Source organism: Xenopus tropicalis, chromosome 2 (genome assembly GCF_000004195.4).
Source record: "Xenopus tropicalis strain Nigerian chromosome 2, UCB_Xtro_10.0, whole genome shotgun sequence".
Classification (NCBI taxonomy): domain Eukaryota; kingdom Metazoa; phylum Chordata; class Amphibia; order Anura; family Pipidae; genus Xenopus; species Xenopus tropicalis.
The window spans coordinates 90165157-90216943 of record NC_030678.2 but is presented as its reverse complement, the minus strand read 5'-3'; the positions used below and the strand labels follow the sequence as shown (position 1 = coordinate 90216943).

The 51787-nt window shown below is 39.2% G+C and overlaps 2 protein-coding genes across 5 annotated transcripts; one reads left to right on the top strand and one right to left on the bottom strand.

The window, feature by feature from the left end:
- Window positions 1-4422: 4422 nt before the first annotated feature.
- Window positions 4423-25097, bottom strand: yars1 (tyrosyl-tRNA synthetase 1). Its single transcript, NM_001004987.1, is given in 14 exon segments — window positions 4423-4727; window positions 4823-4964; window positions 10227-10420; window positions 10885-10982; window positions 11392-11527; window positions 11615-11700; window positions 11777-11912; window positions 12229-12321; window positions 16775-16855; window positions 16932-17061; window positions 17260-17435; window positions 18045-18191; window positions 22593-22698; window positions 25020-25097. Coding segments are annotated over 13 exon segments (1587 nt in total). The 5' UTR covers window positions 22650-22698; window positions 25020-25097; the 3' UTR covers window positions 4423-4616.
- Window positions 25098-25172: 75 nt separating this feature from the next.
- Window positions 25173-44199, top strand: s100pbp (S100P binding protein). 4 transcript variants are annotated; one of them, XM_012957138.3, is made up of 6 exons: window positions 25173-25289; window positions 28196-29508; window positions 31333-31430; window positions 38419-38510; window positions 43082-43166; window positions 43358-44199. In XM_012957138.3, the coding sequence occupies exons 2-6, from the start codon at window positions 28219-28221 to the stop codon at window positions 43506-43508; spliced, it is 1716 nt and encodes a 571-aa protein (XP_012812592.2). In that variant the 5' UTR covers window positions 25173-25289; window positions 28196-28218; the 3' UTR covers window positions 43509-44199.
- Window positions 44200-51787: the final 7588 nt, after the last annotated feature.

Sequence of the window (51787 nt, the reverse complement as noted above, 5' to 3'; positions counted from 1 at the left end):
TCATGCGAGTTGAGCTCCAGGCAATCTGCTACCCATGGTACCACTCAACAGTTACCCCTCCCACATGTTTATTCAAGTCGCTCAGAAAAGGGTCTGTGTGCGATTTGAAACAGCAGGTGACTTGAAGTAGCATCGTATGTTTTGACGCTGGCGATTTCCATTGGTTTAGCATTGACGTCTTGTCGCCAAATCGTTCTTTTAAAAATCGCCGGCGACAAATCTCCTCTTGTGCCAGAGTACTAAGGGTGAAGACACACATAGCTACTTAGTAGCAGCTACTTGTAATGGCTACTTATCGCCAGAAAATACCCTGCCATAGACAATACTGAGAATTGACTTTACCAAAACACACGTAGAGACAATTATCATTAAATGATCAGCATTGTCTATTTATGTAGCCGTGACAAGTAGCTGCTACTAGTAACTCTGTGTGTCTTCACCCTAACTGGCATCTGAAATTATTTGATTCATAATCGGTCCTGTAGCATCAAATTCCATTAAAACTTTCTGCTAATGTTTTGAGGATTTCTGAAGACCCCTAAACTCAGCTTCTAAACAGCACTGTAGCGCACACTGAGCATGTGCAGTTTCTCGAACACTCTAAAGTTGGACAAACAAGATGGGGAACTGCTGTCCACAAATTTGAAGGCATGGTTCATTATTGTTATTAAGCTGCTGAACCTTTGGGCTGGTACAGAAACAGCATTTCCACTTTTTTTAGGCTTTGATTCTCCTTTATGCCTCGTTCACTGATTCACTAATTCTTTGAGATGATCATTGCAGGACTACAAGCAATGTTCATGATATATAGATTTCTATGGTAGTAAACCACTGAATAAATGGCATGTGTACATTTTGTCCCTTTCCACTGCCTATCGCAAATATAGAAGCAAAGCTGGATATTTTTATTTTGAATTAATGAAAACAGCTCTTTTAACAGTATTCGTTCAGTTATTGGAGCTGGTGACCAAAATGTATTTGTGCTTCTGTTAACCAATATTTATCGTCTGCAAAGTCTAAGGTTGTTTGACCAATGCATTTTTTTAAAATGTATAATAACAGTGAAAGAAAAACTGCACAACTCCTGGTACATTTGGTTTATCAGTGTGAATCTTCCTAGCTATGTATGGTTATCAACAGACCAAAAGTATTTTTATTTTTACCTGCTTCTGAAGAGTTAGTGCTCAAGCGCTTTTGTTGAGTAATAACCTTGGAAGAGAAACTTAAGGTGGCCATACACAGGACTGCCAATTCGAGTCCTTTAGACTGATTCAGCAGCCTATCTACCCGTGTACAGGGCCCCCCTGATCAATATCTGACTGAAAATCTGCCTAGTGTCAGGCAGGTTTGGTTTTCCCATCAGATCAGGGACCGCATCGGTCCATTGATGCAGTTCTCATACTGCAGTTCTTATACTCATCATTGTAAATTGATCATGTAGCCCTCACCAAATAAGTGGATCTTAACATGTATGGCCACCTTTAGTTGCAATTCATTCAATTTACAGGTAAATTACCATACATCTTGGCCTCTGTCATTCCAGGATAACAGATCTGATGTGCCATTTGGCATACAAACCCACCTAGTTCAGTACTATAATGATAATACAAGGCTGTATATAGTATTTATTAAGGTAGCCAGCTCCTTATGGTAAAAAAAATAAATAAGACCAATTGCAAGTGTGTGCATATGTTAAGAGCATGGAAGATGGGGACCATGCAAATATTTAAAGCTCACATAAACATTTATAAAGTCATGTATTTATCTAAATTGGCATATTAGCTTCCCATAATAAAATTATGATTGTGTATGTCTAATTACTATGGCTACAAAAGGGTCCTCTGCAAAATAAATAAATAAATCAGCAATGCACCAAGAGACTTACCACTGTTTACCTATCATAAGGAAAAGACAATAATATAGAAATATGATTATTTTGCTGGGAAATGCATCTGCAAAAACCACAACTTTTATAAAAGAATAAGAGCAATTCATTGTGTAATTACATTTGTCAAGGTAAAGTAACTATGGAACCTGAAACTTCAGAAAACCTGCATATATCTCCAATTGCTGTAAGCACTGTATCAGGTAAATAGATAAATCTAAAAGAAACACAACAGCTCTCATGGTAATAGTTCAAAACTATTACTATATACTAAACCAGTAATAGTTTAGAAATGTCCCTGAGAATCAGTGCCATAGATTTTAGGATCTACAGCAGGCAATCACATAAACACGGCAGCCCTGGGCCAGGGTATAAATTGAAAAGAACACCTTCATTCTGTACAGAGGTATGGAACCTGTTATCCAAAATTCTCAGGACCTAGGGTTTTCCAGATAAGAGATCTTTTCTCCATACCTTAGGTCTAATAAAAATAATTTAAACATTAAATAAAGACAATAAGGATTCATTATTGTTCATTAGAAGAAAACAAATTTCACTTCCAGGGCTTGTGGAAACAAATAGTTTACTGTACTTTGTGATTTCCGTAATACAGCAGCACTGGACAGAGAAACAACAGAAAAAGAGAGAGGGGGTGTGGGTTACTTTAAAAGCATTAATATATTAACAAAATACATACAGGTATGGGATACCGTATCCGGAAACCTGTTATCCAATTAAAACGTTATGGAGTTTATTTAATGCTTAAATTATTTAAAACAAATTACAGAAAGATCCCTTATCCAGAAAACCTTGGGTGCCAAGCCTTAGGGATACCAGAGCCTGTACCTGTGTATGCATGTAAAGGCCTAAGTAACCTATTTGATCTGTTGGTAACTTGCTAACTTTTCAGCAACAGAGTCTAATGCTGTTAAATAAATTGCAAATGTAAATGTTACTTCTACGAATCTATGAAAGGTCATAAAAACCAGAAAAGGTTAAAAAAATGTTATTATATTTAGGCTACAGTCACACATAGCTTTAGTAGGCCAAGAAACACTTGAAGCACTTGCCTCATACAGCGCCTGCACTACCCTCTGTGTAGACACACCAAGTAGATTTCAGCATGGAAACATGAGTATGTATTTTCATACCAAAATCTTCTGTGTGTGTCTGCACGCAAGCCAAGGCAGTGCCTGTAAGTGCAGACGCCAAAGCTGGCTGAGGCGAGCAGTTTGGCACATGGGACAAATTTTCTGCTGTCTTTACAAGCCTGTTTTCTCATTTGCTTGAATGGAATATGCCTATAGACGGGCAGATTTTCAGACAGAAACTTTTATTCTACCCGTAATCCAGATTGAATTTCATTGAAGTAAGTCAGAGGCTGCACAGACATGTTCAGGAACTTCTCCACTGGATGAAAAGCACTGGCAGAGAAAATCACTCTGTAGCATGGCATTAAAATTTACAACTCTTTTTCCAACACTTGCACATAAAATATAAGTTACAGTACTATTTTGAAGAGGTTTTACTGTATGTTATATGACCAACATGCACAAACACACATTCTGAGGCCTAACAAGTGGATCTTCTCCTGATATGTCCACCAAACTTGGGCAGTATTGGGTTAATTTGGACTTTTGGCCTTAGGGCCAAACAAACTAATTAAACCGCGTTTTGGGACAGAGAACCGCATTAACAATCCAATGCTGTCCCCAATCCTACAGAAAATCAAACCTGTCCGATCAAGATCTGGCCAATTCTAGGGCAGATGTCAGTCGTGTAGGCCCATTGGGGATGGCTATACATGGGCAGATAAGCACCCAAATCAGTCTAAAGGATGCAAAATGCCCCCTTAAGAGCTTCTAAAACAAACAAGGTTTTTACCAGTGTGGAATAAGATCTTGATTTTACTGTTATACGGTTTAACTCTAGATATGAGTGTTATATAAATAATGCATTCTAGAAAGGGTACAGAACAAGTAAAAACTGTGTGTAAATGTGTAAAAGGCATTTTGCTTTTCTTGTATTGCTGGCCTAGTATTTTAACCATACATATGGCAGTGGGACAGAATTATATCTGGTGCTGAATAGTGAGTTGGTTTTAAATATTCCTTTTAAGGTAATTTGGTATACAGAACTTTTTTTTTTTTTTAATATTTATACACACACTTACACACTGTTGTATCTGTGCTGAATTTAACCCACTGCTCCTCTCTTACTATTATTGTTTGTGGTTCCGGGCAGTATAATACTGGTGAAAGATGGTTCAGAGTTAACTGTATCTGTCTCTGTATGCAATCTATTTAAAAGATATACACACATAAACACACAGACAGAATGTAGCCCAGGGTGACCAAATCATAGTTCTGCTTGTAGTAGAAGATTTGCATTTATCCTGTGCTTTAAACCGCTGTTTGTACGAGACAAACAATCCTTTTATAAATGCTGTTACCAAAATGGTGCTGCTTTGTCTTTCATTTTTATGTTATTGATCTTCAAATCTACACCCCTTTAAATATGACAGCTGAAAACATAAAGGTACTGAACTTTATTTTATACCAACATTACAGTTTTTCACCTCGACATTGCCCCTAAAAAGCAGGTAATGTGCAACCGAAGATTATATAAATAGTGGATGGATTATCCCCTGCTGCCTGGGTCCAGCTGTGTGATTCTGCTATGGAGGTGAAGACAAACAGGAGCACAATACAATGTTCTGGAGGAGGCATGCTCAACTAATACTACCACCTCGCAGAGTTTTACAGGTAACAGATCCCAGTTTGGTCAGAAAATTCTTCCCTTTCCACTGAGCACATAAATCATCTGAAATCCTGAAGTCAACCTGTGTGAACAAAATGAGGGGAAAGAATCATACCGAGTCAAAGCTTTAATGGAGTAGATATTCTGTTTATGCAAGTTCTTTAACCACTTTGTTACCTGCAACTTCTCAAATACTTTCTTCTTAGGTTTGAGCTCTCCCTCTGGTTCTCCATTCTCATATCCCTCAATATAGATCCGCTCACCTGGAGCAGAACCTGTAGGAGGGTCAAGTGGTTCCACTTGTTTTTGTTCCGCTTCCCTGAAAAGAAGAAATACAAATATAACCTTTTTTTGGGTAAGGTGATGATTGGGATTATCAATGAATAAACTGTATACAATAGTCAGACACCTCCCTTTAAACCTAAACTGCCAGGAGACACACAGGGCTGTCTCTTAGGGCCAGAACTGACTACTCACTTAATGCTTGCTTGGAGCAAGTGGAATAAGTCAAGGTTGTCTACCGCTTATAGTATGTCCAGCAAATGCGTTAGGTTACATGCAGTGGAAACTACTACTGGAAACTTATCATCACCCTGAGAAACTGACATCTCCCCTACCTGGCTGGAACAAGCAGAATGGAACTCTCCACCCATTCCCTACCCATTCACATCCTGAACAGGAAACTGAGGAGATCATAAACCTATGGCTCACTAACTGTACTAGTAGACAAACTGCTACAATAAAGCTAGCTTGTAACAATACACATTGGTCCTGCCATCCCTCTAAAGAACAATTGGCTACAATGTAAAAGGCTTTTATACAACCTGTTTATTGATGCAGCTTTAGACACTTAATTTAGCAGCCAACACAGCAAAAGTTTGCTCCTATCTCAGAACTTTTGGATTACTCAACAACCTCCTGACTAAAGCCCTGATGGCAACAAACGGGTCCTTTCCCAACACAGCTGGTTAAAAAAACAACATAAGAGCCCCCTTTCACTGCAACAACCAATCCTATCCCTAAGCCAAATAAATTAACACCAGAATGTTCTGTTTCCAGATGAAAATCGTGCAGAAGCTAATATCAGCAATCTAAGAGATTCAGCAGAGAACTTTCTAAAGATACTAGGCTTCATGGTAGCTGTTCTAAAGGCCATTTCATTTGTCAGGTTCCACTTGAGAAAACATGAGAATAATTGAATCAAATATCTTAAGATATTGTAATAAGGATCATCAAAACCTGCACGAGTGAATACCAAGGACTGCAGAGACCAAAGTGAGACTGGCCTTTTGGACAGACTGTTGGGGACACTCACTGATAACAGGTAAGATCTGAAGTCCAGGTCTGGACTGAGATTCAAAATAGGCCTTGGTATTATAAATATACAGTATCTCAAATGGCCTACACCAGTCTAATAAATAGTGACTGTCTATGGAATCTTACAGCAGCCATTCTAACAGCTATTCTGGACTGGTCTAAGACCCCCATAGGCGTCACCTGAGACACAACCCAAGGCACATGAGCTGGGGTGCTGGAGTGTTAAATAAAGGTATAATAAACAATACAGAAGTGTTGCATAAACAATACATACACATAAACCATTCCTTGTTATACAGTCATGGCCAAAATTGTTGGCACCCCAGAATTTTTTTTTCCAGAAAGTCAAGTATTTCTCACAGAAAAGTGAGAAAAAAAAGGGAAAAAAAGCGAATTGGACATAATGTCACACAAAACTCCAAAAATGGGCTGAACAAAATTATTGGCACCCTTTCAAAATTGTGGATAAATAAGATTGTTTCAAACATGTGATGCTCCTTTAAACTTACCTGGGGCAAGTATGAGGTGTGGGCAATATAAAAATCACACCTGAAAGCAGATAAAAAGGAGAGAAGTTCACAGTCTTTGCATTGTGTGTGCCCCACTAAGCATGGACAACAGAAAGAGGAGAAGAGAACTGTCTGAGGACTTGAGAACCAAAATTGTGGAAAAATATCAACAATCTCAAGTCCATCTCCAGAGATCTAGATTTGCCTTTGTCCACAGTGTGCAACATTATAAAGAAGTTTGCAACCCATGGCACTGTAGCTAATCTTCCTGGGCGTGGACAGAAGAGAAAAATTGATGAAGGGTTGCAACACAGGATAGTCTGGATGGTGGATAAGCAGCCCCAAACAAGTTCCAAAGAAATTCAAGCTGTCCTGCAGGCTCAGGGAGCATCAGTGTCGGCGCGAACTATCCGTCGACATTTAAATGAAATGAAACGCTATACCAGGAGACCCAGGAGGGCCCCACTGCTGACACAGAGACATAAAAAAGCAAGACTACAGTTTGCCAAAATGTACTTGAGTAAGCCACAATCCTTCTGGGAAAATGTCTTGTGGACAGATGAGACCAAGATAGAGCTTTTTGGTAAAGCACATCATTCTACTGTTTACCGAAAACAGAATGAGGCCTACAAAGAAAAGAACACAGCACCTACAGTGATATATGGTGGAGGTTCAATGATGTTTTGGGGTTGTTTTGCTGCCTCTGGCACTGGGTGCCTTGAATGTGTGCAAGGCATCATGAAATCTAAGGATTACCAAAGGATTTTGGGTCGCACTGTAGAGCCCAGTGTCAGAAAGCTGGGTTAGCGTCCGAGATCTTGGGTCTTCCAGCAGGACAATGACCCCAAACATACGTCAAAAAGCACCCAGAAATGGATGGCAACAAAGCGCTGGAGCGTTCTGAAGTGGCCAGCAATGAGTCCAGATCTAAATCCCATTGAACATCTGCGGAGAGATCTTAAAATTGCTGTTGGGAAAAGGCACCCTTCCAATAAGAGAGACCTGGAGCAGTTTGCAAAGGAAGAGTGGTCCAAAATTCCTGGTGAGAGGTATAAGAAGCTCATTGATGGTTATAGGAAGCGACTGATTTCAGTTATTTTTTCCAAAGGGTGTGCAACCACATATTAAGTTATGGGTGCCAATAATTTTGTCCAGCCCATTTTTTGAGTTTTGTGTGGCATTATGTCCAATTTGTTTTTTTCCCTCCCTTTTTTGTTCTATTCCAATACACACAAAGGGAATAAACATGTGTATAGCAAAACATGTGTTACTGCAATACTTTTCTGTGAGAAATACTTGATTTTCTGGAAAAATGTCTGGGGTGCCAACAATTTTGGCCATGACTGTAGCAAAAGGCATGCAGTACAAGAGATGACTAAGCTTAATCACCCTTATCTCTACCCTACAGTTTTAGCAGTAAGCAGGCTATGATGTGAATTCTGTTCATGCAGAACATTTTTGGGTGGGTTACTTTAAACCTATAGAGTTCTTATAAGTAATTTTGTGCATCTCATGCCATTTGCAAACATTATGTAAAGAAGCAGCCTATAAAAAGCTGTGACTTGTAAGGCCACATTTAATGCCTTCTGAATGCTTCCCAAGACTCTGTACTTTTTACAGCTGTTTCTGCTATCCACCTTATATTTGAGTATTGTTATATAAGATAAGGTTCTAGTAGGTAAAACTACCAACAAGACCACAGGAACCTATCCAAAGGGAGTTAGCTGGGAACAGGAACCCCAGGAGACTATTACCACTAGAGAGGGGTGTAATGAAGATAATAATCTCCAGGGAAGATGGTCTCAAATGGAGGCCAAGTTACCTGTAAACATACTAGAAATAAAAGCAATAACTCTAGTGCTAGAGAGCTGGTTAACATTGATCTGATCCTTTCCTGTGAGGATTCAGTCAGGGCTCCATTAGCCATGTTAAAATACAAATAAATCAATCCTAAAATAATAATAAGTGGCTCAGTTATATACGGTAACTGGGAGGAGGAAAAAACTTTTTCTAAAGCCCTTTTAACGACTCCCCAGTAATAAATGTGAGCCCAGGTGTATAAACCCCAGGCTCTCCACCAAAACTAAATTACAAATAAAGTGATGATAAGGTCACCCCATAAATTATATGGTCCGGGTTTATAAATCCCGGACCCTCCACCTCCAACACGCGACTTCAAAACAGTCCTGGCAAAATTATTCGGAAATACACTCACAAATACAAATGTTGGTCCAGGTGCAGCGCCCTGAACCCATAGCCTGAGGTACTAAACGAACATCAATTTTGTTTTAAGTTTTAAGGAGTATGTGTCATTTTTCCTCCAAAATACAAATAAAAGCAACTGCCACTACACACAGGGAAGCCAAACATTCCATATGAACCATGCTGCATTTAAGAGCCGATTACTCTCCCAACACAGAATAACACTTGACATTTATTTTTCACATATGACATCTTGAAGAACTGACATTTTTTTAATTTCATTTCTCAGCCAAGCATTTCTCCCAGCCAGCCATCCATCCTTTGCAAACAAATGTGACTTTTTCTGGTTAACAATGAGACCATTGCATTCGATGACCATCACTACAAAGCGTGTGTGCATGGCAAGGCACAGTTGGGCTGTACAGCAGACCCCATGACCAGTCTGAGCCCCCCTCTATGGTAGTTATGCCACCGTAATTGCACATATTATAATCAGTTTAAACCAATCTAAGTAGCTTTAATTTCTGGCTTACATCCAATTGGTAATGTTTAACAAAGGAGGAAGTCAAATAAGTCACCAAGCAAATCAGGCAGCGAGTCTAACATTTTCCCACGATTATAAAAAAAAAAAAGCATCCCCAGCAGGGCTGTCCAAATTTTGCATGTAATGATAAAAGCTGATAAATACGGTAGTTTATACAATCCTTGAATATATTACATTAAAGAAATACTGCCAATGCCATATTCTATAAAGTGTTGGTAGAGTAGCAGCAGTACTAAATGTTCATTTGTAGACAATTTGTCTTAATATGGATTAATGAACACCAAGGCCTTTAGAAATCAACTTGTAGCTTTTTCCAGCATTTTGCATCTCTAGAAGTATTATTTTGAGGTTTGTTTGGTAAATAACCTTTACTGGCTTCACACACTTGTATTTTAACCTGCTCTTTTAATGTGTCATAGATCAGATTATATAGCGCTAAAATGGAAGTACAACCATACCAGTACAGGTATAAGACCCCTTATCCAGAATGCTTGGGACCAAGAGTATTCCGGATAAAGGGTCTTTCCATTATTTGTATCTCCATACCTTAAGTCTACTAAAAAAATCAATAAAACATTAATTAAACCCAACAGGATTATTTTGCATCCAATAATGATTATTTATATCTTAGTTGGGATCAGTTACAAGGTACTGTTTTATTATTACAGAGAAAAAGGAAATCAGTTTTAGAATTCTAAATTATTTGATTAAAATGGAGTCTATGGGAGATGAGCTTTCCGTAATCTGGAGCTTTCTGGGTAACGGGTTTACGGATAAGTGATCCCATACCTGTACCATAATTTCTACATTTCCAGGTTATATGTGCCTACTTTTTTATGCAGAACTATAGGTAGAATTTTCCCTAGTCCATCAGATATGTACTTTTATCTAATAATTAGTATTAAACTAATAAAAAGGTCATTGCTGTGCCTTAGAGAACTGAGGGAAGTTTGCCAGCATTGCTTACATTATATTTTAAACAGACCACTTTTTCAAGTGTTTAACTCACGTAGATGCGCAAAGCAGCATGCCCTGGGACTCGATTCCTCGCATCTTCTGTGGTTTTAAGTTGCACAGCAAAACTACTGAGCGGCCCAGCAGTTGGTCAGAGGGAACATATTGCACAAGCCCGCTGACCACACAACGTGGATTTTCCTCACCCACGTCCACTGACTCCACATACAGGCTGTCTGCATCTGGATGCTGTTAGAAAAGAACACAGAAAAAGCTGCAATAAACATACAGAAAGCTGCATATGCAAACACTGTTCAGTTACAAAATACCCCCACCTATTCAGTCACTCCCTTGACAAAGAACTATGGACTCACAGCACAAGTAGTGCTGGCTGTAGATTGTCCAAAACTGATGTTGTAGCACAGCCCAATGTTAGAATCTGTTTGTGTTGGACAGAAGCACTTTGCATCCTCCTATTTGTATCTATAGGTTACCCACCTAGAGCAAGGACCTCCTTTCTCCTGGGTCTCATAACACATTATCTTTATAACTCTACATATTAAAATGTATCTTTTGCAATGTGTGTTTTACTGTACTGTAAGATATACAGCACAGCATATACAAGTAGCACTATATTAAAAAAAAAAAGCTATGCATCAATAAATCTGCTTTTGTAAAGGTGACATATACAACAACAGCAGTTCTGCACTTACCTGCCTCACACTGAGAATCTTCCCAACCCGCAGATCTAAAAGAGAAGGATCGATCTCCTCAGGCCCAGAGTTTTTAGTGGAACCTTTAGGCACTGTCTCTGCAAAGTGAGAAGAAAATAAGTGAAGCTATTGCAAAAAAAACACAAAAGCATGCATTTTTGTGACAATATCCACTTGGCTACACTCATGCCAATGCTGGGCCTGTCAGCGCAGCTACACAAAGCTGCAGATAAGAGCAGATCCATTTCTCTCCACCTGCCAACAAATCGCAGGAAGAGAGATGTAGACAGTGCACTACATGTGACTGTGGCCTTAAAATTACTATTGCAGAAAAATAAAGTGCCAGATCAATGATGATAGTAGACATAAAATGTTATTTACAGAGATTGATTTATTTTTATACTGATTAAATAACCAATTTTTCCTCCAGGTAATTAGAGTAACAAGTGAAGCCCACCCCCAGCTCACTTAGCCTGACATTACAGCCAACATGGGTTCTCTACTTACTTTGTTTGCTGGCACCAGGATATGCATCATTACTCAGTTTCTTCATTTCTGGGCTGTTAAACTTTTCTCTGATTGGATCTAACAGCTTGTTCAAAGCTTTCTCCACTGAGGCCTTCAGATCCCCAGGATGAACAAGCTGCAGCAAGAGAAAAGGGGATATTCTTGGTAAAAACAATATAAAAAATATAATTTTGGTTAGTTTTACTTCCCATTATCTTCTTACCTGTTCAGTAAAGTCTTTCTCTAGTGTTTCAAAATCTGTGTAAGTTTTATTTCCTCCAAATTTCTCATCACGTAGAACCACAAATTCTGCAACACAAAGGGCTTGTCAGCAGCTGGAACTAGCAAGAGGCTCATTGTTTGTTCCCATCACCCCAATACTAACCTGATTTTAGGGGAAAGAGGACATGCCTGACAAAGCTTAAAACCCCATTGTTTTCTATATTCCCAGGCTCACAGAAAGCCTTCTTTAATTTTTTTTTCACATCTGCAGGAGAGTCCAGGAGATCAATTTTGGATTCCTTAAAAAGTGTAAAAAATAAATAAATAAATATATAAGTAGCAAGTAAAGGAAGTATATTATAGAGTCAAAGCTCATCATAGCAAATACAATTTCACAGTACTTATATAAATCAAGGAAACCAGATACCACAGAACACACTATATTATATACATATTAGTTAATTTGGGTTTAAAAAAAAAATAATAAGATCAAAGTCCATAAAGTTCAACCCCTCCAAACGAAACCCAGAGCACATACACACAGAAACTATATGTACCAACCACCCACAACCACTTTACCACCAGCCTTTAGAAAAACAGAAAAAAAGTTCATACCTCCTCAGAGGAGCTCATTTTAGCCCCAGTGAGTCCTGGAACCATAGGATTCATCAGGTGAATACGTTTTGCATAACCGAGAGCTGGAAGGTACTGGTTGTAAATAAAGTTACAATGTTAATTGATATAATTACATTTTAAACAATATTATTACAGTATAAAGAGTTGTAAATATGTCTTCAAGCAAATGTTATTCTTCCCCTAGAAAGTTTAGATTCTGTTTTCTGGTGATAGTGTGACTTGCTAAATAAGTAACAATAGAGCCAGAAGAGAATCACAAGAGTGATGCTTGTGGACTGTGTAAAAAAAAAAAAAAAAAAAAGAAGAGCAGTTACCCTCAATCAATGTCACTTACAGGGTGCTGTATGAAAGTTTGCCAGTGATTGACATGTTTTGGTAACAGGAGGGGAGTTAAAGGAACAATTAGAGGCATATGTACATGAAGGGTTGCATTTAAAATACAGCCTTGACTTAAGGTAGCCAAACATAGGTCAATAAAAGCTGCCAAACAAGTTCTTCCTGGGCAAGTTGGTAGTTTATTTGCCCGTGTATGGTACTAGCCAATGGTCCTGAACACCAGTTATCTGGCTGAAATATTGGCCAGGGATGAAATAAGGAAGTTTAAAAGGCTTTTCCCAGGTTACAAACCTCAGGCCAACCCAAAGATGGGTATGACCGCATGTGGAGCTTGTCACATGGGCAACAGCATCAGTCTCTTATATGACCCATGCCAACCATTTACTCCACTCCAGGCTAGGCTGTAGCTAAAAATGACAGAGTTTAGGTTTAAAGTTTGAATCACCTGTCTTCTATCCTATATTTTAAGGGCTTGTATATTTCTGTGTGTACTGTCAACTAAGGAGAGCTTTTGTATTGTATGTTTGCTTTTTGTATAGAATAATTGTCTGCAGACCCAGTTAGTTTGGATTTATATACATAGAGTAATAAATATGAAACAAAAATGTAAACGCAAAAATACAAAAGTTTAAATTACATTTAAATCCTAAAAGTGCTGTCCTTGTTCCAGTATATCTATCTACCTTATATACTGCCCTCACCAGTACCCCAGAAAACAGCAAGCAGCAATATAAGAAGGAAGGTTTGTTGTTTTGTCACATTTACAATGAATGTGGATGGAAAGCAAGCACAATGGTTTAGGAATAGCAGTGTACTTTCCCTATTTTCCCATTCATTTCATTAGCACCTAGCCCGTGCCTATTGAAGAGAATAAAGCCTGCGTGTGCTGTCTCTATAGTCTAAGTAGAGACAATAAAAAACTGTGTAAACCACCCTTTATAGCTAAACAAAAACAGTTTTTTTTAACTGCTGTGCTTTTTTAACTTTCTATAGAGAGGATCAAAGCAATTCTGTATGTGCAGAATTAAGTTGCTGACTTTGTTGAGAACTGCTTTTTTTTGCTTTTGAGAATCTGTGCATTGCTGCATGCTTAAATGGAAGACAACAGCCTGGTAACACAGGTCCTTTTCTCTTAGTGACAGCACTGAGGCTGCAGCACAAATGCTCTATATCCACCTTTAAATCACACTGAGCAAGACATTGCTATAATTACCCACAAAATTGCCATTTAGATATATGTTTTAATATAATCTGTGGGAGATGCAGCGTGTAATCCATTACAGCCAGCCATCTTCACTATATCATCATCTGCATGCATTATCTTTGATTTGTCAGTCTCCGTTATAGTGTTGTGTTGCTTACATCACACCTGTCGAAATTCCTAGATAATAAGTAAATATGTGACCCTGGTCAGAGGGCAAAGGGTCCTCTTGTTTCATTACTGATTACTAGGGAAAATACGTTTTTCACTATATTACAAAGGACGTCACTGAATCTGTTTCATTATGGGTCATACGTTCTAGGACACAAGTCACAATCAATGTATCATATGCCTATATGGATTTTCATTCCCAAATTTTCCCCTACCATTTTATTTAGGGAGAAAAACATCTGCAAAATATCCATTACGTGGCATCTAACAGACAAGCATCTGAACTACAGATCTGCTAAAACCTGAGCAATCTATAGCTCTTCACAGTCACCATGAGTCACCATTACTAAAGCTAAGCATACACAAAGATCTGGAACCAATAAAATGTTTGGTGACCAGTAAGTTTTACCTGCTTATTGCTTGCAATAGGTGACTAGCCTAGTGGCAAACTTTGCACTTTTACGACACTACCCCTTAAAGGAGAAGGGTGAAATCACTGGGGGGGGGGGGGGTAGCAAAATGTACGCATTTACATACCTGATACCACAGGTCAGTGCTCCTGTTAGCAGAAAACTGCCCCAGGGTTCTTCTCATCTAACACAACAAAGCAATCCTAATCCTGCTCCTTTGTACAGGTGCGCATGTGCAGTAAAGTGAAAAGCCAAACTTTAACAAAAATTCTGGCTTTTTAAAGGAAAAGTAACACTAAAATTTTTTAAGTAAAAAATCTATTCTACCCTGCCCCAATAATTGCCCTATCCTGCACACCATTTATTATTTTGAATGCTTTATTACAAAATACCTGTCATTTGAAATATGGCGATACGCCAATGCAGGGCAGAATCCACTATGCGACAATCGATTGATCGATCCTAGCATTCCTTCTGTATAGGAAGGAGTCGGGCTAGGATCGTCGCATAGTGGATGCTTCCCCTGCATCGCCATATCACCCTATTTCCAATGACCGGAAGCCAAGTTTTAGCAGGTATTTTTTAATAAAGTATTCAAAATAATAAATGGTGTGCAGGATAGGGCAATTATTGGGGCAGGGTAGAATAGATTTTTTACTTAAAAAATTTTAGTGTTACTTTTCCTTTAACTTTACTGTGTATTCTTCTCTCTGTGATGAAGAGGATTGCTCCATGGTGATCGCTAAGACGAACTCCAGGCCAGTGTAGTTTTTTTGCTAACAGAAGCACCGGCCTGGGGTATTAGGTAAGTAAATACAATAACTGGGGGGTCACCTAGCATTTGGCACCCCCGTTATTTCACCTTTTCTTCTCCTTTAAGAACTGAAGCCTCACAGGTTCCCTCATGCTAAGGGTTAGTGACCTCAATAATTAAACAGGTTTTTTTTTAGTTGCAGGCCAGAAACAGGCAGAATAGGAATGCTAATAAATGAAAAGCCATAGATATAAGAGGAGACTAACTAAAAATTATGTAGAACAGGCCCATCTATAACATAAGGTGAATTTGGCCTTACCAGTCCAGGATTTAAATAGATCCCTGTTTGGATACATGCCAATCGGCTCAGGAATTTTGCTATAACCTTCTTTCTGAAGACCTCGTAGAGCTCATTCAATCTAGGCACGGTGATACCGCATACTTCAATACCAAAGAGCAATCAAAACTACAACTAGGTAATTAAATTTACATTTTTGGCAACTTTATTCTTATCATGTTATCATACATTGCCATTGTTAATCAGTCTCTGTTTACCATATTTTATTTCCTGAGGGCCAAATGTATACACACTTTGCTAGAATTTAGTGGCATTGTTTTTTAATTGCTTAACTTGAATTAAATGCTTAGGGTAGCCTTCAATATGTTGCTGGAATTTTTACCCATTCCTGTGGTGCAAGAACTGGCGAGAATCAGTCAGGTTTGTGGGTCTCCTCGCTTTGACACCCTTTTTAGTTCCATCCACAATGCTTCAACATAATGCAAGTCTGGCCTATCACTTTGCAAGTTTTACTTTAACTTGGGTGGCAAGGAAGAGGAGCAATGAATTGCTGGTCAGGTGGAAGACTTCAGCTCTTGTAGTTACCAGGGGCAGCCCCCTGGCAATCTGTTACACCCTGCTGCCTGACAGCAATGGCCCTGATGTTATGTTACAATATAATACACCTAAGTAGCCTCTGCTTGGCAAATTGTACTAAAGATGCAACACATACTAGTGTTGGAATAGCATCATTTCCAACGTATGTAAGCAAGTTGAAGTTATTGACTCAACCCCCTAAAGAAAGCCTCAAATTACCACTATGTCCAAGCTGACCTAGTTCTAAGGTTTCTTAGAATCATTGCATGCACTTCAGGCACACATGCATGCATTTCATCAGAGCAGGCTGGCTGTGAGCATTGGAACTTCCCTGAAGTAGCAGCAAGTTACTAGGGGCATATAAGGGCGCCAATAACTTGTGTAAACAGTTCTGCTTTCGTTCAGTACTTGCTTTTGTAGAATTGCCCTCCTGGTTTGAAGATCTATGGCAGTGCTGTCCAACATATTTTATTTAGTGGGCCAAATATTTCTCATATAGCATGTTCCAGGGTGGATTAAATTAACATGATTACGTTATACAGTTAAGTAAAAGGCACCCTTAAGTAGGCTTGGGGCCATAAATATCCTTTGGAGGGCCTCATATCGTCCACGGGCATACAGATAGGCCTAATTTATAGCAACTCTGTGTAACCTCTCCTTGGGTTCCACAGAAGGAAAGTGCAATATTAATACTTTCACCTTTTATAATATAAGGGAATTGCACTGGCCAGTGATGACATAATATATAACATAATAAAATTGCCACCTAAATAAATTACCTTTTCAGCAAATGTGAAGATTTTCCTTTGGTCAACTCCTCCAAATTGAGCATCTACCTTCAAGTATTCCTCATCCAGAGCCTGGAAAAATTGGTATAGTCAGTAAGGTCTCTGGTCTATTCCCTGCTACCTTACCCCATACACTCCCTACTCATACCTGCAACCCTGGGTACAGAAGCCCACTGAGCAGCGGGTGTTCCACTTGTTTTACTACCTCAGCTCCAGCTTTCTTAGCATCATGCTGAGTAACTACAGAAGACAGTCTGTATACATCCAGAGTGTACTCTCTGCAAAGAAAAAAGCCACCTGTCAAAGTAGTAAAATTGGAATATCGTTCTACAATAGGTGTGACATAATAGTGTAAAGGACTGGTTTCCAGAAGGTCTCTGGAAACAAGAATAAGGAATAGAGTGGTTGACAGAAACCAGCATGTGAATGCAGTCATGTATGAATGGCAAAATGTAATATTAATCCTACTCCCTTACTTGCTGAGTTGAAATTCTGTTCCTCGAATGAATCGCAACCTCTCAAGTGGAACTCCAATGCTCTGTAGCATGGCCTGGATAACCTGCTCATAGTATCTGGTTCGAAGCTCCAGCAGATCCCAAGGTGCTTTCATATTATCTAAATATGCATGCAGGTCTGCAAACAGGATGGTCACCTAGAGAGGAATACACATAGGGGCAGATTTATTACGACACAAATTCGAATCCTGAATGGGAAAAATTCGGATTGGATACGATAATTTCTGAAGATTGCAAATATCACGAATATGCTTCCGAAAAAATCGTATTAGTCGCGATAATATCATATTGGCAATCCGAAAGTCACGAAATTTTCGTATCCGAACGTAAAATAGAGGAAAACCTTTCCGACTTTGATCCTTCTGTGCATGATTTTGGAAGCCTCCCATAGAAATCAATGGCACTCTGCAGCTCCAACCTGGCCCAAGGAAAGTTCAATACAAATAACCTGGAGAGTACACATGTTCTTCAGTGCAACTGGCCCAAGGAAAGTCACGATACCGAAGCTTGAATGAATCCGAAACTTTCGTACTCGTTGCGACAATACAATACAATTTTCGAAAAAAACGGCGAAAATACGCAAGGAACTAAAAAGTCGCAGAAAACACTAACAGCCCAATCAGCTTGGCATACATTTACACAATGGAAGCTGAAGAACAGAAACTAGTCTCATGAAACTGCTTACCCTCACATAGTGTGCACAAACCTCACCATTCAATCCAATCAGTTCTACAGCTAGTTCTCACCTCACAACCAGCTTTCAGGAAGTCTGCGATCTTGGACATAGGAACAAAATAAGCCACATGTGGTTTTCCTGTGGTTGCTGTGCCCCAGTATATCCGCAGAGGTCTCTCTTTCAGGATTTCCTTCATTTTGTCCTCTCCAAGGACCTCCTAAATTAAAAGGGAGGGTCAGGAAACACCAGAGAATATTTATACTTAACATATTACAAATATTGAAACAGTTACTGCCAGGGGTGTTTTATATCATTTCAGAACAAATATACAGGATTTTCAACACTTTCCTGGAAAACACTGAAACGCAAGAGTATTATTTCAAGATTTACTATAGTCTCTGGTCAAAAATGAAAACCTTAATGTCAGATACTATGGTGCATCACCCACTAGTACCCCAAAGTTTACATTCACTGCATGTGACAGTATGAAATATAAATATAACAAAAAAACAAGAAAACATGGCAAATCTTGATATGGGCATGTATGAGTTTAAATAAAGTTAATAACTGATGCCAAAACCCACTTAGCCTTTAGGAGCCCTGAATAAGTTATAAGGATTTTTTAAGCCCCCATTGTTTTACATGCTCCTAAAAAATAAACCACTGATAGCTGCTACAGATAACCAAACAAATGCATTCCATTCCTATATTGTTAATTTGCTTAAAATTAACAATAGCTAAAAACCTCATGACCCTTATTGTGAAGTATCATTTTCACTATTTCAAATGAAAGTTCAGTTCCTGAAGTCTTGAGGTGGCCATACACGGGCCGATTTCAGCTGCCAATTTGGGTCCTTCAGACTGATACAGCAGGTTGTCTGTATGGGCACCCCTGGCTGGCCTACCCGACCGAGCTCTGGCATAAAATTGGCCAGATATCAATCAGGCAGGTTTGATTTTCCCTTTGAATCGGGGACCACAATGGCTAGTTGATGCAATCCTCACTCTGACGGAAGGCCCCTATACCCACTGATTTAATTCGATCATTTGGCCCTAGTACAATTAGCTTGCCCTAAAAGCTTTTCTGCCACCAATGTCAAACAAACAGGCCTACAGTTTTCAGGTGGAGAGCAGAATCCCTTTATAAATAATGGTATAACATTAGCCAATCTCTCTGCATCATGTCTGACATTATGTGCATCAAAGAAAATGGTAATGTGCAATGTTTCCCAAAGAGGAACACACAGAGGGGCAGATTTATTATGTAGTGTAAAAAATGGCAACAAACTTTGGCACAGATCGCCAGGCTTCGCCATGTAAAAGCAGCATAGTTGTTTTTACACATTTTTTCTTCCGCCAGAACCTAAAATCTGGCGTTCAGGTGGCAAACATCTCAATTTATTTTACACAGCTTTTTATATTGTTTTTTCAGCAATTTTTGTTTTACACAGCATAATAAATAGGCCCCAGAGTGTACAAGATATTCAAACAGGCACATAATAAACTTCTGGACTTCCTCCATGACATAGGGAAATTAGTAAATTAAAATAGATTCAATACATCTTCTTTTGGTCTCTGGCTCCCCCTTGTGGATTATATGATCATCCCATAACAAATTATAGCTATGCAGAATTGTTTTGTTGTTTTTTTTTTAATTATGCTACAACAATCCCTAGAAATCCTGGACATTGTTTGCAAAGGCAGATAACTCATTACACCTGGCATTTATGCATGGAACATTTTAACTTCTGCCCAGCCTAGCCCCTTTAATGAGAGATTTTGTGGGTTTATCCCTTTTATTTGCATCTATTCACTCATTAAATTCTATTGTTCTCTACTGACTGCTATAATGATTGTCGTTTCAATTTGAAGCAGTTGCCAACAATCTCCAGTGCCACTAGTTTCTTGCAGAAACTCCAAGCATGTTCAGTGATCAAATGTTAAAATGAACCAAGTGTGTAAAGTTGTTAAAGAAAAGGAGGGAGGTTCCAAAAATGGATACAGAAGGATACTAAGAAATCCAAGAGCTGCATCGCAGACCCCCAAAACAGGTGCACTGTTGACCTGTCTGTGCTCTCAGCCAGATGAGAGAAAAAGTATAGTACACAAGGCTTGCCTCAACCTTGTTGCCATTGTAGAATTTTTTTTACAGAAGCCACTAAAACTGTACACTTCTGTAAATACAGAGCTTGCAGTGGGACTATAATGAAGAAGATATAACTAGGCATTAGGGTGCCAAAATGTTAGGCACCCCCCAATGATTGAAAACACTTACCTGATACCCCAGGTCGGTGCTCCTGTTAGCACAAAATTGCACCAGCTCAGGGTACCTGCAAGCCAGAGATTCTCTTCCTTCTGTTTTTGTGCCTCTTGCGCATGCGCAATAGAGTGAAAATCTGAATTTTAACAGAAAAGCTGGCTTTTTGCACTCTACTGCACGTTCATTGGCCCTGGGAATGTGAAGGAAGAAGGAAGGAAGGAGGAAAAAGATTGCTTGCTGGTATCCAGGGCCAGTGCAGTTTTCTGCTAACAGGAGCACTGGCACAAGGTATCACTATTACAATCACTGGGGGGTACCTAACATTTGACAACCCCCATTGATCGTATATCCCTTCTCTTTTATCTGTAGACAGTTCAATCCTACTACAAGAGCTGCACCTGCACAGTCCTACTAGCTTCTAGTTTTTTATTACAAATGGTGAGGTTGGGGCAGGCTTTGTGTATTTTACATTTTTTCCCTCACACGGCTGGAAAATGTTTTAGGAAAGAACAATACAAATAGAATGTCTAGCCTTGGTTCAACGAGAGCCCAGACACCTCAAAGAGGTGCCTACTGGGCATGCTCACTGCCTCTGCTCCAATTAAAATCAATCAGCAGGCACCTCTTTGAGGCCATCACAGTTGGAGAGAGAAGGAGGGCTCAGAAAGCAAAAGAAGGCGGGGCTTCACACTAGACAAGAAAGTCAATAAAAAAGATGCAGTTTAGCTGCTTGTAATAGAGAACCAAAATAGATTTGGATGCAGGGAGTAAGGTATGTTATTCTGGGGGCTGTCTAGAGTAATTTTAGAAAAAAAAATGTATTCTTTAAAGGAGAAGGAAAGGCTAATAAAGAGTTAATCTCAAGCTGCAGGCATACCCCATATTTCACCTGTTCAGAAGATCAAAAGCCAAACAGGAAAAAAAACCACTGAGCAGTGTAGAGAAGATTCCCATAATGCATCGCTCCTTCCCAGACTTGGCGACTTGTTACTGTAGGCGGTGCATGCGCACATGTCCCTCTTCTGCATAAGCAGGCGCGTCCCCCTTCCAACAGAACCGGCAAGCGTCCGGTTGCTATGGCAACACGCTAAATAAATAGCGCATGCAGCGGCGAGCCGAGCCATTCAAAGAGGAAGAAGCCTGGAGAGCGGAGCGGGGGGAGTCTGGTGTGCGATCGCTTGTGCTTTTGTGCCGGGATTGGGGATTGGAGAGTGGAGCGGAGGGCGGGGGGATGTTTCTGCACTGGTGTGTGCTGGCAGGTGCGGGGAGCAGACGGGGGGTGCGATAGTTTGTGCTGTTGTGCAGGGATTGGAGAGTGGAGCGGGGGAGATGTTTCTGCACTGGTGGGTGTGTGCTGGCAGGTGCAGGGAGCAGACGGGGGGTTGGTTTGTCAGCTGGTTTGGGGACGCATGTGCAGTAGAGATGGTGAGGGAAAGGGTATGGGCATCCATTTTTAAAGATGGCGGCGCTGTTCACTTAAACAAGTATGTAGTTTGTAGTAAGTGTATCTCTGTAAATCTTTCATTAGGCAAGCCAGAAATAGAGCGTTTTTACATAGTAGTACTATTTAATAGTGTGCTTCATAGATTTTGACTTTCCTTGTCCTTTAAAGCAGTGGGACATAATAACATACAATTATAAAGTGCCAAAAATTTAACAGTGCTGCACAATTGGGGACCATGCACAATAGAGCTTACAATCTTAAAGGAGAAGTGGTATGAGATAGAAGGTGTGGGGTTGGGAACATCAGAATTCAGAAAGGTTAGATATGTGACTTTCAATATGGCATTTAGCACTGAAACTACGTTAGACTAGATTAGGTAAAGCCTCTCTAAAGAAATGTATTTTAAAAGGACAGTGACACCAAATAATGAATGCTTTTTAAAGTAATTAAAATATAATTTACTGTTATTACTCTGCACTGGTAAAACTAGTGTGTTTTCTTCAGGAACACTACTATAGTTTATATAAATAAGCTGCTGTGTAGCCATGGGGGCAGCCATTCAAGCTGAAAAAAGGAGAAAAGGCACAGGATACATAGAAGATAACAGATAAGACACCACTGTATTCTACACATGGCTACACAGCAGGGTTTATATACACAACTTTTACCAGTGCAGGGCAGCAGTCCATTATAGTTTAATTTATCTGATATATTTTATTTTTTTTGTGTTCCTTTGAGAGACCGTGTAAAGGAGAAAGATTAAGAGAAAGTCAGATGGCACATGGGTGAGAATTCCAGAGATGGGTTGCAGTACTAGCAAAAGATAAAATACAAAAAAAAAAAAGCAAGCCCAAAGACAACAGTTTTCTAATCACTGCAATAAATATGCCATGGTGCATAAAAGATCCACTGACCTGGAGATTTCGTGTGATGAGCTGTGCCTTCCCCTCAGGTGTTAAGCCGTCACCCATTTTGCCTCACTGGATAAATGTATTAAATCACAGAGACCGCAGACAAATCCTGTGAGAGAGAATATATATATATATTATATATATATACTGTATAGTGAATTTCAGTTCACCAGTCAATCTGGACCATGCTGATTTACATTTAACAAGCGAAATTTACAAGAAAGCTGCAGCAACAAAGCATTCACAAAGGTCTCCTTACAGTCAATAAAGTATAGAAATAGTGGCTATTTGACCAAATCTCAAAGCAATGTATAATACTGGTGCCACTAAAAAATTAGAATCCAAAATTCCCCCTCCTGTGTTAGTCTGTTTGGTCCTTTGTGTACCTGATATGCCAGGGACTATTTTAAGTCTTAATTCAGACATGGGTGATACCAAATAAAAGTGATTCCTCCAGGATTATAAAGCTATAAAAACACAAGCATAAAATAGTTCCAAATAAGGTGCCAACAAGAACAGTTATAGGCTATTTGGTAGCTCAATGTTGACTGCAAGCCTACAGGAGGCTCTGTTTGGCAATTACACTGGGTTTTTATGCATCCAAAACTTGCCTCCTAACCAGAAAGTCAAAAAAAGCACCTGCTTTGAGACCACTGGGAGCAAAATCCAAGGGGTTGGTGAGCAACATGCTGCCCCCGAGCCACTGGGTGGGGATCCCTGACCTATGCAGACCTTTTACAAACTCCCTGTTTGATACAAATAAGTGTACCCATATGATTTTTAAGTTGGAAACACCATTCAACAAAAGAAGAACTCCATTGGTCAGGGGACGAAGTGACTTTGATGAACTTTCCAAAGTCTATAGATTTTGAATTCCTGACCTCCTCTAGTCTAACTAAGTTGAAACACATCAGGCAGTTTATTAGTCAGGGTCTTTGCAGAGGTAATCGTGAGATATGGTTTGCATGCAGAGATAATCGTGAGATATGGTTTGCATGGCCCAGGGTGCTGTTGCTTTTTCTGACAGAGATCGTAGGGAGAGTGAGGCTTGAAATTACCCACGGCATTAGTTATCTTGTTTCTGACCAAAACAGCAAAATTATATATATATATATCCTTACCAAAGCCTTGCTCATCTTCTGTGCTGTTTGTTATACTCCCACAATATTGGACTGTATATTATTTATTTTGACATGACTGTGGCTTAGTTAAAATGGCGGGGCATCTAATTGTATTTGGGTTTTATTGGAGTGGAGTTACCTATGCCTGTTCCTCAGCACTTGCATTATTCTGCCAGGAGAGTGTCTATTTTCTTACTCTGATGGGAAACCTCCATTATTGACTTGCCATTTGGCTACCATTAACAACCAGTTACATTAAGCAAGCAATGCTTTATAGTAATTCCTGGGTGATTTTCATCTGCATTTACACAACAGTATCACCACTAAGAAGCTACCCATTATGAAATTAGCCCAGTTTTGTTAAAGGGTGCTTTTATGACACAAAGGCTAAACAATCAAAATATTCAGCTGTCCTAAAATAATTTTCCAATTATATTTAAGTAATCCAACTGACATTAGATGGAGCTGGCCCCTTCTGCTGACCCATGGGCCAAACAGGTGGACATTGTGGCACCATACAGTATGGCCACATTTGTATTGTTCCTGAAAGATTGGAACAGCAGGAGTGGAAGTGTGGCTCCTCTTCACTTCCTCGTCCGATGAAGCCCTATACTACTGACATGGTGCCCAGGCAGATAACATTTTCTGCCCTACCTGATTGTCTAAACAAATGATATCCATATAACACATCTATAAGTTGTGATCATTGGTCCTCCATACAAATCAAAATTGTACAGCACTTTGTATTGTATGATTTTATCAGTCATGGCCAGTGTAAAGACAATTCTTCTTTTAATCTGGCTCAGGCCCAGACTAGCAATCTGTGGATGCTGGCAAATGCCAGAGGGACTGCTGTAAGGTGCCATAGACAAACACTATTTATTGGGCAGGTAGAGGTGTTATGGTCTCTGTGTAATTGATATGCCAGGGGATGTTTTGAATTCCAATTCAGACCTGGGCTGGCTGATTCATGAGACCAGGCACCTAACTTCTATTAGCAGTGACCAGAATCATTAGAATTCTGCAGTGCGCCTGCAAACGACACATCCCAGTCCTCCCACAACTCCCTACAGAATATTTACATAAGGATTTTCCCCAGACATTATAAATACAACCGGCTAAACATCATATATAAATGAGGGGGGCCAGTATTTGGTTCAGCAGGTACTGTCTGAATATAACATCCAGCATCACAATGACAGCTAAAGAATCCTGGGAATTTTAGTCTGAGGGAAACCGACTAGCCCCGGTTAGATGTTTATGATATGCAGGACATAATAACCCCGTTCTCTCGATCTGTAACGCTTACCGGTACACGTGTTGCTACAGCAGGAGATTTTCTTCCTTGTAGCCAGCGATTGCGTCAGGCACCAGCCACAGACCTTCCACTCGAACCGCTCGGCAATCTACAGTCTGTGGCTGTTAGTTGAGCGAACAGTGCTTCGCTCAGTCCAGTGAAAGAGCCAGAGCAAATCGATCTTTGAGGAACATATGGGTGGTCAATAGTTAACGAAAAGCCCGGGCCGGATTTAACGGGCTGCGAGATGGTTCTAAGCCAGGGCAAACCGATTGGAGGACGGTGAGAATGCAGATATAAGCTGGAAGGGAGGGATACGTTTAGGAAGTGTGCACTTCTAAAAACTTTAACCGCACACTTTCCAGAGTACTTTCCCAAAGTCTAGAGCCCACAAATGGTAGGAGTTGTGCCGCCCACCCCTGTAGTCCCCTGTGGTACATACCCAGCGTAGGAAGTCGCTCTGTGCGATTCTGGCGTTAGTCCCGCTGTAAGCTAGAAGGCTAGATTCAACTAAAGGGGCTGTTCTACCTTATTCTGAGAGGTCTGTAATGGCTGCGCAGTATGGGCAAGAATGGAGGCGGGCTTATTTACTGCAGCGTAATATATATGTATATATATATATGTTTTCTTCTTTTCTGACCAGAACAGTATTTATCAGTGTAATACCAGTAAGTAGGTCCGGTGAGGCCTCTGTCCTGTCCTCCCCAGAGTTCTGTGCGTGAGGGCTATCACCCAGCGGTTGGACATCCAAGCTGCCAGCTTTACTTTTAACTGCCTCACTGAAAATACCAAAGTGTAATATTCACAATTTACACGTAATCTGTCGTTTAAGGTGGCCTTGGTCTCAACACCAGTAAAAAAATGGCTTCATTTAAACATGTTTGACTTTACAGTAAATGGTAACATGAAATAAGGTATTGACAATGGCCAATGGAGTGGATTATTAGCACCCTAATAATGTGACAGATATCTGGTCAGTCTGAGACATGAGTGAAAAACTGGCCATATAAGGGCGGATAAAAGCCCCTCCAGCCCTAGCTGACAGCTTATGATCTGTGTATGGGGTACTCAGGGCTATCAACAAATTTGAGAATCCCATGGGTTAAGGACCTCAACCAACAGGTCCCAGTAGGCCCACAGAATGATCCCCAGGCCAAAACTTGTATTTGCCCTTCTACAACCTTACCCAACAAGTGCATCTTTTATTATGTTGCCTGCTTAATTTAGATACACGTATAGATAGATAAAACATGGTAATTCTAGGCACTACAGTTAAGGTTGGTATATTCAACTGTATGCTATTGTGTGACCCTTTACATAGGGTTTGTGGTGAACCTACTTTTTGACTATTTTTTTTTCTATTTTTGCATCAAAATCTGCACTGTGTCTATACCGACAGGCAAATGTCATGCCTGTTAGGCAATACTAAAGATGGGGCAGAATGCAGCCAATTGCCTATTATATGCTTGTTTAAACATATAGCACTAGCCTAAAAATGACACACATTGCTGCTTTTTTGTCATAGTGTAAAAATGTTGGAGGGAGAAAGGGCAGATTACTTTGTGTGTATTGACAAAAATTGATGTAACCACTTTTTTTTCATTTCTTGAGCTTTATAGGGCAAACAGGGAAAATAAGCTTCTCCATATGTGGTCCTTGCGAGGTTGATAGTTAGAGTATCACTAAACAAGGAGCTCCCTTTACTTGCTTGTTCTGATTGTTTTATCCTACAGATTAGCAGATGGATTATCTATACACTGGCAATCTTATTATTTACCTTAGAAGGACCAAACATCGAGTAGCTTCAATTTTCCTGTTTAGCTCAAGAAGTAACAAAAACCATAGATTTTTTTGTGATTGAAACAATAGGCAAAAAGTATGTTCAGCACAAGCCCTATTTATTGAACTAAGGGTATATACTGCCAATTTAGAGTGGTGGCAAAAAAATTACCTAGGGCTATCGGAAGTTAAGCAGAGTATTAGTGCAACATGGGCAAACGTAAGTGTCCAGGGCTTAAACTCAAGCTTTGAAAGCATGAAGGTACACATTTCTTGCCCACATGGCGCTATCAAATAGCCAATTACAATCCTCATTGGAAAACGAGATTTTTTTTATTGCTTGTTTGGTTCCAAATAACTTTTACATCTAAATGTGACTTATGGGTAAAAAAACAACCCTATTTACCCATGAGTCATATTCATAAGTCCCCTGCATTATAGAGTTAGTATAAGAAAAAATGGGGGTAATTACTTCAAATTGACAATACACTCCCAAAGCACTCTATCTCTACCCACCTGCACTTTTCAGCAGAAACGAAAGTTGTGCTTCCGTCTGCTTGTGCACAACACACACAACCAGCTGTCCTGATGTCACAGTTCAATTTAGTATTTCTTTTTTTAATAAATAAAAATGTTAGGACTAATGTAAATAGTACAATATTTTTTAACTTTTTATTTGTGGTGCTTACTGCTACAGCAACTGTGCTGTGCTAGAAAGAAAGGAAAGCAGCTTCTGTAAAAGAAGCTGCACTGCATAAAGGTAGCTGTAGTGGAGCTGAGCTGGGCTAAAGGGCAGTGACACTCTCCTTCTGGCTCTCGGCATTGTACAAAAATGCCAGTGGATAAAGCTGTCCATATGCAGAGCAAGAATACAACTCTGTTCCCTTAAACCAGGGATCCCCAACCTTTTATACCCGTGAGCAACATATAAATGGAAAAAGTGTTGGAGAGCAACACAAGCATGAAAAAGGTTCCTGGGGGTGCCAATAAAAGCTATAATTGGCTACTTAATAGCCCCTATGTGAACTGGCAGCCTATAGAAGGCTCTGTGTGACATTATACTTGACTTTTATGCAACCAAAACTTGCCTCCAAGCCAAAAATTCAAAAATAAGCACCTGCTTTGAGCACTGGGAGCAACAGCCAAGGGGTTGGGGTGCAACATGTTGCTTATGAGCCGCTGGTTGGGGATCCCTGCCTTAAACCATAGAATGTTTGCACAGCAAATCTTCTTAAGCACACAACAAATATCATTCCTTGATTTGTTTAGGTCCCTTTTGAATAACTTTATCCTGGCTTTCTTTCTTCTATATGTCATCTACATAGCCCAGTTGGCAGAGTAGTTCTCTCTGTGTAGTAAGATTAATTCAGTACATGCATTTCTTGTAATCACCAGGTTTCTTTTTGCAGAAACATTTATTTATCAAAGATAAATGAAGGCTGCCTATGACTGCCGTGCCACAAAAAGAGCATGCTCTGACAGGAAGGTGCTGATTTTAGGGACAAACTGGGCCAATCCTCAATCTGGCACTATGGAGAAGATAACAATCAGCATTGTCAATGACAAAGCAACAGGGAATAAGCGTAATATAGAGGAAGAGGCTGACGAATCACCACCCCCTAAGAAACTACGCAGTGCTGTATTCCTCTGCAGCACCCCAAGCTCTGCTCCACATTGTTCACGGGACGTGGATGAATTTGATGAATTTGATGATACTATATTGGAACGTTCTGAGGATGAAAGTGACTCCCCATTGCACATGACATTGGTTCAGATCGAAGAACTGTTGGAAGGCGATTCGGATTATGCTGCCGAACCCCCTGGATGGGAGGAAGAGTCGGATACAGTTCTTCAGGAGCTGGCTGTGCCTAATGCTGATGGATCACAAAGAAACATAGTAGAGTTCAGAAATCTGAATAGCCCTTTGGTTGAGGAACAGTCAGATAGCTCTCATACTCTGACTGAGGAAACAGTGTGTTCACAGGACACTAGCAATTATGCAGCCATGGCTCCTTCACCATGCTGGTCAAGCATATCAACTGCAGAACAGAATGGGGAGGCTGGGGACAATGTTTTATCTGTTTGCCCCATAACCTCTCCTGTGCTACACAAAAATGAGGTGAACAGAGGCAGTGTACAAGACTGTTCTGAAGTTTGTAATGACAGTGATATTTGCTCAACATTGTCATCTTCACATTTGCCAGGAGATTTGAAGGTCGTGGATGAAATAAGTGAAGACTCGGACATTCCCTTTGATGGGGACATTGACGAACTCTTGACACTCAGTCCTGGAGATACCACTTCAGAGGATGAGGACAACAAAATAACATCAGAATCCACTCCTGCCTCATCAGAGCTTGAGTCTGTCCCACTTGTACATTCCCACACTGAAGCAATCTACAAAACTCCAAGTTCACTTCAGTGCCCTGTAACCTTTACTGCTAGCACTGACCCTTCAAACCTGTCCCAGCTTTCAGTTTCATCTGTAACTGCTATTAATGGGCAAAACAACTCAAATAAAGTCCCTCTGCCACCCTCAGACACTGCCCCTGGCCCCCAGCTGCCCGCTGATCCTTGTAGCCAGAGCAGTAAAGTTTTGAAAGTGGAGCCCAAGGAGAATAAAGTTATTAAAGAAACTGGCTTTGAACAAGGTGAAAAGTCTTGTGCAGCACCTCTAGATCATACTGTGAAGGAAAATCTTGGACAAACTTCTAAAGAACAGGTATACCACTAAATTATCTGGAAAAAATCTGGAGATGTATGAATATCTCAAAACACACAATTTAAAGAGGAACTGTTTCTTAAATTAAAATGTAATATAAACTGCATGGCATGAAAATTAGAAACTCTATAAATATAATGAAGTACACATTGTTACTCCTTATTTACCAGCCTCTTTCAGGCTTCAGGTGTTGAAGTCACTGTTTTGTTTTTTTAACATCATAACTTTATTGATTGTCATACAGAACAAAAGACAGTTTACATTGCCATTGTTACAGTCATTTAACAAGGATCACGCAGCAGTAAAAAAAAAATCTAGCGAAATGAATAGGACAGGAATAGTCGTATAGTGACTAAAGTCAGTTATTTTTTAAAAGTTATCTCTGATACAGCATCTTGATAAAGAAAGCACAGGTTTAGAGTTAACTGTCCATCAAAATCTGAATTTGACTTCTGCACGAGAGACATATTTCTGAAAGGGAAAATACTGAAGAATAAATTAATGATTTCATAAATGATACAGAATTTTTAATTACTCATATTTAGAAAGTTTCTTGTGTCAGTGAGATGAAACTTATATGAAATTTTCATTTTATTGATAGTTCTCCTTTCACTAGCACTAATCTATTCAGCTTTGCAACCTTTCTTGTCCAGAATCCAGGATTTGGTATAATTTAACACTTTTTGCATAAATTGCATCTGAATTTAAAATGTGCCTGTTTGGCCTAACTGAATCCAAACTCTTTATACCTCGTGACTCTGGACAATCTAACGCAACAGCATTACTTTGCCCATGTGTTTGGGATCACTACCCTGCTGAAATATGAACGTTCACTCAAGCTTTACATTTGTAGTGGACCAAATTAAGTTTACTTTATATTTCCCTGTATTTTGCACCATAAATTCTTCCTTCTTCTTTAATAAAATGCCCAGTCCCTTCTGAGGTAAAGCAGTGCTAAGACACGATTGTTGGCAGTTTTAGCTACCAAAACCTCATCTTATATAACAAGACTCCATGATAAGGTGGTTAGCAGAAATGGCTGCTAAAAAAAAATACAGAGTCTTGGGAAGCGTTCAGCCACACAGAATGAAATTTATCACAGAATGTTAAAAATATGGCGTTGCAAGTCACTGCTTTTTATAGGCTGCTTCTTTATATAACGTTTGGTGTCCCTTTCAGATCTTACCCATCATCAATGAGTGTCCCCATCATAATGCAGGGTAGTGATCCCAAACACAACACAAAAGTAACAATGAAGGTGCATAACCGCCATCCTACAACCTGGAGAAAAAGGTCGAAAATTAAACCTCACAAAAAGCTGGTAGAAACACATCCCAAAAGCTGTTATTCATGAAAATGATAGCTCTGTAAAATATTAATCTATTTTTTTTATAATACAGTGTCACATGAAAAAAAATTAGTTGCAGAGCATTGATGTTACAATATCAGAAAAAAACTATTTAAGTGTAGGACTCCTGAGTAAAAACACGAAAGATTGCATTGTATTCCTTTAATAAACAAGCTATTTCATCGCCGTAAAGATCACTGACCAGCTAAAAACATTTCAAAACATTATTCCATAGTCATAAGCATTGCTGTAAATAAAGATTACTAATAGATTAGGATGAAGTTTACAATTTTGTAGCAGCACTGCTGAAGTATTATGGTATTGCAGCAATTGCTTACACATTGAAACTATTTGGTGTCACATTTGATCCTACCCCAGCCCCCTTAGTATCCAGAGGTTAGTTGGACAAAAACTACTGTACATTCTAGATAAGATTTGTTTTTGTTTTTAATCTTTCTCTTTTTTATCTCTTTTAGGTGGCAGTTTCCATTGGGTGCAAGAAAAAAGTAAAACCATCTCAACTGCAACAAAAGAAACTTGGTACTCTGCCCACAAAACCACAAGCAGCTTGCAGGTAACTGTGAGTTTGAGTGTGGCCTTTTGTTTAGCAGCTTTTCGGTTTGGAATTTCTGCAGCTATCTGGTTGCTAGGGTCCAATTTAACCTAGCAACCAGGCAGTGTTTCGAAATAGACAGGAATATTAATAGACGAGGGCCAAATAGAAAGATAAGTAATAAAAAGTTACAACGAAAATAAAATTGTAGCCCCACAGTCCAACAGTTTTTTGGCTGCTGTGGTTAGTGACCCCCATTTGAAAGCTGTGAAGAATTAGAAGGCAAATAATTTGAAAACTATGATAAATGAAGACCAGTTTAAAAGAATAGGCCATTCTTAAACATACTAAAAGTTAATTTGAAGTTGAAGAATCACTTTTTATTCATTAACCTTTATTTAACCACAAATCAACTTTTGCTGCTGGTTTAAATTACGTTTCTGCTTCTATTTGACAACTGCATTTTAGAGGGCTTCTTTCAAAAATTACTTTTTAGTAAAAGAGAGGGGGCTTGGATGCTACTTCTGATCATTGATACATCCAGGACCTGTATTATGCTCTGTACCCTTATTGTGTTTCCTTTACTTTTTGGCTTTTATGTTTTCACACTAGGAAAAGAGAAGTTCCAGAACACTTTGAAATAAGTGATACTGTCAGGGGTTGGGGAAAGGCAGGCCTTTAGTAAACTGGTAGGGCACAGAAATGCCAGCTTGCACTTGGAATAAAAGGATAATTTTTGACCTTTTGTTCTATTGCAAGGCAAGCATTTTAGATTTACCATAGAATATTTAGCCTGAAGGCTACCTACTACCCCACCTGTCCAGGAGCCATTGGGTCTACATAAGTACTTCGTAATAAACCAGCATATTTCTAAAGCAATCAGTAACTGGCCAGACTTGTTTTCTCATGTCCTCACAGCTTTCACGTTAAAACCTTATATGGGGCCTATAAATATTTCATATATTCACTACAATACCTAACAACATGAATGGGTCACTGGACACGGCTCTACCGATTTATAAAACATTGTTTTTTTTTTTGTTTTTTTTTAAATGCCTTATGCTCATAGTACACACAGCACATTCTCTGCCAGCATTCCCAGCCATTGGAAACCACTTGTCACTGCCCAAAAACACTTGTACTTTTATATGGGTCAAAATCAGCAGCATTCAAAAAAATCAAATGATAGGCTGCACATTGGGGATTAGGTTGTTTTTCTTTCAGCTAAAAAAAGCTGGAGGAAAATACACCAATAGAGACATGTACTATTGCTTGATTTTTTTGGTTCAGGTTTTTTGATGCCAAAACCTGATTTTGTTGCAGGAAAAAAGCTTTAAGTATTATGTGACAAAACTGATACACCATCTAAAATGAGATCATGTAGAAGTCAGTGGCATATGTCCCTTTTACAACTGGTAGATCTTTCTTTGCTTCGTGGCATTAGAGGTTTTTGACTCTAGCTACAATAATACGAAAAAGTCACGGTTTTCATGTGTCAAAACAAAAAAGTTAATTCAAGTTTAATTCAAATCTTTTGAAAAATGACTGACATTAATGGAAATGGGTGTTGTAATGGTTACCACAAAAATCCAAATGTATTAAATGCCCCCCCCCCCAAGTGTCAAGTGTGCCATAAGCATTTGTGTGGCACCTGCTCACTGCCAGAGCCCCAAAGGGACATCTGACAAGACTTAGAATTGCAATAGTTCAGTTTCATTATTTTAACATCCAGAATGCAATCCCCATGTCAGCAAGAGACATTTCTGCAATGGTAGAAAAACTCAACTGGTCCTGTTAATAAAGGTTCTGTTTATATAAGGTCCAGTTACCCCTCTGTTACAAGAAAACTCTGGTATTCCTCGGCAGCTCAGTGTAAGCCAATTACTCTCCTTTCCTGTGGCCCATGTGACTCCTCTATGGATACCTCAGAAGAACAACAGTAGGGAACTAGGAACTAGGACCAAGTGGTGGAATTACACTTTTATTCACCTACAACCATATAAAAACAAAAAAAACTTAGGAGCCTTTTTATATATGAAAACCATTACATTTGAAATTATATTAAATTATATAATATTGGAAATAGCTATTATATACTTTTGTTTGTATTGCTGTATAATGTGCTATAAATACCACTAGATGGTGCCAGTACATCAGTAATACTTTTGAGGAAGTGTATTGTGTACTTGAAATGTGTTAGGCAAAAAGGAGAGGGTTGTTTACTATGTTGATTGTAAGTATCACCATGAAAAACCCCCTATGCTGCTTCAAATGGAAGCTCCGTTCCTCTAATCTAAAGGGATGGTCTCTGGTGCACTGGTCATTTTTATGGGAAAAAAGAACATCCCCCATCTGCCTATAATCCCCTCTAATGTACAGAGTAATCATGTCCCCTTGCAAGTGCCTTTTTTTCCAGAGAAAACAGCCCCAACCTTGACAGCCTTAACCTCATAGTTTACATCTTCTATCCCCTTTACCAGTTTAGTTGCAGTCTCTAAACTCTCTCCAGCTCATTAATATCCTTTTTAAGGACTGGAGCCCAAAACTGCACCTCATACTCAAGGTGAGGCCTTACCAGAGGCCTATAAAGAGGCAAAATTATGTTTTCATCCCTTGAGTCAATGCCTTTTTTTATACAAGACAGCACTTTATTTGCTTTAGTAGCCACCAAATGACATTGCTTGGAATTAGACAACTTGTTATCTACAAAAACCCTAATCCTTTTCCATTAAGGATCCTCTAACAAACTACCATAACTTTGCACTTGTAAACATTGAAACTCATTTTCCAGTTTGCTGCCCAGTTTTCCAATTTTGTCAAATCGCTCAGCAAAGTGGCAGCATCCTGCATGGAACTTCCAGTTTTGCACAATTTAGTGTCATCAGCAAAAATAGAAACAGTACTCTCTATGCCCACCTCCAGGTCATTAAAGGAACAGTAACACCAATAAATTAAAGAGATTTAAAGTAAAAGAAATATAATGTACTGTTGCCCTGCACTGGTAAAAGTTGTGTGTTTGCAACAGTAACTCTACTATAGTTTATATAAATAAGCTGCTGTGTAGCCCTGGGGGCAGCCATTCAAGCTGGAAAAAAGGAGAAAAGGCACAGGTTACATAGCAGATAACGGATAAGCTCTGTAGAATACAATAGTGTTTTATCTGTTATCTGCTAAGTTCCTGTGTCTTTTCTCCTTTGAATGGCTGCCCCCATGGCTACACAGCTGCATTCTTTATATAAACCATAGTAGTGTTTCTGAGGCAAACAACCCAGTTGTACCAGTGCAGGGCAGCAGTACATTATATTGAAATTTCTTTTATACACTTGAATTTTTTGGTGTTACTGTTCCTTTAATAAACAAGTTAAAAAGCAAAGGGCCAAGGACTGACCCCTGTGGTACTCTATCCTTCAGCCAGTTCTCTATCCAATTACAAACATTATGTTATGGCCAATATTCCTCAATTTTATCATTAACCTTCTCTGAGGTACTGTATCAAACGCTTTCGCAAAATCCGAATAGATTACAACAACTGCCATTCCAGCATCGAGGTTCCTACTCACCTCCTCATAAAAGGCGACTAAATTAGTCTGGCAAGATCTGTTACGCATAAAACCATGCTGGCATAAACTCATAGTATTGTGAACTGCAATGTATTCAAGTACCCTATCCCTTATTACCCCTTCCAAAAGCTTTCCTATTACTGATGTCAGACAAACAGGCCTATAGTTTTCAGTCTGAGAACGGGAACCCTTTTTAAATAATGGCACCTCTTTAGCAATTTGCATGCTACAGCTAAAATGTATTTATAAAGCGCCAACATATTCCGCAGCGCTGTACAATAAGTGGGTTACATCGATTGGACATACAGAGTAAAAAATAAAGCAATCAATATCCGATACAAGAGGTGAAGAGAGCCCTGCCCAAAAGAGCTTACAATCTACAAGGAGAATATGGTACAGCACAGAAGAGCCAGCTCCTCTGGTCAGGAGTCAGCCGTTTAACTACCCCTAAAGGAAAAAGCACACATGTTTGGACTCCCAAGTCCACATTCTGAACAGGGAGGGCGACTGATGGAGGGGAGCAATGTCTATTGTTTGTCTGCCACATACAATGCTGTTTTGACACATATCCTGAAAGGTTTAATAACACCTCATAGCTCCAATCAAATCAACATCTTACCTTCATAAGATCCTTAACACTATGCTGGTTATGATAAACAGGTTATGCTGATTGGAGCAACATTCCAGGGTAATTATGTATGTATGTATAACTTTATTTATAAAGCGCTACTTACAGTGGAGGAAATAATTATTTGACCCCTCACTGATTTTGTAAGTTTGTCCAATGATAAAGAAATGAAAAGTCTCAGAACAGTATCATTTCAATGGTAGGTTTATTTTAACAGTGGCAGATAGCACATCAAAAGGAAAATCGAAAAATTAACTTTAAATAAAAGATAGCAACTGATTTGCATTTCATTGAGTGAAATAAGTTTTTGAACCCCTACCAACCATTAAGAGTTCTGGCTCCCACAGAGTGGTTAGACACTTCTACTCAATTAGTCAACCTCATTAAGGACACCTGTCTTAACTAGTCACCTGTATAAAAGACACCTGTCCACAGAATCAATCAATCAAGCAGACTCCAAACTCTCCAACATGGGAAAGACCAAAGAGCTGTCCAAGGATGTCAGAGACAAAATTGTAGACCTGCACAAGGCTGGAATGGGCTACAAAACCATTAGCAAGAAGCTGGGAGAGAAGGTGACAACTGTTGGTGCGATTGTTTCGAAAATGGAAGGAGCACAAAATGACCATCAATCGACCTCGCTCTGGGGCTCCACGCAAGATCTCACCTCGTGGGGTGTCAATGATTCTGAGAAAGGTGAAAAAGCATCCTAGAACTACACGGGAAGAGTTAGTTAATGACCTCAAATTAGCAGGGACCACAGTCACCAAGAAAACCATTGGAAACACATTACACCGCAATGGATTAAAATCCTGCAGGGCTCGCAAGGTCCCCCTGCTCAAGAAGGCACATGTGCAGGCCTGTCTGAAGTTTGCCAATGAACACCTGAATGATTCTGTGAGTGACTGGGAGAAGGTGCTGTGGTCTGATGAGACCAAAATAGAGCTCTTTGGCATTAACTCAACTCGCTGTGTTTGGAGGAAGAAAAATGCTGCCTATGACCCACAAAACACCGTCCCCACCGTCAAGCATGGGGGTGGAAACATTTTGCTTTGGGGGTGTTTTTCTGCTAAGGGCACAGGACAACTTATTCGCATTAACGGGAAAATGGACGGAGCCATGTATCGTGAAATCCTGAACGACAACCTCCTTCCCTCTGCCAGGAAACGGAAAATGGGTCGTGGATGGGTGTTCCAGCACGACAATGACCCAAAACATACAGCAAAGGCAACAAAGGAGTGGCTCAAGAAGAAGCACATTAAGGTCATGGAGTGGCCTAGTCAGTCTCCGGACCTTAATCCAATAGAAAACCTATGGAGGGAGCTCAAGCTCAGAGTTGCACAGAGACAGCCTCGAAACCTTAGGGATTTAGAGATGATCTGCAAAGAGGAGTGGACCAACATTCCTCCTAAAATGTGCGCAAACTTGGTCATCAATTACAAGAAACGTTTGACCTCTGTGCTTGCAAACAAGGGTTTTTCCACTAAGTATTAAGTCTTTTTTTGTTAGAGGGTTCAAAAACTTATTTCACTCAATGAAATGCAAATCAGTTGCTATCTTTTATTTAAAGTTATTTTTTCGATTTTCCTTTTGATGTGCTATCTGGCACTGTTAAAATAAACCTACCATTGAAATGATACTGTTCTGAGACTTTTCATTTCTTTGTCATTGGACAAACTTACAAAATCAGTGAGGGGTCAAATAATTATTTCCTCCACTGTATGTACGCAGCGCTGTACAGTAGAATACATTAATATAAACAGGGGTATTAAAACAGATAAATACAAAGTATTACAATAAGCACAAATAAATACAAGATACAGTTGCAATAAGTTATGAGTCAAAGACACAAGAGGATGGAAGTCCCTGCCCCGTAGAGCTTACAATCTATATGGGAGGGTAACTTGCAGACGCAAATAGGCAAATATAAGTGCTGTAGGTCACAGTGGGTGACATTACAATATAAGTGCTAGTTCCCTGGTCAGGTTCTGGGCGAGTGCTCCAAAAGGTAGTCTTTTAGTTTGGTTTTAAAACGACTGAGGGAGGATGCTCTCCAGAGGAAATCAGGGAGGGCATTCCAAATGTAAGGGGTAGCAAGGCAGAAAGGTTGTAGTGGGGGGCGCAACCAAACGATTGCTCTGCGAGGAACGCAGAAAGATTATTGCACTGAATTGAGAAGGCCAGTAGGATGACTGGTGAAACGTCTTAAAGAAAAACACAGCAAGTCCAGTTGGTTTGACATATTACTACAGATATAATTCCAAATTCTTTTCTATTGTGATTGTCAAGCAAAATTAACTTCACTTACACTATATAAGTAATATAAATCTTGTTTCCTTCATTCACATTTACAAAAAGCAGGCAGGTGCCATTATGGGAACAGTGCTATTAAGGCAAACTCTGCATCATCCCACAATCTTGTTTATGTGCCAAAATTGGGGACCTGATGCCCATGGTCCCACAGGCTGCAAAAAAACACAATTCCTCTGCTGCTTTCTTTTATGCTAAAAAAGAAAACAGTCACCAGATAAGGTGGCATATGTGATTTATCACAGTAACACAGTGTATTGGTTTCTCTTGAGTGAATGAAAAGCATTAAAAAAGGGACAGGATACCCTCCAAACATCTGTGCTTTTGAATGGCGCCATAATAAATTTAAGGCAAGCTATGGCATCTTTCTTTTGTTCTACTGCAGAGCACATAAGAAACCCATACATTTACTTGAACCCACTCTGGAATAGCCAGCTATACCTTTGCTCATTCCGTGACTGCTATGTTATTTCCTTGTGCTTTGTTCAGCCCTCCTTATTGTTTATTTCAGGCCACAGATATCTAATGCTGAACTGGAAAAAAACAGGAATATTTACCGGGACCGGGTAATGATGCATCTCGAGGTACACAATATACCTGGAGGTAAGGTAAAATGACACATGCTTAGTTACACAAGTACTGATTTAATAATTTCAGAGCTGAAGAAGAAACTGCGAGGGTTGTACAGATACACATGAAATTTTTGGGTGTAGAATCCTGTACAAGTCTAATTTGGGTAGTCTAAATGCACTATTAGCCTTTTTGCCTGCTCAGACCTGCTATTATTTAATCCACCACCAACCTTAAAAATGTCACTTGTAAAGTACCATCATTCAGAGCTTGGATGGCTTTTGTTGTGACATTTCATCCAAACTGCAATCACAAAATATAAATATAGGGAAATATGTAGTGTGGGAGAAAAATGAAACTATGCAGAATTAAGAGATAAATTAATAAAGTGTTGATTAACTTCTCTGTAGAGGGGTAATTTTTCTTTTATACCTATATTTAAAGATAGATACATGGGATATATGAAAAGTGTCGCATCTGGCCCTTCAATTGTACAGCTTCCAGCTAAAGGATGTGTGCTGTAGCCAGAGATAAATGTATTTATTTTTACACACACGATACATACATGCCCATAACATACATGATTTCACATATTGAAAGGATAGTAAAGTATTGTGGTATATCTCTGGCTCATAGGAACCATTTCTAAATCCCTTAATTATTCAATCCCTCCTTTACTTTGTTTCATTGTGAAGTGATGGACACTGGGACATGAAGTGCACCGTCAAAGATGAAAAGCAAAGGGGGTCAAGTCCCAGAATTCATCACTTCGTAACAGGAAAAGTTGTGGGGGTTGAATGATTGGGAAATCAAATATGTTCCTTACGGAAAAGAAAGGTTTGAAAAATAGTGAAACAGATTAAACTGCTGGGAATCCAGCTGTGATAAATCTGTCCACCATGTTTAGTCCTATTCATCAAACCTATTTTTAATAAGAAGTTATATTGGTCCAGGAAAACTCATGTCATACAAACAATACTAATGAACAGGCAGTAGACCATAAATATATAATGAAGAGCTATATGTGGCCCTTAGACTCACACTTGAACAACACTGATTTTAAACAGAGCAGTGACATGAGAGTGAGTGGTGATGCTTTTGTTTACGTGGTGGATTAAAAATATCTCCAGTGTTAATTTACCACAGAGGCAGTGCTGGTGATTACTATTCAAGTGAACGGAGTTGCAATCTGGAGCACTGTGCTGCAAATAATGCAGGCAGCAAAATGCCAGGAATTGCTCCATGTGCCAATGCTCTTAAATAGTTTATGAGCCTTCACACTTCTCTGCATAAAACATAAATACATTAGGCAACCAGGAAATAACACTAATCTTGCAGACAGTACATGTGAACCACCAATGGGGTTCATGGTAGATAAGTTATAATCATGTTCTTGTACTTTAGAACATAATACAATGATGGTAAGGCGTCTTTCATGTTGCTATTATGCAAGTAGTGATTTCATAGTATTGTATATCCACAAGGCAGGATTATCTTTCCCACTTTTTTGTCATCTGGCAATTTGTCTCCCCTTTCAGATAGGATCATGTAATATAAAGCTATATATGCTATAAGGCTCTGAGTATGACCTGTACATACTTCTTTCTGCCAAAATGACCACATATGCCCACCATGACTTTAGCTGAACTGCTTGATGAAATTACATTTACAAAGCTGAGACTCAGCCTCTTGTATTCATTGATCTTGTTTCTCATCGAAACTGGATACGTGATGCAGATGAGGCTTTGGGCTTAGGCAGGGTAGAGATCAATTTCCACATGCTTCTGCACACACCCCTTGGCTAAGGTTTATGGTGTTTGTGGTTTGCTTCAGACTTAATGTAGTTTACTATGTTGTCTCCTGGGCCATGGACTAATGGATGCATCCATATCATTGTTTTTTGTGCATTAAAAAGTAAGTGTACTCTGCTTGTTCATAAATGCTCTGTAAACCACAGTTTCCACAGCTAATGTTATTTTTCTGCAATTGTGCAAACTCATATTTAGTATTGAGTAGGAGCCATGAACATTCTGAATCTGTTAAAAACAAAATCTCAGATATTTTACTGAAACGGTACTTGGAGTGGCCAACATATTGCTGTAAATGGTAAAATGCTTGCATGGCCATATTGGGCAATTAGCCAATATGGTTGTCCATGAAATAAGACATATATATTACCAGTATGTAGGGTGCTCACTGCTTTTGTTAAATCTGAAAACCTATTTTCAGGTAATTCACCATAAGCTGCAAATGCCAGAGGAGCATTTACCCCATATGTCTTTAAAAGGGAAGTTTACCTTTAAGCTAGCCTATTTTTAGCAACTTTTCTTAGCAACTGTTCTTCAGGTTTTTGTTTTTTTTATTATTTACCTTTTTTCTGCCTCCTTCTAGCTTTCAAATCAGGATCACGGACCCTGGCAGCAAAAAATATTACTCTTTGAGGCTACAATTTATTTGGTTTTGTTACTTGGTATTACTCCTATTTCTGTTCATCTTCAGTCTCTCATTCAAACCACTGCCTGGTGGTAGTAAAAATTAAACCTATCAACCAGATAGTTGCTGAAATTCCAGAAGAGCTTCTTAACAAAAATAAAAAGACCACAAACAATAAAACATGAAGACCAATTGCAGATAGTTTTAGAAAATCACTGTCTACATGATCCTTAGTTTTAAAGGTGAACCACCCTATTGAAAACAAGAATGTTGTCCCCTGGCAGAGATCTTAGAAAGGCAGCAATTAGGAGATATATATATACTCCGGGATGTTAATGATTGCACTCTAACTAATGAGGAGTTCTTCTTCAAAGGCTTTTCACTTAAAAAAAAAAATGAAACACATTTATGAACATTCAGATCCATGGCAATTTATACAAGACAACATGGGAAATAAATGAGTTATATTTTGGTTTTTGCTGTATTGCTAATTTTCTTCTAACAGGGGAGTAAGGTAAAATCTTTGTTTGGGGAGGCTATGTTTGTGCAAGGCATTTCACTGGAATTATATATGAATATGAAGTGGTTGATCTTCCCCTGTGGCTGTATTTATTAATGCTATACAAAGCATGTGAGGATCTCTTTACTGAGAACACATAGTGCTATTTTGGCCAATAATCATAGCACTGTGCACTACTGATCCAATCCTCACTCATTATTTTGACAAAATGACACCCTAACTACCCTCATAACAACAAACCATCTTGATTATATACTTCTAGCCTGTCAGTTTGGTATTAGTGAGGGCCACACCTTTAATACATTTCCAGACTCACAATGTCTGCATCCTAGTGTGCAAGATTTCTTGTCTACAAACTGACCCAGACCTCTGGGAATACCTCTCCTATTGCAAAATATCACCTAAAGACACTCCATAGGTAATGTCCTACACCTAAATCTTTAAAGTATCTGGGTAACATAGGAAAAAAAGCTAAAAATTACTGGCAATACCAGACAGCATACCTTACACAAAAATATATACAAGGCAACAAAATAGAGGTGTAAAAGAAAGGAGGGGGGGGGGTAGAGCGTGGGTGACAGCATCATGTGTGGCAGAGAAATAAAGACAAATTACATTTCTGTTTTAGAAGACAGAAGAGCATCATTAAGGAATGCAAAGCAGTATTTTGGTAGATTTCTATGGCCTTTGTGACAGGCAACACTTCATGATTAGCTATAATGTTCCTTTAAAACATAATATCAGTTTGCTGCAGGACTACAACCTTTAACCCCATGGGGCCCATTTACTAAAACTCTTTTTTTCTGGCCTTGAAAGTTGTATAAACTCGACATGGTATAAATTTGAATTAAACTCAATCATTGTTGTATTTATAAAATGTCACGATAATGCTTAAATCGTTTGTACGAAAATGTTATACATTAAAAAATCCTGAAATGTTTAAGCCGTAAGGATTGTTCAAACTCAAAAAATTTAATTTAAATGGACTTTGTTTCCATGAATCCTCTTTATTTTTCCCAAAAAGAAATTGCTTCAGCAGCCATTTTAGGAGATTGAAATTGGGTGAAATAGAAAACAATGAGGGGGTTAACTTCCCCTTGAAAAGCTGTGAAATAGAAAACAAGGAGAGGATTGACTTCCTCTTGAAACTGGGTGAAACAAAGAGCAATGATTTATTTCTTCTTGAAAATGCATCAAGGACAGGCTGTCACTGACTATTTAATTTCTCTACTATTCTAAGCCTCCACAGGACTCGACAGATCAAACCTGCCGAATATTTTTTTACCAAAAAAAGTTAATTAAACATTAATAAATCATGAATTATGGGAGTTATTTTTGACTCTACCACCCCCTTCCTCCAGGTTATCTAATGACCACCTACATATGTCTGTTTTCATCAGCAGCTAACTCAAGCAGTGGTCCCTCAGTTGGCTGAAAACACAACTAAATTGGCTGAGCGGTACTTTGTGTATGCATAACCATGTGAGAAAGGTTATGGTACAGCTGGGCACATGATCTATCTGTTTCCTATCTGCTATCCATAGGCAGAATACACTGAAGTATGTTTTAAAGAGTTCAAAGATGATACAGTAAGAGCTCCTGGTCTGTTTTCTGCTCTCCTCAGTTTGTGTCATGCTTTTATATGTTGCAGAACCGAATTATGAGTTGGCCACCTTACTTAACGAAACCAGCAGAGAAAATCCAACATGGCAACACCCCTCTGACTACACTAGAAGGTACCCAGGCAACTAGCTCTCTGTTTTACCTTCTCCTTAACCTCCCCATGTTCCTTACCCTTAGAGCAATACTACTTCCATTTATAATTTAATGTTTATAGTGTGTGGCTCAGCATAGAGACTGTTTGGTGTAATTTTACTAACCTAGCCTGACTCTTTATTCTCTCTTGCAACTTGTTTATCTTTTGCAGGAACTACTATGTAAGAAAACAGCCTGTCCCTTGCAGTTTGAATGACTGGGTGATGCGAAATGGGGGTCCTGCCATAGAGCGCTTCCATGGTTTACCTTGCACATTTCAGAGAAGTCCTATGCCAGGAGTCCTTCCTACAGGGCCTTCCTGAAACTATATATGTGCTTATTCTTGTTTGATTTGGCTTTGCAGCTAGGGTTTTCACCTTTTCTGGAAAAAAAAATACTGGCTTCCCTATTAATAACTATGAACTTAAGTATGCTTTTTACCAGCTAGATGTCAACTCTATCTGCAGAGGCAATTAGATGACCAGCAAGTAAAATCTTCCTGACCTATGGGGCAGGACCTAAAATTCAAATCCCAAGACTTGGACAACATCCAAGTTGTTGGTAGATTTACATTGGAAGTGCCTTGTATCTTCATTTTATGGTCCTGACAAGAATTTTTATGTTTATACTTGCCCTGGATTGTTTTGTTGTGATAAATGTTAATTTTCACAGGTTTGTGGTTATGGCCATTAGTGACACACTGTGCTGTAAGCTTGCACTCTAAGCACTTCTCTTTGCTTGATAGATTCTTCCAAATCTCCTTCCTGAAACTGACCAGCGTCTCCCTGTTTTCTCTCCCTGTTATTTCTGTCTCCCTACACCAACAAACAAATGATTCAGGAGCTTTATGATAGCCCTTAACATCTCTTAATTTATTTCTCTTCCTGCAGCTCCCTCGCTTTTTCCTTTCCCTGTTACATTCATCTGACTTGAAGAGTTGCAAATTTTCAGTGTTTCTGTTTTTGTTGCTGATATGTTGTAAACTTTTTAATAAAATCTATTTCTATAGAAAAACATGAGTGGTTGCCGGGTATTTTTAAAATGTTTTCTTGAACATGAAGTAATGAGTTCTTTAAACAATGATTTGCTCATAGACAAACAGCCACCAATTAAGGCTCTGAGCTGTTGTACTGAACTGACCATTATGGGGGTCACACACAGAGCATCCATGTTATCTAGTCATCGGGCCCATGGACTAAACAATTTTGGATGTCTTCAGTTCAGCTTTTTCTAAATGCCCTTTTGGCCGAATTCCTGAAACAAGGACCAGCAAGATATTTGATAGTACGCAGTGAGTTCAGCACTGATATTATTCCAAAGATATAGGGTCCTGTGCCGGTGTCTAGCCATAACACATTGTGGAGCATATTTATTAAAGTGTGTAAGCTACCATCACCAGTGATGTTGCCCGTAGCAACCAACCAGATCTATGCTTTGGTTTTCTAACTTGTAGGAAATGTTCAAATCAAATTGCTAGTTGGTCACTATGGGCAACATCACCAGTGATGTTGGCTTACACACTATAATAATTATGCCCCTATATGTTGACAGATTAGGCTTTTGTCGATGACAAAAAATAATAAAAATTACAAATTGTCTCAAACTATCACTCTCTGCATTATACCAAATATTAAGTGAACACCAGGTGAAACCCCTTTAAGCATTTTTGTTTATTTGGTGGTACTGTCCCTTTAAGTGATTATCATCACTGCATTTTCATCCGCCCCTAACATATTTTTACTTGTCCTATTGCCAGTGCCATTTTGCTTTCTTCTTTACTGTATGTATAGTATTTTCCATTATTGTTGTCTCATTTTTCTTTCACCATTGTGTATACAGTCATATGAAACAGTTTGGGAACCCCTCTCAGCCTGCATAATAATTTACTGCACTTTCAACAAAAAAGATAACAGTGGTATGTCTTTCATTTCTCAGGAACATCTGAGTACTCCGCCAATGCACTCCTTACACTAGCAGAACCAAATTTCTGTTTTAAAAACCGGAAATTCGGCTGTTAAAGTTACCAGGGGTGGCAAAAAGCCAAAAGTGCACCCCTGAGTACTGGGGTGTTTTCTGAACAAAGATTTATAGTAAAGCAGTATTTATTTGTATTTAGTTAAATCAAATGTGAAAAACTGGCAGTGCAAAAATGTTGTTAATTTGAATGCATGTAACTGCTCAGTACTGATTACTGGCAACACCTAATTGGTTGGATAACCTTGTTAAGCCTTGAACTTCAAACGCAGGTGTGTCCAATCATGAGAAACGGTATTGAAGGTGGCCAATTGCAAGTTGTGCTTCTGTTTGACTCTCCTCTGAGGAGTGACAGCATGGAATCCTCAAAGCAACTCATCTGAAAACAAAGATTGTTCAGTATCATGGTTTAGGGGAAGGCTACAAAAAGCCTGCACATTCTTCACCATTTGCGCTAGTATTTTCACTACATTGAACTCAGTGCAGTATTTATAGTAATTAATTTAGTTATGTCATTAATAAAACCATGTTAGTGTTTCTCAAATGTATGATATGTTAATTAGAATTATTATAAAAATGAATTATTTGTTTATAATGTTTTTAATAACATTTACCCTTTGTTCTTATTTATAAAGGCAGTTGCTCTTGATACGAAATGTTAATGTGATGGAGTTTTTCATATCTTTTTTCCATTTAAACACCAACTGACTAGGTTGGAAGCACGTAGTTGGTACGGATTTATTAGAGCATTAGCTCGCTCCATCTATGCACATGACAAGTTTTGCAATGTCATATGCGCATGTTTGTATGGCACAGGCGTTTGCCTCAAATCTAGCGCAGAAAACTTAAAGCAACTGTGTTTGCGCTATACTGTTAAATATGCTTATGCGCAGGGCAAAAGTTTTGCCTCTGCGACTATTACTGCGCTGAGATGTGTTCCATTGATAAATGACTCTAAACACAATTGGAAATCTACAAAGGCATTTATGCAGAGGGAGAAGTACAATATTCTGTAATGGCCGTCACAGTCCCCCGACTTGAATATCATGGAAAATCTATGGGTGATTTGAAGCAGGCTGTCCATGCTCGGCAGCCATCAAATTTAACTGAACTGGAGATTTTGTATGGACAAAGGTCAAAAATACCACCATTCAGAACCCAGACACTCATCAAAGGCTATAGGAGGCCTCTAGAGGCTGTTACATTTACAAAAGGAGGCTCAACTAAGTATTGATGTAATATCTCTGTTGGGGTGCCCAAATTTATGCAACTGTCTAATTTTGTTATGATGCATATTGCATATTTTCTGTTAAGCCAATAAACTCTATGTCACTGCTAAAATACTACTGTTTCCATAAGGCATGTTATATATTAAAAGGAAGTTGCTACTTTGAAAGCTCAGCCAATGATAAAGAAAAAGTCCAAAGAATTAATAGGAGTTCCCAAACTTTTTCATATGACTGTGTACTTCACTTATTCCTCTGATTAATAACAACTGTAATACCCCATTCTCTACATCCAACCTGCTACTTGCCCCTACTTATTTTTCACTCTGACATCTTGTAACCCCTTACAATTATGTACAGTGTCCAATGCTTTCTATGTATGGGAGCTGATATCCCCTGCCTTCCTTTGTATTTACCCTCGTGTTTGTCTTCTATCAGGAGTGGTCCCAGCATCAGGATTATCTTGGTTTAGGAAAGGTTTATGAATTGGAAGCGAGTTTGCTGTACAGCAGCTCTACCCCGCCTTCCTACCCACCGGATTAAAATCAAAGCAAAGATTAACAGGAATATGCCTCTCTGATTGGGTGGGGAGGGCAGTTAGAGAACACTGAGAATATATGTAAACAGAGCATTATGGAACTGTCCCTCATTAAGCAGCCCTCTTAATGAGCACTTTGTGCAGCTACTAATACAACTGAATGTATTATGTGCAGAGTACTCTTTCTTACTTTAGATGGCAAGATACTGAATGTCTAATACATGTCTAATTCATTACATGAACACCTTAAATGAAGGTCTTCTCCATGTGCTACCTTTCTAGGAACATGTTTAAGTGATTCCCATATCCTCTGTAGATAGCACCCATGCCCATTCTGTCCCTGCCATCTGTCAGCGGTGAATAGGTACCTCAATGTGAGTTGCCTCCTCTGCACATCTGCCTTTTCTTTCAAAGCAAGCGCACAGGCTAAAAAGTGTTATGAAAAAGCTTTATTAGCCCTATATTTACAGCATTGGGGTATATGTTTATGGTGTTCTGAGCACTGTGCTTATGTTGGGGGGAGTATTTGCCTGTGTCTTGGTAATGCAGTAAGCATGAATGTGAGGATTTGTGTGTGAGTGTGAATGTGCTGATGTTATGTTGTGAGAAGGCTGTGTAATATAGAGCATTGCAGTGTGGTGATCACCGTTTTGTGCAGTTGTGTTGTGGCTCCTAGGGTCCAAATGTCCTAAGCAACCAGGGAGTGGTTTGAATAAGCGACTGATATATTTACAAAATAAGACCTGAATAGAAAAATAACTAATAAAAGGTAACAATAACAATAAAATTGTAGCCTTATATCGTTTTTGGCTCTTGGGGTCAATAATCCCCATTTGAAGGTTGTAAAGAGTCAGAAGGGGGCACATCATTCAAAAACTATAGAAAATGAAGACCATTTGAAAAGTTGGTTAGAAGTGGTCATTCTATAACATACTTAAAATTAACTTAAAGGTGAACCAAAATCAAATGGTACTCTTTAGGGCTCATTTATGCAAAAGAACACAGCAGGCCTCTCTTTTATTTTTTTGCACAATGCGTTCTGCCGTTTACAAATTGCTACAGGCCTTTGCGCTCTGTTTCGGAGCAGAGACCTATGGCTAGTGTTTGAATAGAACACCGTCTGTGTTAGGCAGCACTCTGTCAAGGAGGCAAGTAGGCAGTCCCCCACCCTCCCCTTTACTTGCGCATCTCTTAGAGCAATTGGGCCATGTTCTTACCACCTATCCTATAGCAGGTGGTAAGGGCAACGCTGGCCTGTGCCCCCTGTGGCTTGCCCTGACTCTTCTCAGTGCAGAGTGCAGCATTCCCCAAGTCACAAAATCTGTCAAAAGGCTATCTTTCCAGGACAATGATGACCCCATGTCCTTGCCTGACCCATCCCCCTCTATAGAGCTACTGTCTAATATTGATATACAGATTTTAAATACACTCTAATCCCACGAGATTATCCAACAAGAGTCAGAAAAACCAGTTCAAGGATTAATCCTGACTGAGAGAATATGAGCACTGACATACACACTATTTTTATATCATAATCCATATTGTTCTAAATAAAGAACTGACATCATCTACCTTTTTTTAAACATTTAAAAAAGAAAAAAATGAAATGACCTTGTGTATCTGTCCCTCAGATTCTGCTGTAAATCTGAATACATTCCCAGTTTCTCAGTGGTTAGTATTTCTGCCATGCAGTACTGAGGTCCTGAGTTTGTATGTTTCTGCTTGGGTTTCCTCTTGGTACGCTGATTTTCTCCAACACTTTAAAACTCATACTGGCCAGCTATTTGGCTCCTGATTAAACTGACCCTAGAGTGCTGTATTATAGGGTCTTAAGATGGTAAATTCAGCTGGGACAGGAACTCATGTCACAAGTTCAGATTCCTTTGTAATGGATTATAACTTAATGTGTGTATCTAAATATGTCTCACTTTTGCCATTGAGAATGTAGTCAGGAGAAAGATTGACTGTGTGGGGAACCCAAGGCTTAGGGGTGTCTTCCCACTGCGCTCTCTCTCTATTGCCTGCATGCTCTCTTGCATGGGAGGGGGGGACTTGTGAGTAATGTTGGCGTGTGGGGGGGAATCTAAAATTATTTCTTGCAAGGGCTCCCAGAAAAGTCATGTTAGCCTTTAAACTCACAGCTTCATGGAGAGGGATGAGTCTTTGAGGTATCCTAAATTAATTTCTAAACAGACGTTCATTCCTATTGAGCTTTATGAATAGTGAGTTTTCAATTAACACAGCCCGCCTACTCTTAAACTGGCATCACCAAGTCACTCCTTTTTTTGAATATCGCCAGCTTATGGGAAGAGGTGGGGGTGGTGAAAACACATAAGCAGTGTCGGACTGGAGTATCTGGGGGGGCCACCCGGGCTGTCACCTCAGGGTCTGCCTCTGGATCTATAAATTTCCATCTTTTTTTAAATGCAAATACAACTCTTCTGCTAGCAATGCAGTCCCCGCTTGATGCCAAGAAGGTAAGAGGGGTGGCACCACAGCTGCTGCCTCAGGCAGCAGTCCCAAAATTGGCCCTGTTTATACATTTGGCAAAATAGTCCCCACACAGACTATATTAGTACTATATTACTATATTACTATATTAATACTATATATAGTATTTCTTACAACATCAGACAAAGAGGCAAATAATGGCAATACCCCATTTCATGTAAGGTAAGAGTGTGTGTGGGTCTACAATGCAAATGTCATATGGTTTTTATTTTATTATCAGCACCCCAAAAGTTACCAGGGGCAGCAAAAATCCCCTCCTGGTAACTTTAAGAACCAAATTTCCAGTTTTTAAAATCCTGCTCTGCTAGTGCAGAGAGAACAATATGATCTCTACAGTAGCATTGTAGCCCCCCAGACACCCTCTTTTGCAGGAAAGGTAAGTTCTGGAGGGCGGCATCAGGTTGGAAATTGCCCCAGATCATATGCCGTACAATTCTCTGTACAAAACCCTTTTCCATTGGTCAGAATTATCCATCTGGTGGCCCTGAGGCAGGCAGCACACTACAAGAAGACTTTGGCAGGCTGCAGATATACTTGGAATCTGAGCATATGGCAGAGGCGTCTTTCTCTCTCTCTCTCTCCCTCGCTCCCTCGTCTTTCTATTTTTATCCATATCTGTCTATCTTTGTGTCTGTTTTGTCCATTTAACCTATTTATGTTTTTATCTGTCTGTATTGCATTGCAACCTTTTCTGGAACAATATTGTCCTTCCATTTAATATCCCAGGCATGATATATCATTTTTCCTAGATAGGAGCAAAACCATAGGTCACTGGATCATTTCTCACATGTAACTGAATCACAAATCCCACATTGAATTGTTTTCTTTTTATTATAAGCACTAGAACAAAGCTTACAAATGTAAAAAAAACTAAATCATTCTGGTTGCATTAGTACAGTACAACCCCCATTTTAGGTTTTCCAGGGGACAAGGGAATAATGGGTAATTATCTGGGTAAATGTAAAATTGGGGAATGTGTTAAGGACGCTTAAATGTCAAGTATGGGTTTGTGGTTGTTCCTTTTCTTTTAAAGGACAAATCATTTTGGAGTTTTTACCATGTTAAAATGTTTAATTAAAAAAACTCACTACCTGTTCCTCCGTAGGAATAGACTGAAATGGTGAAAACAAATTAGTAAAATGCAGGAAAACCATAATAATAATCACAGGTTTACCTTAGGACTAATGTCTGAGAATTAACATGTTAAAATTTAAATGTATGTAACAGTTTGATATCAAAGAAAAATGTCTGGTAAATTGTTGCTTTAGTTAAATTTCCACCTAGACTCGTGTCTGAAATGGCACTGCTTTTAGGATGACTACAAAATTAAAATTTTGGAAGCGTATTTATTAACCAGTAAAAGTGAGAACTCATCATTTGATAAATACGCTCCAATAGAATGTGAGTTTTTATGTATTAAGCTCTAAACTCACATTTTAATAAATCTGCCCCTAAGTGTTAGCAAAAAGCACTGTTAAGCAGCAAAATAGGTTGAACTGCTGTAATTGTTTGAAAAATCATTACTAAATCTGCTCCTTAAAGTTATTGACACTAAAGGCAGTTTAACAAAATAATAAAGCATAGGGCTTGAGTTTACCATATTTCAGTAACTCTGTTACAGTGCCTTCAAATAAAATATGACAACACAATTTCAGTGTAGGATTTGTTAAATGAAAACTAGAGTGTTGTGGTTATGGGTCTGTATACATTTACAAGCACCGTATATGGCTTCTCTCTATACATGCAGATATAATAGATACTTACACATATCACAGATATCAGCACTGCCTCAGGGGTCTTTGCTACCCTGAGGCTGCCAAGTTCATGCCACCCCCTCCCGCCCCCCGCTCACCCGCACTTCATTTTTTCTTGTCGGAGAGTTGAGAGAGAGCGCACTAGCATTAAATGAAAATGTCTGCTCTTTAAGTTACCAGGAGCAGCTTTTTGCCGGAGCTGGCAACTTGCCGAGTGCTGCCGCCTGGGGCAAGGTTTTTAACTCACCTCCTGGACAGCCCACAGCCCTTCTGAAAACTGGCTGTTCGGGTCATAATTTGACAGGTGGCAACCCTAGTACACACAGATATAATGGAGACGTTTGATTTAGGTCACTTCTGACTCTCTGCCTCATGTCTGTTTTGTCATTTTCACAAGTAGGTTAAGAACAGTGAGAACACAGAGCTCAAAGCAGAACCCGCAGGAGAGAGCCTGGCCCAGATCTATAACTATGTATCAACAGTCTAATGATCTATAGTGTAGGTGCAGGGCATAGCTCTCTGGCTTCTGACCACTGAATACCTCATTTTTAAACTTGTAGAATTATTTTATCTGAAATGTGCTATAACATAAAATTTAC

Coding starts and splice junctions, on each gene's coding strand:
- s100pbp (XM_012957138.3), top strand. CDS start 28,219: ATGAAGGCTGCCTATGACTGCCGTGCCACAAAAAGAGCATGCTCTGAC. Junction 31,431..38,418: donor AAACCACAAGCAGCTTGCAG/GTAACTGTGAGT, acceptor TGTTTATTTCAG/GCCACAGATATCTAATGCTG. Junction 43,167..43,357: donor CCCTCTGACTACACTAGAAG/GTACCCAGGCAA, acceptor TATCTTTTGCAG/GAACTACTATGTAAGAAAAC.